General features: G+C 57.2%; 4 protein-coding genes across 5 annotated transcripts; 2 read left to right on the plus strand and 2 right to left on the minus strand.

Annotated features, from left to right (window-relative positions):
- Positions 1-1,104: 1,104 nt before the first annotated feature.
- Positions 1,105-12,688, plus strand: SERINC2 (serine incorporator 2). The gene is made up of 10 exons (XM_038757944.1): positions 1,105-1,172; positions 5,911-6,072; positions 6,462-6,664; positions 7,740-7,819; positions 8,044-8,181; positions 10,325-10,494; positions 10,901-10,991; positions 11,206-11,353; positions 11,653-11,883; positions 12,164-12,688. Exons 1-10 carry the CDS (start codon positions 1,134-1,136, stop codon positions 12,300-12,302), a joined length of 1,401 nt encoding a protein of 466 aa, XP_038613872.1. The 5' UTR covers positions 1,105-1,133; the 3' UTR covers positions 12,303-12,688.
- A 1,155-nt stretch (positions 12,689-13,843) lies between these two features.
- Positions 13,844-15,961, minus strand: SLFNL1 (schlafen like 1). The gene is made up of 3 exons (XM_038758662.1): positions 15,460-15,961; positions 14,265-14,948; positions 13,844-14,164 (listed from the first exon to the last, which is right to left on the minus strand). The coding sequence occupies exons 1-3, from the start codon at positions 15,907-15,909 to the stop codon at positions 14,024-14,026; spliced, it is 1,275 nt and encodes a 424-aa protein (XP_038614590.1). The 5' UTR covers positions 15,910-15,961; the 3' UTR covers positions 13,844-14,023.
- Positions 15,962-17,658: 1,697 nt separating this feature from the next.
- On the minus strand, positions 17,659-37,967 carry SCMH1 (Scm polycomb group protein homolog 1). Of its 2 annotated transcripts, none has more exons than XM_038758250.1 (16): positions 37,884-37,967; positions 30,382-30,467; positions 29,832-30,017; positions 29,138-29,206; positions 29,000-29,023; positions 28,771-28,841; positions 28,173-28,407; positions 27,998-28,086; positions 27,085-27,328; positions 26,604-26,812; positions 26,269-26,395; positions 25,269-25,469; positions 24,859-25,041; positions 18,884-19,039; positions 18,528-18,670; positions 17,659-18,138 (listed from the first exon to the last, which is right to left on the minus strand). In XM_038758250.1, the coding sequence occupies exons 3-16, from the start codon at positions 29,842-29,844 to the stop codon at positions 18,013-18,015; spliced, it is 1,890 nt and encodes a 629-aa protein (XP_038614178.1). In that variant the 5' UTR covers positions 29,845-30,017; positions 30,382-30,467; positions 37,884-37,967; the 3' UTR covers positions 17,659-18,012. The 2 variants fall into 2 exon arrangements, with proteins under 2 accessions (XP_038614178.1, XP_038614177.1); XM_038758249.1 differs by having other exon boundaries at positions 26,604-26,854.
- An 18,870-nt stretch (positions 37,968-56,837) lies between these two features.
- On the plus strand, positions 56,838-66,103 carry FOXO6 (forkhead box O6). Its single transcript, XM_038758119.1, is given in 3 exon segments — positions 56,838-57,236; positions 63,516-64,400; positions 64,402-66,103. Coding segments are annotated over 3 exon segments (1,944 nt in total). The 3' UTR covers positions 65,062-66,103.
- Positions 66,104-68,343: the final 2,240 nt, after the last annotated feature.

Raw genomic sequence — 68,343 nt, forward strand, 5'->3', positions numbered from 1 at the left:
TGTGTTAATGAGGAGACGCGGGTTAATAAGCTCCGGATCGGCGGCTGTTGTGGGGGTGGTGAGAGGGGGACCCCAAGGCTCCTTGAGTTCCGGTTCTAATTCTGCCGACTTATTTAAAGTCAGTGCTTTTAGGACTCAGTTTCCCCGTGGGAAACCATTGGAACCACTTCCTCCCTCTACGCCCTGACCGCCTCCCTCCGCACCCCCCCCCCCCACCACAACAGGCACTTACACAGAACAAATTCATTCAGTCGTATTTATTGAGCGCTTACTGTGTGCAGAGCACTGTACTAAGCGCTTGGGAAGTACAAGTTGACAACATGTAGAGACGGTCTCTACCCAACAGTGGGCTCACATATACGCTCTCGCATCTACAGGCAGGCGATGGGACAGAGTCAGAGGCGTCCCCACACTCCCCCTCTTCCTTGGGGAATTTGGAGTCTGGAAGTTAGGCTTCCCCCTCTGGGAGCGGGGATGGAGGAGTGGAGGGGGGAACTGAAAAGAGGGGGAGAACAAGTTAACGCCCTAATGAAGACGTGCTAATGAGGTTTCGAGATATCATCTCCGCTTTGGTCAGCGGTCGGGGGTGGTCAAATGAAACCGAGGCCCAGAGGGGTAGAGCTACCTAACCAAAATCACACAGCGCTCGGGCAAGGCAGCGGGTTCAGCCGCGTAGGCAGGGAAAGGAACACGGCAGAAAGGACTGGGAATTGGAAAGGCACGAGCGGCGTCCAGACAGAGGGAGGCTACCCGGGAACAACAGGAGGGCCGGAGGGGCAGACAGGGGCAGGCAGGGGGCCAGCGGGAACGATGGGGGTCTCCGGGGGATCAGCCAGAGTCCGGCTAGGTCCAGCTCAGCTCCGGTGGCAGGGAGGGTCGGAGGGAAGGGAACCTGGGGAGCGTCAACCTCGTTAGCCCCTTCGGCCGGGGCTCTTCGGCCACGGCTCTCCACCCCCGCCCGGCCCCGCCCGAGAAAAAGTGGGACGGCGCCGGGGGCGGGCGGAACTTGCCGAGGAGGTCGGCAGGTAGCGCGGGGCGGGGCGGGGCGGGGCGGAGCGGGAGGAGAGGGCCAAGGGGGAGGGGCCGGGACTGGGCCCGAGCCGAGAGAGGCTGCGTCTGCCGCTCCCGCCGCCATGGGGGCCTGCCTGGGGGTCTGCTCCCTGCTCAGCTGCGTGAGTCTCGTCGCACCCCCCCACCCCAAATTTCTGCGCTCCTCGACCCCCTCGCCCCAAACTTCCCCTCTGGGGCACGCGCCCCCCCCTCCTGCCCCAAACTTCACCGCGGCCAAGTTTTACTTGTCTGTCTGACCTCTCCCGCCCCCGCCCCCGGCAATCAATCAATGAATGGTACTTATTGAGCCCTAAGCGTGTGCCGAGCATTGTACTAAGCGCTTGGGAAATCCTCTCCCAGCCCCCCCCGCCATGTGGCCCCTCCCCACCCACCCCCCAGGCTCGGTGGTGTTGATGGGCCGGCCGGCGGGGGCGGCTGGGGGAGGAGGATTGTCGGTCCGGTGCTGTCCGGTCCGGTCCGGTCCAGGGTAGGGCTAGGGCCGGGCGGCCCAGAAACTGTTGTGGTGGGGCGGGCCCGGGCGGAGCTGCGAGCTGAGGTGACTTCTGCTTCTCCTCCGGTTTCCGGGAGCGGCCGGAGCCTCTGGGGCCCGGTGAGCCCAGTATTATGTGTCCGGCAGCAGGGGGAGGGGCGGAGGCCGTGCCCCGGTCGGGCCTTGCCTAAGGCGTTCGCCGACACGCGGGACCACTGTCTCCCTGCCCTCCCCAATCAATCGTATTTATTGAGCGCTTACTGTGTGCAGAGCACTGTACTAAGCGCTTGGGAAGTACAAGTTGGATAATAATGGCATTTGTTAAACGCTTACTATGTGCAAAGCACTGTTCTAAGCACTGGGGGGGGGATACAAGGTGATCAGGTTGTCCCGCATGGGGCTCACAGTCATAATCCCCATTTTACAGATGAGGTAACTGAGGCTCAGAGAAGTTAAGTGACTTGCCCAAGGTTACACAGCAGACATGTGGCAGAGCAGGGATTCGAACCCATCACCTCTGACTCCAAAGCCCGGGCTCTTTCCACTGAGCCACGCTACTTCTCCCTGCCACCTGTCACCCGTCTCCCTGCCCTCCCGTCCCTCTCCCCCCGTCACCTGTCTCCCTGCCCTCCGAGCACTTTGGGGAGCATCCCAGACTTCTGGACTGTGAGCCCACTGTTGGGTAGGGACCGTCTCTGTGTGTTGCCAACTTGTACTTCCCAAGCGCTTAGTACATTGCCCTGTACACAGTAAGCACTCAATAAATACGATTGATTGATCCCCTGGAGACTCCTGCATCTCTAGACCTGCTCTCTTCTCCTTTGAGCAGGCGTAGAGTTTAGGAGGGGTGGGATTGTGAGGGAGCAGCATAACTGGATTCTGAAGTTAACTTTTGATGGCTGCCTGCCCTCTCTGAATCCCCCTGCCCCCCCACCCCGCAAAGATCCAGACCATCTGGAGGAACATTTACTAAGCCCTTGGGGAAGTACAGTGCAACAGAGTAGGTAGGCACGAACCCTGCCCACAAGGAGCTTAGGGACTAGAAGGGGAGGCTGACATTAAAATAAATATTAGATGAGTATGTACCTAAGTGCTGTGGCGCTGGGATAAATAGCGACGTGCTTTAAGAATTATAGGTCCAAGTGCAAATGTGTTGCAGAAAGGAGGGTTTAGAGAAGTGAGGCTTCTTGGAGGATGTGGTTTTAAGAGGATTTTGAAGGTGGGAAGTCCAGTAGACTATTGAATATGAAGGGCGAGGGAGGATGTAGGCAAGGGGTCAGGAGTGAGATAACTAAAACAGGTATAGTGAGTAGGTTGGCATAGAGGATCAAAGTGTGCAGGTTGGATTGTAGTAGGAGATGAGGGAGAGAAGGTAGGAAGGGGTGAGCCGAATGAGAGCCATAAAGTTGATGCTAGGGAGCTTCTGTTCGATGTGGAAGTGGATGGGCAACTACTGGAGGTTCTTGAGGAGCTGGGAGGAGTTGGGGAGACCAGCGAGCAGGCTGATGCAGGAGCTGAAGAGGGACATAAGTGCTTGGGAGTGGTTAGCAGTTTGGATTGAGAGAAGGGAGCAGATTCTAGAGATGTGAAGGTAGAACCTGCAGGATTTGGCTACAGGCTGAATATGTGGGTTGAATGCAGAAAATGAGTTAAGGATAAGGTTATACGTATGGGCTCAAGAGACAGAATTGAATGGCGTTGTCTACAGTTTTGGGATAGTCTCGGAGAGGACAGAGTTTCAGAAGGTCAGAAGATAAGGAGTTCCTTTTTGGACTTCAGTTTGAGGTGTTTGTTAGTGGGTCATCCAAGTAGAGAATGTGAGCCCGCTGTTGGGTAGGGACCATCTCTATATGTTGCCAACTTGTACTTCCCAAGTGCTTAGTACAGTGCTCTGCACACAGTAAGTGCTCAATAAATACGATTGAAAGTGAAAGATGTCCTGAAGGCAAGAGGAAATGTGAGACTACAGAGAATGAGAAAGGTTGGGGCTGGAGAGGTAGATTTGAGAATCATCCACGTAAAGATCACTGGAGTGAATTAATTCTCCAAGGGGGTGGGTGTGAATGGAGAATAGGAGACCCAGAATTGAGTCTTGAGGGACTCCCACAGTTAGAGGGCGGATGCAGGGGAGAAGTGGCCAGAGAGATAAGAGGAATACCAGGAGAGGATGTAAGCCACCATCCTCCCTACCTCACAAGCCTTTAACTTTGGCATTATCCTTCTCTCAACTCTCACGTTCAACCCACATATTCAGTGTTATCAAGTCCTGTCAGTTCAGCCTTCATGACATCATTAAAACTCCCCTTTCTTCTTCATTCAAACTGCTACCGTACTGATCCAAGCACCTCATCCTATCCCGCCTACTTAATAATAATAATAATGATGGCATTTCTTAAGCACTTACTATGTGCAAAGCACTGTTCTAAGCTCTGGAGAGGTTACAAGGTGATCAGGTTGTCCCACTGGGGGCTCACAGTCTTCCTCCCCATTTTACTGATGAGGTAACTGAGGCACAGAGAAGTTAAGTGACTTGCCCAAAGTCACACAGCTGACAATTGGCGGAGCCTGGATTTGAACCCATGACCTCTGACTCCAAAGCCTGAGCTCTTTCCTCTGAGCCACGCTGCTTCTCATCAGCCTCTCATCAGCTTCTCAGCAGCCATCAGCCTCTTTTCTGACCTCCCTCTCTCCTGTATCTCCCCAGTCCAGCCCTTATTTCACTCTGCTACCGGCTCATTTCTGTAAAAAAACATTTAGTCCATGTTTCCCCACTCCTCAAGAACCTCCAGTGGTTGCCCATCCACCTCCCCATCAAACAAAAACTCCTTATCATCAGCTTTAAAGCACCCAATCACCTTGCCCCCACCTATCTTATTTTGCTGATCTTCTACTTCAACGCAGCACCCTAAGTTCGCTCCTCTAACACCAACGTAATCATTGTTACCTCGATCTCCTCTATCTTGCCACTGAACCCTCACCCATTTCCCAGCATTCTAACAGCCTTTCCAGGGAATTCTGACCCCCCCCACCCACCCAGTCCCAGCATTTTAGCAGCCATTTTAGGAAATTCTGTTCCTCAATCCCAATGTTCTGATGCCTGTTCTAGGGGATTCCATCCTCCAACCAATTCCCAGGGGTCTAACTACCAAGAGGATTCCACCTCCCCTCAACAGTGTTGTAACATCTGTTCCAGGAGATTCCGCCCCCTCTTCCCATTCATTTATTCATTCATTCAATCACATTTATTGAGTGCTTACTGTATGCAGAGCACTGTACTAAGCGCTTGGGAAGTACAAGTTGGCAACATATAGAGACGGTCCCTACCCAACAGTGGGCTCACAGTCTAGAAGGGGGAGACAGAGAACAAAACAAACAAAATGAAACATATTAACAAAATGAAATAAGTAGAATAAATATATACAAGTAAAATAAATAAATAAATAGAGTAATAAATACGTACAAACATACATATATACAGTTGCTGTGGGGAAGGGAAGGAGGTAAGGCGAGGGGGATGGAGAGGTGGAGGAGGGGGAGAGGAAGGAGGGGGCTCAGTCTGGGAAGGCCTCCTGGAGGAGGTGAGCTCTCAGTAGGGCCATTCCCGGTGTTGGAATGGTGTTCTTGGGGACTTTCCCTGCCCCCTCACTCCTATGGGGCAGGGCTGACCTATGATGGGTGGTGGGGAGGCAGATCCCTGCTGGCCGGGAGACTGAGACTCTTCCCAAAGTGCTGTCCGCAGAGCAGGCACACTGTCCAGCCCCCAGAGAGGGCATACTGATCCTGCCCCCAGAGCAGGCACACTAGTCCTGTCCTGTGAGCTGGGATCTTCTCCTTGGCCCCCCAGGCCTGGGGACCTAGGGATGTGTGAACTGCTTCATGTATTCACACACATTGTTAACACATGCACTCATATTCACACATACAAGTGTGTTAATGTGTTTGTTTATGTGAGTGTGTTCATGTGTCAGTGTGTGAGAGGGGTGTGTGTGTGTGTGTGTGTGTGTGTGTGTGTGTGTGTGTGTGTGTGTGTGTATTTCCCCCATATTTGGCTATCCCTGGGGCCTGCTGGAAGTATCTGAGCAGGAAGGTGGAGATGGACATCGTCCACAGCCCCTTTCAGAAGTGCTACTGGTTGGGTGATGCAGGGCTGCAGTTCCAGAAGCCTGAGAGACTCCTGTTCCTGCCTGAACACCCCTGCCCCTCTCCCCCACCCCAACACATATGCTCACACCCACAGTGGCGGTTGGACTGGAGGTTCTACTCGGTGCCAGACTGGCCTGGGCAGGGCTCTTTGGGGCCAAAGACTTAGGAAACACCCCCCCACACACACTATTCCCCTCATCCCCCCTCCTCTCCATCCCCACCCTCAGGCATCCTGCCTCTGCGGCTCGGCTCCCTGTATCCTGTGCGGCTGTTGTCCATCCACTAAAAACTCGACACTCAGCCGCCTGCTGTTCACGGTCTTCCTGCTCCTGGGGACGCTGGTCTCCATCATCATGATCAGCCCCCACGTGGAGAGCCAGCTGCACCGGGTAGGAGACACGGCGCTGGGCACCGGGCAAGGCAGGATGGGCCTGGTCGGTGCTGGCATTGGGCTTCACAGGAGGCGAGGAGATGGGGCTGGTCCATGGAGGGATCGGGCTAGGCCAGAGGCGAGGGGCCAGAGCTGGCTGATGGGGGAACTGGACTGGGCCGGGGGTGATGGGCCGGGGCTGGCTGATGGAGGAATTGGGCTGGTTGTTGGGGCGGGTGGAACTAGGCTGGTGGGAATGGGGATAGGGCTGGGGGCTAGACTGGGCTGAACTAGAGGAGCCAGGGGCTGGGCAGCAGGGGAATGGGGTCCAGTTGGGGCAGGCCTCAGCTGTGGCATGTGCCCGCCCGCAGCCCGACCCTCAGCGCCCACCCCATCCTTGGCCCGCAGCTGCCCTGGGCGTGCGAAGGATACCTTGTGGTGCCTGGCCCCGACGTGCCAGACATCCTGACCCCCAGTGACTGTGGGGCCCTTCTGGGGCTGCGGGCCGTGTACCGAGTGGGTTTTGCTCTGGCCCTGTTCTTCGCCATCTGTGCCGTGTTCATGATCTGCGTCCGGAGCAGCCAGGATCCTCGGGCCGCCGTGCAGAATGGGTGAGGGGCCGGGGCTCCCCCTCCTGCAGAGCACAACCTTATGGAATCTCCCCCTTCCTGCCCCCCCGACACAAACACATATACAGTCCCACTTCACATTGGAAGCTCTTTTCCTCCCCGCACCCCTCTCTACCTGCACTGGGTTTGGCTTGAGATCTAAAAAGCCACTGTCCTACAGCTAATTAGAAAGTGGCCTGTCCTGTCCCTCCCAATAATCAATCAATGATATTTACCGAGTGCCCGCCATGTGCAGAGCCCTGGACTAAGCACTTGGAAGAATACAGTAGAGTTAGTAGACATGATCCATGCCCTCAGGGAGCTTAGAATCTAGTGGGAGAGATGGAAATGAAAGTAAAGTTCAGATATAGAGCTATGGACATAAGTGACCTGTGTGCTGGAGGTGAAGGGGGGAATGTGTGTGTGCAAATGCTTAAGTGACAAGGAGCAGTTGGGGTTGGAAATAGGATGGGAGATTAATCAGGTAGCTAGTGTGGCCAAACAGTCTCAGCCACTGTATTAAGGCTCCTGTCTCAAAGAAGCAGCGTGGCATAGTGGATAGAGCACGGGGCTGGGAGTCAGAAGGACATGGGTTCTAATCATGGCTCTGCCACTTGTCTGTTGTGTGACCTTTGGCAAGTCACTTCACTTCTCTGTGCCTCAATTACCTCATCTGTAAAATGGGGATTTTGACTGTGAGTCCCATGTGGGACAGGGACTATTTGTTTGTATCCACCCCAGCACTTAGTACACTGTCCTGGCACATAGGAAGCACTTCACAAATACCATAGTTATTGCTATTATTATTATCGGGGAAGGCCTCCTGGAGGAGGTGAACTTTCAGAAGAGCTTTGAAGACAGGGAAAGCGGTAATGTGAATAGGGAGGGAGTTGCAGGCAGGGGGAGGGCTGAGAATGAAGTCCAGTGGGTAGGATGGATGGAGAGGAATGACGTGAGTGTGTGAGTTGGGGGTCCAGTGATGAAGGGTAGTCCAATCAAACTCCCTGTCATTGCTCCCCCACCCCCGACCCCATCAGTATTCTCCTTCCCTCAGCCCAGATTCCTCCTCCTCCTCCAGGTTCTGGTTCTTCAAATTCCTGGTCCTCTTGGGCATCACCGTGGGCGCCTTCTATATCCCTGATGGCCATTTCACTGAGGGTAGGGCACGGTGACGGGAGCGAGACTGGGACCGGTGGGTGGGAGGAGGGAAGCAGAGCCCAGAGGCCCAGGGGTACGGCTGTGTAACCCCGGGGAGGGGGTCCAGAATCCCAGTTCCCCTGCCTTGGCAGAGAACTGGGGGCCCAGTGGGCTGGCCGGATGGGCCGGAGGAGGCTGTGGTGTGACACGGCCCCTCACTCTCTCCTCCGACCCTGAACTCCCAGTCTGGCACTACTTTGGCGTCGTTGGCTCCTTCCTCTTCCTCCTGGTTCAGCTCATCCTGGTGGTCGACTTCGCCCATTGCTGGAATCAGCGGTGGCTGCGCCGGGCGGCCCAGTGCGGTGGGAGGGGCTGGTATGGAGGTCAGTGTGGGGTTGGGTCTAGGGGGGGCCGGTACGGAGGGCAGCACATGGGGCGGGGCCGGAGACAGACCTAGGGGGTGGGGCTGGTACGGGGTGGGGGGTCACCATGGGGGGGGGGTGAAGGTCAGCATATGGGGTGGGGCCGGGCCTGGTCAGTGGGTTGGAGGGAAATGGCAGGGGTGGGTCCAGGGCAGCCCTCCCCCTACTCTTGTTTCCTTCCTTCCCCTCATCAATCAATCAATTGGTGGTGTTTGTTGAGCACCCACTGTACTTGAGAGAGTATAGTAGATAGTACATATGATTCCCACCTTCAAGAAACCTACAACTCTCAGGGGAGAGCAACACAAAAATCAATGATGTATAAGAGGAAACACTTGTATACTCACCCCACCCCTAGCCTCGCAACACTTGGGTCCGTAAACTTATACTCGGCCACTTCCCCTAGCTGTAATTTATTTTTGTAAACAGGTCTACCGACTCTGCTATATTGTACTCTCTCAGTGTTCTGCACTCGGTAAATGTCATTGATTGATTGATTGCAAACTCCTTGAGGGCAGAACTATGTCTACCAACTTTATTACATTGTGCTCTCCCAAGCGCTTAAGATAATGCTCTGCACACCATCAGTACTTAGTACCATGAGAAGCAGCGTGGTTTAATGGGAAGAGCCTGGGCTTGAGAGTCAGAGGACGTGGGTTCTAATCCCGGCTCTGCCACTTGTCTGCTGTGTGGCCTTGGGCAAACCACTTAATTTTTCTATGCCTATTAACTCATCTTTAAAATGTGGATTAAGACTGTGAATCTCAAGTGGGACAACCTGATTACCTTGTAATAATAATAATAATAATGATGGTATTTAAGCGCTTACTATGTGCAAAGCACTGTTCTAAGTGCTGGGGGGTACAAGGTGATGAGATTGTCCCACATGGGGCTCACAGTTTTAATCCACATTTTAAAGATGAGGTAACTGAGGCACAGAAAAGTGGCTTGCCCAAGGTCACGCAGCTGACAAGTGGCGGGGCTGGGATTCAAACCCATGACCTCTGACTCCCAAGCCCGGGCTCTTTCCACTGAGCCATGCTGCTTCTCTATATCTACCCCAGTGCTTAGAACAGTGCTTGGCACATAGCACTTAGCAAATATCATAATAATAATAATAATAATAATCATTATTAATTGGTTAATTTAAGAGTGAGGCATAGTAGCGAGTACATTGGTTTTAGAGAAGCAAAGTATGTCAACTGGGTTGTAATGGGAAAGGAAGGAGGTGAAGTAAGGGAGAGAGAGTGCTGATTGAGTGGAGTTTCTATTTGACGTGGAAGTAGACGGAAACCATTGGAGCTTTTTGAAGAGTAGGGGAGACAGGCATAGAAGATGTTTCAGAAAACTGATCAGGCAGCAGAGTGAAGTATGGACTGGTGTGGGGAGAGACAGGAGGCAGGGAGGTCAACAAGGGGGCTGATGCAGGAATCAAGATGGGAAATGATGAGTACTTAGATCAGCGTGATGGCAGTTTGGTTGAAGAGGAAAGGGGCAGATGCTGGAGATTTTGTGGAAGAAGAATTGATAGAATAATGAATTGACTGAATGTGGTTATTAAAAGAGGAGTCAAATAGAACGTTGTGGGCTTGAGAGATGGGGAGGTGATGGTCCGATGAAAAACACCAAGGAGGAGCGGCCAGAGAGATAGGAGGAGAACTGGGAGTAGGAACGGGACAGTATCCCAGAAACTGGTGCTTGATAGCGTTTCCAGGAGAAGGGGGTGGGCCACAGTGTTGAAAGCAGTGAAAGGTTGAGGAGGATCAGGTTGGAGTAGATACAGGCTGTTGGATTTGGCAAGGAGGAGGTTCTCCTCTCTGCTGCCTCTGCACCACCCGAGTTTCCTGCCACCCCTGAGTCTCCTGGCCCTTTTTCATCATCCCGTCAGTCAGTCAGTCATCTTTATTGAGTGCTTATTTTTACAGAGCACTGGGAGAGTACAGTACAACAATAAACAGACACATTCCTTGCCCACAACGAGCTGTGGACAGTGCAGCTTGCTTGGTCCACACAGGTGGGGTCTCGAGGGCTCTGTGGGAGGCTTAGCGTTCCTAGCCATGGTCTCTGAGCCCCGGGCCCACCCCACCCTGTCTGCTCCCTCCAGGCCTCTTCTTCTTCACCATCCTCTTCTACGTGCTGACCATCACGGCAGTGGCCATTCTGTTTATCTACTACACGCAGCCAGGGCCTTGTTATGAGAGCAAAATTTTCATCAGCCTCAACCTCATCCTCTGCCTTTGTGTCTCCATCATCGCCGTCCTGCCCAGGGTCCAGGTGAGTGGCCCTGCCCTCATCTCTTCCCCAAGCCTCCTCCCTGGGCTTCTACCCCATCCCCAAGCCCCACGCTGACCTCCCCCCCACCCACCAGTCCCACCTTTTGGCTCCCCTAACCCCTCCTCACCCTTCCCAGCCCCACTTTGGCTTCTACCCCTGCCCTAGGCTTTCACTTGCCCAGTCTGGCTCTTGGCCTTCATCTCAGCTTCTGGGCTGAGTCAAGGGTCTGGCCACCCCAGCCTCAGCCCAGCCTGGACATCCAGCCCAATGCGGAAGTGTGGGGCCTGGGTGTTGGGGGTTGGGAGATGGCTGTGCTCACTGCCTGGGGCCCTGGGAAAGGCCTGAAGGGCAGGGTGCCAAGGGGGACCCCGGGGCCGAGGGCTCACGGCCGCTGGATCATCGACAGGATGCCCAGCCCAACTCGGGCTTGCTGCAGGCCTCCGTCATCTCCTTGTACACCATGTTCGTCACGTGGTCGGCCCTGTCCAGTGTCCCCGGTGAGTCCCTCCATGCAGCCCAGCCCACCCAGACCTCGCTCCCCGGGGAAGCCCAGCCCGGCTGGCAAGGGAGAACCCTACCCCCCCCAATTCCCTCCCCCTGTCTGGGCCTGGGTCCTTGACTCCCATTCCCTTCCTCACCCTGCCCCCCCCACCATGTCAATCTGTCGCCGTGGGGTGAGGGGCGAGGAGTCACTGTTACCCTGACCCGCAGACCAGGACTGTAACCCCAACCTGCCAGTCCTGGTGCTGGAAAATGACACCAATGTGGTGGTCCTCGAGGACGTATACGTAAGCCAGTGGTGGGACGCGCCGAGCATCGTGGGTCTCATCATCTTCATCCTCTGCACCGTCTTCATCAGGTGCCATGTTTGCTGTGGGTTCCCCCCCCACACACCGCCTCCCCTGCTCCCACCCCAACTCGCCTCCAGACCAGTGGCCCAGGGAGGGCTAGGGGTTTCATAGGGATGCACAGCGGCTCAGAGGGCTAGCAGTCTGGAAGGGTTGCACAGTGGCACAGAGAGGACTAGCAGGCTTTGGGGATGCACAGTGGCACAGAGAGGGCTAGCAATCTGGAGGGGCTAAATAGTGGTGCAGAGAGAGCTGGGGCCCCTGGCAGGTGATGGACAATTAACCTGTTCCCCAACCCTGTGCCTTGCAGTGTCCGGGGGTCTGACCACCGGCAGGTCAACAGCCTGATGCAGACGGAGGAATGTCCGCCGATGCTGAGCGCCCAACAGCAGCAGTGTCAGGCCGCAGCTTCCAGGGAGCACGGCCCGGGCCGCGCCTATGACAATGAGCAAGATGCCGTCTCTTACAACTATTCCTTCTTCCATTTCTGCCTGCTCCTCGCCTCCCTGCACGTCATGATGACACTCACCAACTGGTACAGGTGGGTAGGCCCGCCCCTGCCCCCTGTTCCCTGCTCCCGTCTGTGCCCCCATCTCTGTCCCCTCCCTGGTGAACCAATCACCCCCCCCCCGACCATGTGCTCCGTGCAGGCGGGGGGTGGGTGATCCTGCGGCCCCTGGCCGGCCCAGAGAAAGGGCTGCAGCCGGGGGTGATGGGGGCGGTGGAGTGGGCTTGAGTGACCTCAGTGCCCCTCTCCTGTGGCATTGCTGGGTGGGGGAGGGGTTGATGGTGCCGGACGCTGCCCCCTCTCTGCCCCACAGGCCGGACGGCGTTTCCGGGCGGATGATCAGCTCCTGGATCTCAGTCTGGGTGAAGGTGGGGGCCAGCTGGACCGGGCTCCTGCTCTACCTCTGGACCCTGGTCGCCCCACTCCTGCTGCCCAACCGGGACTTCAACTGAGCCCTTCCCCACTGCTGGCCCCTCCCCCATGCCAGTTTTGCCCCCAGGGCTCAGGGGCAGGAAGGGAGCTGAGGATCCCGTCCCTGGGGGTAGGGGAAGGTGTGGCTGGTGGCAGGGCAGTCACCGGCCAATCGTACCCCTCCTCTCCCTTCACGTGTCCTTGGCCGCTTGCTGGGACACCCACCCCCACCCCTCCTCCATCCCCCCCGCCCCTCTCCCCTCCCGTCTGACTCAGGATACGATCTGGACCCCAGGGAGGAGACGGACCACCGCCCCCCCGCGGGGTCAACTTATGTCTACCCACCATCCCCAAACTGACGCGCCTCTCGGTCTCGGTGCCAGTCAGGATCGTAGCCTGTACCAATAAACGTGCCCTGGGTGCCCAAGTTGGGTGCGCGTTGCCCCCATATATGTTTTGGTATGCCGCCCCCGTGTGCGCTTGTGTGTGTGTGTGTTATAATAATAATAGTATCTGTTAAGCGTTTACTATGTGTCAAGCACTGTTCTAAGCGCTGGGTTAGATACAAGATTATCAGATTGTCCCACGTGGGGCTCACGGTCTTAATCCCCATTTTACAGAAGAGGTAACTGAGGTACAGGTAAATTTAAGTGACTTGCCCAAAGTCACCCAGCTGACAAGTAACGGAGTCGGGATTAGAACCCACGACCTCTGATTCCCAAGCCTGGGCTCTTTCCACCAGGCCACGCTGCTTCTCATGCTTCTAATGTGCCACGTGTGTGTGTGTGTGTGTGTGTGTGAGCGTGCGTTGGTGTGTGCAGTGCCCCCGTGTGGGCCTGTGTGTTCTAGCGCGCTACGCTTATGTAGTGGTGTAAAAGGTGCCCCCCTGTGGCCTTGTGTGAGTTTGTGTGTTGTGTGTGTGTCACCGTGGAAAGGAGGGGCAGGCTCCGGGGCAACCCGAGGCTGGGTCAGCCCCAGGCTGGAAGCACATGATGGGGCCGTGGGGAGCAGAGCCAGCCTGCAGCCATCGCGCCGCGCCCCGTCCCTGCCTGCAGCTCCAAGTGTCCCCCGGTCTCGGGGAGCGGCTGCCGGTGTCCCCAGTGTCCCTGGCAGAGGTGGGTGGGGTGAGATAATAATAATAATGGCATCTGTTAAACGCTTACTATGTGCAAAGCACTGTTCTAAGCGCTTGGGAGGATACAAAGTGATCAGGTTGTCCCACGGGGGGCTCACAATCTTAATCCCCATTTTACAGATGAGGTAACTGAGGCCCAGATAAGTGACTTGTCCAAAGTCACACAGCTGACGGTGGAGCCTGGATTTGAACCCATGACCTCTGACTCCCAAGCCCATGCTCTTTCCACTGAGCCACGCAAGCGCCACCGCCTGCGTCCCTAAACCCTGTAGTAGGGGTCATTAGGGTGACGCTGGGGGGAACCGCAGATTCGGCCCAACTCCTGGCAGCCCTGGGCTGCCTCACAACGGCCCCCCGCAGTCAGCTCTGCCGCTCGGGAGGGACGGAGGGAGGGCCGGAGCGTCAGGGGATGGTTGGCTTATCTGACCGGCCGGCAGGAGGGCTGGACAGGCCCATGAGCAGGGCTGAACTTGGAGGGGCGCAGGGAACTGAAGGGCGGCACAGCAGTTCACACTTGCGCCCCCAGAGAGGGGTGAGCTCGGGATCTGTTCCCACAGGGAGCTGCGCAGCTGTGCACGCAGACATTTACTTTGAAAATAGACATCGTGGTCCACCCTTTCCAGCAGGTCACAAGATGCAGCAGAAGCGGGAGCACGGTCGGCGCTGCTGCTGGGATTGCGGCCGCTGGGACGGCTGCCGAAGGTTTTCCTTCTCCGCCGCCAGGGCCTTGAGCTTCCCCTGCAGCTTGTCCATCTCGGCGGTCCACCTCTGGAGGGAGGGGGCTCTGGGGTTCGGGTCCTGTCCCCGCTCCACCAACCCCCCCCCCCCCCCCCCCCCGGCCGCCACTAACCCTAGGTCCCCGGCCCACCTGCCGGCACCACTCCTGGATGGCCGATCCCGTCAGCGGGCCCTGGACGCTGCCCTCCCGCCGCAGATACACCTCCCCCAGGTCGGTCTCGTAGAGCAGCGGCTCGGTGTGAGGCCGGGGGGTGTGGACGCTCAGCCGGATGACCTTGAGGGGGGCGGCGGGCGAGGGGCCGGAGGGGCCGGGCCGGACCACGGGGATGAAGTGGAGCGCGTAGGCGTCCGGGAAGACCTGGGGCCGGAAGCCCTTGAGGACGGCGTCCACCAGCAGGCGCACGCGGTCCTCGTCGCGGGGGCCGCAGGGGACGCCCCGCACTTGGCCCCCGTCCTCCACGCCCACCAGCAGGCTGCCGCCCTCGCCGTTGAGGAAGGCGCACGCGTAGCGGCGCACGTGATGCTTCAGCGTGCGGCCCAGGTAGCCGCCCCCTCCGCGCTTGAACTCCACGTTGCGCGTCTCGCAGCCCAGGTGGGAGCCCAGGAACAGGCGCTCCTGCCCCACGATCTCCTGCCGCACGATGGCGCTGTCCGAGCGGGTGCCCGCCAGGTGGCCCGGCGGACGGGGCGAGGAGGCCCGACGCCGCTCCCGCCCCGGCTCCTCCTCCCCCTCCTCCTCCTCCTCCTCCCGGCTGGGCGGAAAGCGGGCTGACGGAGGCGGGGCGGGGCGGACCGTGCTCGCGGCCGCATCGGGCTGCAAGGGGGAGGAGAGAAGGCTGAGGCTCCGCGGACCGGTTCCCCCGCTCCCCAGTCAGAAAGAAGAGTGGCTGATAGGGAGGTGGGTACCCGGCCCGGGTTGGTGGCAGGCAGGGACGTAGACACCCTGGTCCCCGGTCTGGGCTGAGGGTAGGTATGTAGCTGGGTACCCAGGGCGGCTGACAGGTAGGTCCGTAGGTGGGTAACCAGATAACAGGCCGGGGCTGACGGCAGGTAGGTACTCTATCTGCCCATCCCCGGGAGAATTTCCTCTAATAATCATAATAATTCCATCTGAATCTGCCCCCACCCTGTTCCCCGGGGCCCTGGCAGGGTAGGACCTTTTAGACTGTGAGCCCACTGTTGGGTAGGGGCTGTCTCTATGCGTTGCCAACTTGTACTTCCCAAGCGCTTAGTACAGTGCTCTGCACACAGTAAGCGCTCAATAAATACGATTGATTGATTGACCACGACCCCCTCCTACCGCCCGGTGTCCCGGCCCCTCCCACCTCTGCCTCGGGGCCTCGAACCGTCGGATGGGGTGTACCGCCCTCAGGCCCGGCACGTCCTACTCCTCTGTCGCCTTGGGGGTCGCGGGACCCCCGCCAGCTCTCGCTGACCACCAGGACTTTCCCGCGCTCCGCCAGCTCCTGCAGAATGGGCCGCTCCTCGGCCGCCGCCTGCAGCTGCTTCGCCAGCGCCGCCGGGGTCTCCCCGGGGGGCAGCCGCACCCGCACCACAGCGTAGGCCTGGCGGGAGCGCCGCACCACCTCGACGTCGGCCCCCTCCGGCCTCGGCTCCTCCAGCCCGACCCGCAGCGCCCCGGCCAACACGGTCCGCGGGAACTGCGGGTTCAGGTTCCTCACAAACAAGGTGCACGGCCGGGTGGGGGGCTCCGGCGCGGGGCGGGATTCCTGGGCTGGGGGGCCCCCGGTCTCCTCGCCCCCAGCCTCCTCCATGCCCCGGCCGCTCCCAGCCGGGCTCAGCCCCTGCCTGGGCCCGCCGGGGCCGGGCCGGGCCCCGCCCTCCGCCTTATGACGGGCATCTCGTCCCCGTCGGGTTCGGTGGGGGCCGGGGCCCAGAGGTCAGAGGCGCCGAGGGGCCGCTGGACCGGGGTTAGCCCTGGCCCGTACTCTTCCCACCCCCAACACCCCCCTACACACACACACACACACACACACACACACACAGTGCTGACTCACGCACTCCTCTGGGATGCGGGGTGAACGACCGCAGGATAGATGACACTCCCCACTGTGATCTCACCAAGGCCTTTTCCCCCACTGTGGGTCCAGCTCCCAAACCCTATAGCGTGGGCGGAGACCTTCGAGGAGAGGGGGCGACCGACCCATTCCCGACAGGTGATCTCCCGGTCCGGAGCAGACCTAGGCCAAAGCTCGTCCGTCTTTTCCGGTCTGAGTTTTATTCCTCTGTGCCAGGAGGTCCGGGTGTGCAGCTCTCGGGCCGAGGTAATCGGCATCATCCTGAAACCGCTCCGCCGCCAAACCGCCAGCCCACCCAGATCAAGCCCACCCGCCCCTTAAGTCATTCCAGGAACGGCATAACGCGTTCCAGCCCCGCGGGTTTTAGGCTAGTTGGCTTGGGTGGAGTTGGTCCTGCCTGCTTGCCCCATCGGACCGGTAAACCACTCGCGGGCTCGGACTGCTTCTCCCTCTTCCCGGCCCACCTTTGGACCTTTCTCACCCACCGACCCCCCTCCCCGCTGCTCTGGCTCGGCCCGCTAGCACCAGAGGTTGGCAAGGATTTTATTTATTTATAAACAAATCTACATAAATGAGTGCAGAGGCGGTGCCAAGCGGCGATCCCGGGAGCGGCCACCGCAGGGCCGAGAGCAGGGGCCTGGGCCTAGGGTTGCCCTGCTCCCGGTCTCCTGGACCCTCCCCTGAGGCTGTCGCTGCTTCTCTTCCCCGAGGGGTGCGTCCGGGGCTGGGGTCGGGCTAGTGTCCTGCCCCCTCCCGAGGGGTTTCCCCCTTTAAACGCGGAAAAGAAATCTGAGGGTCGGGAAACAATGGGCGCAGCCTTTCCCCCTCGGCCACGGGAGGAGGGGAGGTCGGGAGGGCGTGGGGCATCCGAGGGACAGGGGATCTGCCTGGGTCTGAGATAATAAATTAATAATAAAAAACCTTATCAAAGGAGGCTAGAACAGTCGTTTTTTTTTTTTTGTGGGGAGGGGCCTGGTGAGGAGAAAGGGGGCATTGTAGAAGCAGCGTGGCTTAGTGGAAAGAGCCTGGGCTTCGGAGTCAGAGGTTGAGGGTTCTAATCCCAGCTCTGCCACCTGTCAGCTGTGAGACTTTGGGCAAGTCACTTCTCTGTGCCTCAGTTACCTCATCAGTAAAATGGGGATTAAGACTGAGCCCCACGTGGGACAACCTGATTATCTTGTATCTATCCCAGCGCTTAGAATAGTGCTTGGCACATAGTAAGTGCTTAACAATTATTATCAAGAGAAGCATTGTGGCTCAATGGAAAGAGCACAGGCTAGGGAGTCAGAGGCCACGGGTTCTAATCCCAGCTCTGCCGCTTGTCAGCTGTGTGACTTTGGGTCACAACTTCTGTGTGCCTCAGTTACCCCCATCTGTAAAACGGGGATTAAGACTGTGAGCCCCATGTGGGACAAACTGATTACTTTGTATCCCCCTCAGCGCTTAAAACGGTGCTTGGCACATGGTAAGTGCTTAAATGCCATCGTTATTATTAGTAGTAGTAGTACAGTGCTCTGCACACAGTAAGCGCTCAATAAATACGACTGAATGAATAATCCCGGTGCCCATCAGGGCAGCCACTCTCTGCCCGCTCTGGTCACACCAGAGACCCGGGCAGTGCGGTCTCCCCGTCCCCGTTCGGGCAAAGGGGCAGGGCAGCCCAGAGAGCGCGGCTTCCTCGTGCCAGGCTGTGCTTGTTTCGCAGCGGGGGCCAAGCAGGCCACTGCCCCAGGCCCCTCCAGGTTCCTTCACAGAAGGGTGGGCGGTGGAGGGGCTGGGGTCGCACGGGGGGCGATCGTGTCCGTGCTCTGCCCCGGCCGGGCGCCCGTCCTCCGGTTCTCAGGGCTTGCCGGGCCGCAGCCGGTCGATGTGGTATCCGAGCTTGAGGGCGGGCCCCAGTTTGAGGCCCATGTACTTCATCATCATGTCGCTGCGCAGCAGGAGCAGAGCCTTCCCGTCGATCTCCTGCGGGGGGGGGGCGGGAGGTCAGCACTCCGTCCCGCCCACACCGGCCAACTCTCCGCCCCTTCCTCCTGGCGCTGCCCCTCCGCCTCTCCCCACTGGGCGCTGGAGTTGTCGGGCCTCGTCGGTCTCCCTATCCTCGTCCCGGGCAGGGGCCGGGGCCGGGCCGGCCGGGGGTGGGGTTTGGGGCCACGCTCTGCCAGGAGCAGTTGCGGGTCACGAGCACAACCGCTCCCCGGGGGGGTCCGAGTCCCGGCAAGCCGCGCCACCCTCCCACCTACCCCCTTCCCCGAGGAGTAACAGCCATCTGGGAGGGCCGGGGAAAGTGGGAGGAGCGGGCAGGCCGCCCTCCCGCCCGCCCGCCCGGCGTTGGCCCTTAGCCCCCTCCTTACGTGTTTTCGGAAGAGGCCCGCGTGGGGGCCGAGCTGTGGGTCTGCTTCCCGGACGAACTGCATCACGTCCTCGACGGTCCAGGTGGACGGCTCCCTGCTGCCCGGGCGCAGCTGACCCCGGGACCCCAGGTACCTGTCGGGCCCTGCGGGAAGTGTGTGGGTGGGCGGGTTGGGCTGACCCTTGCTCTGGGAACCCACCTAGATTTCAGGTTGGCGGGACACAACTGCCTCCCCTCCCGTTGACTCAGGCAGAGGGGACGACCCCCTGGGCGGAAGAGGGTGACCGACCCCTCGCCTTGGGTCAGGGACCAATCAGTGGGCAGGGAGGATGGGGGCCGAGCGAGCTGGGCTCTCACCACCGGGGCAGGGCCGGCGCAGGCCGTGAGAGAGGCTGGACGGCGGATGCGAAGGTCGGTGCCCCGGTGTTCGGAAGGTCCGGGAGTGCCGGCCGGGGCTGGAGGCATGGACGGCGTCCAGGGCCCCATCCATGGGCTCCAGGACGCAGGACTCACCTGAAAGGCAGCAAGGCCAGGGGGACCCTGGAGGTTGACACAGAATATCAAGTCCCCGGGGAGGGGAGAGGGCGGAGGGCCGTTGTCCCGTGAGACCCCACCACCCTCTCCTCCTCTACCGGCTGCCCAGTCTCCAGCTTCATGTCCCAAAGCCAGTCACCCTATTGCACAGTCTCCATCTACAGGTCCTCTCCCTGCCCCCGGACAGTCAGCACGGTATCCCCTCCAGCTTGAGGAAGGAGTGCAGGAGGGGGAACTCAGGCTCTGGTCCTGCCTCTGCTCTTGGGCTCCTGGGGGACCTATAGGCCTCAGGGTCCCCACCTGTATATCAGGGAAGTTGCGTGGAAGTGCTATGGGGAGACAGTGACTTGCTGTATGATGACTGGCAGCAGAGCCTAGGGTACTCCCCTCCATCTGCCCTCGGGCTTCTCCTCAGACTTAGGGGAGGGAGCAGATGTCCACCGGTATGGGGGGGGGGGGCAGGGAAGGCTCCACCCTCCAGTCTGCTGTCAGAGTCCTTCCTTGGTTCAGCCTCTCCTGTAGCAATATGAGCCCATGTCCTGAGGGTCATCCTTGGTGAACAATGGGCAGCTGGCCAGCCCCCTCCCTCTTGAAGCCCTCCAGTGACATGGCCAGGATTGGATTGGTCAGGTTGGCAGGTCAGGTGGGAGAGCCCTGGATGCCCTCTTCTGCTGCTGCTTCTCTGAGCTGCGCCGACCAGGCACCTCGATCTGCCGGCTCCTCAGTCCCTTGCTCCACCTTAGGTTGGGTAAAGACCCAGGCTGGCAAGCCACATTTCTCCCTGTGACCTAAGGAAGGAACGCAAATCCTCGTTCCTTGGAAGATGATGTGTCTCCTGCCTACTCTGAGACTGACCATCTCAAGAGTCTGCATCCAGTGGGTTGAAAGGTTTGGCTTTGGATGGTGTGATGGGAGCATAGTGGAGGAGGAAGAAATGCTACAATCTCCAGGAAAAGAACGAGAACTGTCGGAGGCCAAGCCTCTCCAAACAGCCACTTTCCACCCTTCCCCTCTAGGGATACTCTCTGCCCGAGGTCAATGAGGGCCTCCTTCTGGCCAAATCTAGCAAACTCTACTTTATCTCAATCCCTCTTGGGGAGCCCATCTGTTCTCAGTTTCTATGCAGATGACCCCAAATCTCCCTCTCTAGCCTGGCCCTCTCTCCCCTGCAGTCTCACACCTCCTCCTCTCTCCAGGGTATGGTGCTTCATGGCCCCACTGATCACAGATCTGCCTTCTTTACCTGCTCCTCTCCAACTCTGTCTCTGTTCTTTCCAAGCCAACCTCCTCTCCCACTGCCGCTGCTTGTTCCCCTGGTTTCCTGGAGCTCCTTCCTTCATCAGATCCACAGGGCCACAATGCTCCCCAGTCTCTGGCCTCATGAAATCCCATTTCCTCCCGTCAACCTTCCCTGATTAAATTCCCAGCAATCTTTCAGTCAACTCTAGCTCTTATGAATTTATTTACGCCTATCTTGGTACTTATCAATATATTTGTATATCCAGCTCCTCATTTTGACCACTTTAATGATGACGATGGCATTTGCTAAGCGCTATGTGTGAAGCACTGTTCTAAGCACTGGGGCCTTGTGTCCCATGTGGGGCTCATAGTCTTAATCCCCATGATGATGATAATGGCATTTATTAAGTGCTTACTATATGCAAAGCACTGTTCTAAGCGCTGGGGAGGATACAAGTTGATCAGGTTGTCCCACGAGGGGCTCACAGTTTTAATCCCCTTTGACAGACGAGGTAACTGCAGCCCAGAGAAGTAAAGTGACTTGCCCAAGGTCACAGCTGACAAGTGGCAGAGCTGGCATTAGAACCCATGACCCCTGACTCCCAAGCCCGTGTTCTTTCCACTGAGCCACGCTGCTTCTCTTCACTTTAGTTGTAAATATATTTATTCTTTCCTTCCCCCTTTAAAGTGTGACCCCTGTGGGTAGGCAATGTGCCACACTTTGCTGGGCTGGGGACCGTGGAGGCTCAGCCGCAAAGGCGAGTGAGGGCAGGGCACAATTTTTGGCACTTCTCCAGGATTGCTTCAAGGAAGTGCCCAGGGGCAGTCCTTGCCCCTTTGATTTTCAGGTCAAACTGCTAATCAATCAATTGTATTTATTGAGCGCTTACTGTGTGCACAGCACTGTACTAAGCGCTTGGGAAGTACAAGCTGGCAACATATACAGACAGTCCCTACCCAACAGTGGGCTCACAGTCTAGAAGCACAGTCTGCTAAGCATTTAGATCATGAGGAAGTTTACTTTCACCCAGGGTGTCCTTTCTGGACCCCATCCACCCCAACCCTTATTCCTTTTTTTTAAAATGGTTTTTGTTAAGCACTTACTATAATAATAATAACAATAATAGCATTTATTAAGCGCTTACTATGTGCAAAGCACTGTTCTAAGCGCTGGGTACTGTTCTAAGTGCCGGGTACCGTACTAAGTACTGGGGTAGATACAGGCTCATCAGGTTGGACACATCATTTAATTCTATTTGCTCAGACGATTTTGACACTTGTCTACATGTGCTGTGTTGCTGTCTGTCTCCCTCTTCTAGAATGTGAGCCCGTTGCTGGGTAGTGACCGTCTCTATATGTTGCTTCTACTTCCCAAGTGCTTAGTACAGTGCTCTGCACACAGTAAGCACTCAATAAATATGACTGAATGAATGAATCTTCTGCACTTCCCAAGCACTCAGTTAAGCACCCCGCTTCAGAGTGGGTTTTCAATAAACACACCTACTACATCCACTATATGCATTTCCCACAGGACCTCAAGCTCAGGATGTGAAAAGACTTCCTTCCCCAAATCCTCTCCTCCACCTAACTTGGCCAACAGTTGACATTCCCACCATCCTTTCCATCTCTCAACCCCGCAACCCCCTTCCTCCCCAACCCTCTGCCGATTCTTCTGCTATAACACACCCCTCCCCCTCTGCCAACCCCTTCATTCCAACAGCTACAACGTTGGTCCAGGCCCAGCTCAGTTTACCCTTGGCTCTAGCTTCTCCTCTTTCCAATCACACCTCACTGCTGCTCAAATCATTTTTCAGAATCATTGTTTTTGCCCATCTCCCCCGCTTTAAGCCTCCCATGCTTGCCCACTTCTGTCCACATCAAGCAGGAGACAATTAGCTTTCTGTGTTCAACTTATCCACTCTCTTCTTCCCCTTCACTCCAGCTCATATTCTTCATTACTTATAATAATAATAATAATTCTGTAACTGTGCTATTTGTTAAGAACTTACTATGTGCCAGGCACTATACTAAAGGGTTGGTGACACCAAGTAATTGGGTTGGATACAGTCCCTGTCCCGCATGGTGCTCACAGTCTTAATCCCCATTTTACAGGTGAGGGAACTGAGGCACAGAGAAGTAAAATTACTTGCCCAAGACCACATAGCAGACACGTGATGGAGTCAGGATCTGAACCCAGGTCCTCCTGACTACCAAGCCCGTGCTCTACCCACTACGGCATTCTACTTTCGAGCCCACCTCTTCACTGGGCCTCACTCTCATCTCCCCCCTGACAACTTCTTGTTCCTTCCCTCCCCCTTCACATCCAGACCACTGCTCATCTCATATTCAAAATCCTTCTGAAATGCTATCTCCTCTGATTAATTTCTAATTTCCCCAGTTTCTATCCCTGCTAAGCTGCCACTTCATCCCAACACTGTGCCGTTCAAGCACTTTGGAACCTCCGTGTTGAGTGCCTTGCATATGTTACAGCTTCAACTATCATCTCAACGCTGATGACACCCAAATCTACGTCTCTGCCCCTGCTCTCTCTCCCTCCCTTCAGACTCGTGTCTCCTCCTGCCTTCAGGACATCTCCATCTGGGTGTCTGCCCACCATCTAAAACTCAATATGTCCAAGACTGAACTCCTTATCTTCCCTCCCAAAACCTGCCCTCTCCCTGACTTTCCCGTCACCGTAGATGGCACTACTGTCCTTCCCATCTCACAAGCCTGCAACCTTGGTGTCATCCTCGACTCCGCTCTGTCGTTCATCCCACACAACCAATCCATCACCAAAACCTGCCGGTCTCATCTCCATAACATCGCCAAGATCCGCCCTTTCCTCTCCATCCAAACCGCTACCTTGCTGGTTCAATCTCTCAACCTATCCCGACTGGATTACTGCATCAGCCTCCTCTCTGATCTCCCATCCTCCTGTCTCTCCCCACTTCAGTCTGTACTTCACACTGCTGCCCGGTTCATCTTTGTGCACAAACGCTCTGGGAATGTTATTCTACTCCTCAAAAATCTCCAGTGGCTGCCAGTCAACCTACCCATCAAGCAAAAACTCCTCATTCTCGGCTTCAAGGCTCTCCATCACCTCGCCCCCTCCTACCTCACCTCCCGTCTCTCTACAGCCCAGCCCGCACCCTCCGCTCCTCTGCCACTAACCTCCTGTTACCTCGTTCTCTCCTGTCCCGCCGTCGACCCCCAGCCCACATCCTCCCCCTGGCCTGGAATGCCCTCCCTCCACACATCCGCCAAGGTAGCTCTCTTCCTCCCTTCAAAGCCCTACTGAGAGCTCACCTCCTCCAAGAGGCCTACCCAGACTGAGCCCCCTTTTTCCTCTCCTCCTCCCCATCTCCCATGCCCTACTTCCTTCCCCTCCCCACAGCACCTGTATATATGTTTGTACAGATTTATTACTCTATTTTACTTCTACATATTTACTATTCTGTTTATTTTAATGATGTGCATCAAGCTTTATTTCTATTTGTTCTGATGACTTGACACCTGTCCACATGTTTTGTTGCTTGTCTCCCCCTTCTAGACTGTGAGCCCGTTGCTGGGTAGGGACTGTCTCTATATGCTGCCGACTTGTACTTCCCAAGCACTTAGTACAGTGCTCTGCACACAGTAAGCACTCAATGTATACGATTGAATGAATGAATGAATGTTACTTTTTCAACCCTAACTCATAGACCTATCCCCTTGTCCTTCCCTCCTTTCTATAGTTTATTTGCGTGTTGGTCTCCCCCCAGTAGACGGCAAGCTTCTTGAGAGCAGGGATCATCTCGGAATTCTATGGCACTCTCCCAAGTGCCTATACTATGAAATGACCCTCCCCCCCAACACCCAGACCCTGACTTGAAAGACAGGGCAGTTGTGGGCATGTCGGAGAAACTGTGCCAAATGATCCAATGGGAGGGTGGGACAATTTCTGCAATCCTGGGGGTTCCCAGTCAGGCCCAGCTTCAGATGGTAATCGAGGTGAGGCACTGTCTTGCGGCTCACCTACTGACCCTTCCAAGACGGCCACCACTTGGGATGTGGCACCTAGAGTCGACCTTCTCAAGATGGCCACTGTGGCACAGATGGGCGGGAGACATCTTTCACATCTCCATTTCTTCCCTTGCGGGGGGAGGGAGGGGGCTGGAGGTAATGGTCACGGGGGAGAGGGGCCGGGGCATGGAGTGCAAGTGGGTAACTGTGGATGGCCCCAGGAGGGACAGGGTGGCAGTGGCCTCCTCCCCATGGCCACCTCCCTCAGTCCCTCCCTGGTAATGTTAGCTCTTTGAGCTCCCTCATGGGCATCAAAACAGGATCTGGGGCTTGAGCACGTTCCCTGCCTGCTCTGACCACCCGGCTCCCCCCACCCCGGCCGGCAGCCCAGCGGCCGGCCCTGCCCGGAGCCCTGGGCCCTGGGGAAGGGGCGGAGAGGGGCTGAGGCAGGGCAGTTTCCCTGGAAACCAAAAGGAGCTTGACCCTCTGCCCCAGTCCCATCCAACTCCTCCCCTCCCCTCCCCTCCTCAATGGCCATGCCCCTCCCCAGCTCCTACCTGGTAGGTACCTGTCGGGGCCGTATTCGGGGGGCCGGGGAGGGGGGCCGCGGCTGAAGGGCTGGTGGCCAAAGAGGTTTCCAGAGCGGAGGCTGCGGCACAGCTTCTCCAGGAAGCGCAGGACGTAGGTGACGCTGCTGGCTGCCGGCAGGGTCACGGTGTGTCGGGCCCGCTCAAACACGGCTGGGGAGGAGGACAGCCAGCGCCCGTCGCCATCTGCCCGCCCCTGGCTGCTCCCACCCCTGGCTCTCCGGGACAGACAGCAGGCCAGGGAGCGGGAGTGGCACTGCTCCAGGGGTGCGCTGGGCACAGGTGAGGAAAGATGGCAGAGAAACTCGAAAGGGAGCAGGGAAAGATGGCAGAGAAACTGGGCGAGGGGCAGGGAAGTAGGTGGGGCTGGCTGGGCTGACCTGAGATGACCTCTCCACCGTGGCCTTGCTTGAGGAAGCTGAAGACGGTTTTCTGGTGATGGGCACAGTCGACACAGGCCTGCACTGCCTGCTGCAGCACCACTGAAGCTCGGGCTGGCCCAAAGTGGTCGGGCAACTGCTGGACTTTCCTTCGGTCCAGGTGGGGGCCGGGGCTGCTGCTCTTGTTCAGGTAAATACAGACTGTGGGGACAAACATGAGGCTTGGGGGACAGGCCTCAGAATGGGAACTTGTGAGCCAGTTCAGGGTCAGGAAAACTCTGCTCACGTGCCCACCTTCCCCTCCACCTTCCACTGAGTTGCATGGGCACTGAGGAAGTCTGCCCTCGCTGGCCAAGCTTGCTGCCTGTAGGCACCACACCCTTTGGCTCTGGGAATTCACCACAGCCACCCTGGGCCCTCGGGCAGCAATCCCCCGAGAGAGGGGGTCTCAGGCTCAGGCCAGCTGTGGGAGCCTAGGCCACATTTAGAGCAGATTGCTCCCCAGGGCCTGAAACATCCCCACCTTTTAACAGTATCTGTTAAGTGCTTACTATGTGTAAAGCACTATTATAAGCACTTGGGATAGATACAAATCAATTAAGTTGGACACAGTCCCTTGTTCCAAATGGAGCTCACAGTCTGAGTAGGAGGGAGAACAGATATTGAATTCCCCTTTTACAATTGAGGAAACTGAGCCACAGAAAAGTTAAGTGACTTGCCCAAGGTCACAAAACAGGCAAGTGAGAGCCGGGCTTTGAACCCAGGTTCTGTGTCCCAGACCTGTGCTCTTTCCACTGGGCCATGCTGCTTCCCTTCCCATAAGACCCCAAGAGCCTAACGTAGTTGACTCCGGCCCCTGTGGGTTGGGGACTTGCCGTGGACAATCCTCTTGCTCCTCGGGCAGAGGGTCCTGAGCTCCCCCGCCTCCTTGCACCAGGCTCAGCCTGCCCTGAGGCCCCTCCCTTAAGGCCCCTCCCCAGGGGCCCCCCAAGCTGCGGACCTGTGGGGGCCTGCAAGGCAGAGCTGGGGATGGTGGCGCCGGCCTGGGGCACGGTGCTGGTGTCCGGCTCTGGTGTGCTGGTGGGCGGGGACGTGGGCACCGGGTCCAGCATGGGCCGGGGTTTCCGCTGTCCAGTCCAGGAAGGGAAGAGTTCACTGCTACGGGTGGGTTCAGGGGGAAGTGGGGGGGGGGGGGGGGGGGGGGCGGCTTCCTTTCTCCACTCTTCCCCACAACTCCGCTCCCTTCACCCCATACTCTGCTTCCCTCCCTGGCCCACCCCCCACTCCTCCTCCAGTCTCTTCCCCCACCCCCACCCCTGCCCTGGCCTTGCCTACCCTACTGCCTGGCTTGGGGCCCCGCTTCCTGGCGAATTTCAGTGGCTCCACAGGCTGGGCAGGGGCAGGGGCGGGGGGGTGGATCAGGGTCTTGGGCGTGCGTCGGCCACGCCTCCTCCCCGACCTGCGCCCCCGGGACCCTGCTTGCAGCGCGCCCTGCGGCCCTGGGCCCGGCTTGGCACCACCATGGAGGCTGGGCTCCTGGGCACCTGCATCCCGTGCGGCGAGAACGGGGGTCTTGGGAATCACGACTGCGGAGAGATGCTCTGCGTCAGGACCCACCCCACCTCTCCCCGGCCAGTGGGGACCCCTTCCCACCCTTGGCAGACCTGAGCCATAAGTGGGGGAGTGATGGACGGGCCCCAGACCGACCGACGGGCAGATGGGTCCTGCTCCTGGCCGGCGAGTGAGCCCAGCTCCTCCCTCAGTTCGGTGCCAGGCTCGGCGGCTCCCTCGGCTTGCCTCCGGACCAGGGTCTCACCTTTGCTGCCAGGGGGCTGCAGGTTGTCTCCAGTCAGCGAGCACCAGCCGACGGGGAAGATGTCCCGAGAGTCGTAGCGGCACCAGTAATCAAAGGCACCGCGCCAGCCGTCAAACGTCACAAGCACCTCGGCCCCTCGCACCTCGCCGATGGTTGCCGGGCAGATGAAATGCGGGTTCTTCCTGTCCACGGCCTCCAGTTTCATCCCTGTCCTGAAGAAGTTGTGGGACGGCGAAGGGGGCTCCTGGGGGTGGGATCGGAGGGTGACAAAGCTGGGGGCTGGGGCTGCCTTGGGACGGTCGCCGCCTCTGGCTCGGCCTCCAGCCGCTTGGCCTCCGAAGGGCCGTCGGACGGAACTGGGTGCTGGTGGCCCTCCTGGACTCCCGCTCTCGTGATTGGGGACGGACCAACTCACACCCCTGGCTCCCCTCGTCACCCTTGACTCCCCGCCCCCATTACCCAGCCCAGCTTGGCCCGTTCTTGCCCCTTGGTTGTTCTGGGCCCCCTAGGCCAGGCCTCCCCCACAGAGCCTCGCCATCCAGACGCCGGATCCCAGATGGGAACAGGCGACCTAACTCTGTTGGATTGTATTCTCCCAAGCTCTTGGAATAGTGCTCTGCACATAGCAGCGCTCAATAAATACCACTGATTGACTGATCGACTGATTGCTCTCGGGTGAAGCACAGAGGTTGGCAGCCCCAGAGAGCCCATTGGCCTCTCGCCTTTTGGGATTTGGAATTTACTTGGAGTATGTCAGTCTGGTGGCACCTTTCCTCCCCACTGCCCTCCTGCCCTCCCCACTCTCCTGGGAGGCCAGGCTGCTCCTTCAAGCTCCCAGAGGGGCGACAGAGGCCCAACGTGGCCACACAGTCGGCAGGAGCCCCACCCCATCCCACCCTTCCTCAGGGCGCACCTTGTGGAAGATCCGGACTGGCGCCACCTCCGCTCCGTTCAGCGTCTTCAGCAGGAACATGGGCCAGGAGGAGGCATTGAGCCGAAACCCTGTGGTCCAGGACACAGACCGGTAAGGGCGGGGATGGGGATGGGGACGGTTGGGGGGTGGGGGGGGGTGAAAGGATGGGGCATACCCAGTGGGGGCTGCAGCATGCCCCCGTTCTTCTCGCAGTTGCCGATGGGCTGGATCTCGGCTGAGTCCACCAGCCGCCAGAAGTCATTCTTGTTGTCACTGCCATCCAGGCGCAAGCGCAGGCGGGCACCCGTCAGCCCCACCACAGAGGCAATGCAGGTGGATGTGGTATTGCGAGGGTCCTGGGCCTCTAGCTTCATGCTGATCTGGAACTCGTTGCTGGGGGGCGCGAAGGCCTGGAGGAGATAGGGATGGGGAGGAGGAGGGATGGAGCTGGGTATCGGTGGGCAAAGTGCCCGTAGCCCAAGTGGGACTGGGGAGATGGACAGAGGTCATTAACCTGGGAACCTGTGTCCCAGAGTCAATGGCCACAGGGATGGGAGGGCTGCCCACCAGCCTTGCCCACTCCCCCAACACACTGGCCTCTACCCACGACCTCTGGCACCCAGCCCCTTGCCCCCCTTCCTGGACCCAGTCCCTTGTCCCCTTCCTGGACCCAGCCCCCAGCCCCTTCCCTGGGCCCAGTTCCCTGTCCCTCCCTTGGGCTCAGCCCCTTGCCTCCTCCCCAGGCCCAGCATGCTCCACGGGTGGGTGCTGACCTGCCTGAAGCAGTGGGAAGGGGCGGGAACTGCACAGGTCTCACGGAGATATTGATCCCAAGTAAAATGACCTGTGCGGAGGAGACGGGATCTCTGCAGCACAGGAAGCGCAGAGATGCAGCCCCAGCTCCACATTCCCAGCCTCAATTAGCTGCCCCCACCAGCCCTGCGCGCCCCGCCCAACTGATGCCCCCCGCCAGCCCGCCTTTCCCCAAGGGGAGCAGCTTACCCAGCTCGTAGAGGTCAGCGGCTTCTGTTGGAGAGAGACGACCGACTCAGCTTGGCGCCCCGACACCCCCGGGGCTGCGCCCCTCTGCCGGGTTCCCGCTGCCCCACTCTGGCCGGAGAGGGAGAAGGTTGTTCTTACCTTGGTAGGGGGCTGCGGGCTGGGCGGGGCGGCCAAACCTGGGCTTTCTCCCATCTCTCCAGTCCAGTGCTGCAGGAGCAGAAGATTCATTCATTCATTCAATCGTATTTACTAAGCACTTACTGTGTGCAGAGCACTGTACTAAGTGGGAGAGTACAATGTAACATAAATAGACCCATTCCCTGCTCACAGCAAGCTTACAGTGTAGAGGGAGAGACAGCCACTAATATAAATTTATAAACTAATAGAAATAGATCAGCAGAAATGGGAGCGGTCCTGGGAGAAATGGCAGGGGGGAGTGCCCACGTGCCAATCTGAACAGTGGCTCCCCAGGTCGGCCAGCATGGACTCGTGCCAGTGGGCTGGTCTGAGGTCTGGTCCCACTCAGCCACTCCCAAGTGGATGGGTGGGCGGGCAGCCCAGAGGCACAGAGAAGGAGACTGGAAGCTAGTGACTCTGTGCCTCTGGCCTCCAGGGGCCTGGACCGGCTGCCAGGGCCATGGCCCTCTGAGTTCAGGCTCCGTCTGGTCTGAGGGACTGTAATTCTGGCTCTGAGACCACCCTCCCCATCCCCCACCCCAAACAAAGACCCGGAGAGAACCCTGGCCCCAGCCCAGCCAGTGAGGAGCAGCTGGATGCTAAGGGCGGCCCAGGGCCCGAACCCCAGCTCACGACAAGCGAGGCCAGGACTCACCGCCAGGCAGCATGGTCTGGGGTGCTGAGCCACACGCGGGCCGGGCTCCGGCTCCTGCCCCCACCTCGGCTCCCAAGGGGCAGCCTCGGCCAGTCAGTTAGCCGTCCTGGACGTCCGTCCCACCATCTGGCCGGTGGAGAGAATCGCTCCTGCTGCCTCGGCCTGGCAGACGGTGCTCAGGGAGCCCTGAGAGGGGGCAGAGCACCAGATGGGCTCGAGTCGACACGTCCCACGCGGGTCTCCTGCCCCGTGGGGCCGTGGCAGGTACTGAGGACGTGGTCTGCCAGGTAAGGCCCCCCGGGGGGCGATGGGCAGGGGCAGAGCCGGGCTCGGTCTTGAGCCACAGCCGGAGTGGCCCAGGGCCACCAAGCCAGGGAGAATCATAACGGCAAAAAGCCCAGCCCAGCTGGCCCCTGTTGGACGCTCCTCCTCCCTCCCTCCTCCTCCTCCTCCCTCCCTCCTCCTCCTCCTTCCTCCCTCCTCCTCCTCCTCCTCCTCCCATCCCTCCGCCCCCCTGCCACGCCCACAGCCCCAGCAGGCCTGAACTCACCTTCCTGGAGTGTCCACATCTTACCGCCAGCCCCGGCCTCCGAACAGGGGCAGCGTCTCCTTGGAGAAGGCAGGCGAAAGGGTGAGCTGGGATCCAGAGATAAGAGGTCAGTGTGGGGTCTCCCAGGGCTGGGCCCCCAGGGCTGAGGTCAGCCAATTATCAATCAGTGGTATTTATTGTGTACAGAGCACTGTACTAAGTGCTTGGGAGAGTGCGATACACTAAAGTTGGCCTGTCTGGGGCCAACTCCCACCTACTCCCCTGCCCCTCACAGCCAACGAGCCAGCCAGAGTTGAAGCTTCCCATCTCTCAGAACCCAGGGTCTGGCCCTACCAGAGATTAGAGCTGGTTTGGGATCCGAGGGGGAACCCCAGGATAATACTAATGGTATTTGTTAAGCGCTTACTGTGTGTCAAGCACTGTTCTAAGCACTGGGGGGGGGGGGGGGAGATACAAGGTAATCAGGTTGTCCTACGTGGGGCTCACAGTCTTAATCCCCATTTTACAGATGAGGTAACTGAGGCACAGGGAAGTTACGTGATTTGCCTAAAATCACAGAGCCGACAAGTGGAGGAGCCGGGATTAGAACCCATGACCTCTGACTCCTAAGCCTGTGTTCTGAAAGCCCCCACCAGGAGTCAGAAATCAAAGCCTCAATTTGCAGCTTCAGAAATGGGAGCTGGGAGGAGGGTCCGGGCTTCCACTGTGGGTGGACAGGCCAGAAGAGTGGCCACACCCACAGCGAGGAGGCTGCAAGGCTCAAGTCCAATCCTCCCACTCTACCCCCTGCCTGGCACTGATTGAGATGGAGGCCCAGGAGCCGGGACAGCAGAGGAAGCGCACCTGCCGGTTCAGGGAGCGCCGGACCGGAGAACCGACTGGAAACCCTGGTGGACAATGCCAACCCGGAAACGGTCTGCCTGGGAACACTCTGAAAGCCTCCTCCACCCACCTTCCCCATCTTGGAAGCAGCAGCTGGCAGGTCAGTCTCAAGAAAACTCGGAGACAGGGAGACGGAGGCAGGGAAAGAGGGAGCTAGAAGGAGGCAGACGGGTAGGGAGAGGGAGGGAAGGAGTTGAGGAGAGGAAACAAGGTGTTATGGGGAAGGAATGGAGGGGGAAAGGGAAAGGAGCTGGAGGGTGGGCTGGCCAGACAGGGTGAGAGCTAGATGGAGGTAGGTGTGGGGTGGGAGAGTCTGGGTAACAGGGCCGGATCTGGAGAGGGGCAAAGTGGGCCTTCCTCAGAGCCAAGGACTGTTTCCGCACCAGTTCCTTGGGGCTGCTGGTTCTGGAGGTTGCGGGTTCCAGGGACGGGACCTGGGGAGGCCTCTTTCTCCCTTTCTGGTGGGGGAGGGCGCTAGGACCCGGAGAGGCCCTTACTCCCATTCTGGCGAGAAAAGGGCCTGCCCAGGCAGGGCGGAACAAGGAACAACTGCTCAGCCCTGTCCCCCCTGCCCAGTCCCATTCCTATCCCCGCCCAACCCCTGTGTCCTGGCCCAGCCGACTGCTGGACCCCTTCCTGCCAGCTGGAGTGGGAGCCAACAGGGACAGGCCTGGTGCTGGGAAATGGCAATTCTCAAATAAGATCAAATAAGAGACAGTAGGACAGCATGAGAAAAGAGAAAGCTGGAGGAGAGGAAAAGGAAAATCAGTTTAGAGTTGCAAAAGCTGTGAGTCCTGGCACAAGTCACTTAAATTTCTCTGTGCCTCACTTACCTCATCTGTAAAAACGTGACTTAAAACTGTGAGCCCCATGTGGGACATGGATGTTGTCCAACCTGACTAGCTTGCATCAACCCCTGCACTTAGCACAGTGCTTGGCACATAGTAAACACTTAACAAAAACCATGAAAAAAAGCCTGAATTGGCTGCATGTCAAGCTAATAAAAAAGCTTTCCCCACCACCAAACAGAGACCTGTGTCTCCAAGCATCCTCCTTGTGACCGCCCCCTCCCGAGAAGCAGCAATAAGAATTGTTATAACGATAATAACGGTATTTGTTAAGGGCTTACTATGTGCCAAGTGCTGGGGAGAGGAGGATGAGGATGATGATGATTATTGTATTTTGTTAAGTGCTTATTGTATGTTCAGCACTGTTCTAAGCACTGAGGTAGATTCACGTTAATCTGATCAGACACAGTCCTAATCCCACATGGGGCTCACAGTCTAAGAGGGAGGGAGAACAGGTATTTAACAAAGCCTCAGGCTAGGGGGGCAAGTGCCCTGCCACCCCTGGCCTGGAGGGAGTTTTGTTTCTGCAAGGTGTTGGTGAAGTTTCAGAGCCTCCGAATTGAGCTGGGGTAGTCATCATCATCAATCGTATTTATTGAGCGCTTACTGTGTGCAGAGCACTGTACTAAGCGCTTGGGAAGTACAAATTGGCAACATATAGAGACAGTCCCTACCCAACAGTGGGCTCACAGTCTAAAAGGGGGAGACAAAACCAAACATACTAACAAAATAAAATAAATAGAATAGATATGTACAAGTAAAATAAATAAATAGAGTAATAAATATGTACAAGCATATATACATATATACAGGTGCTGTGGGGAAGGGAAGGAGGTAAGATGGGGGGATGGAGAGATCTACATCTCTGCCCCTGCTCCATCCCCTCTCCATCCCCCCCAATCTTACCTCCTTCCCTTCCCCACAGCACCTGTATATATGTATATATGTTTGTACATATTTATTACTCTATTTATTTTACTTGTACATATCTATTCTATTTATTTTATTTTGTTAGGATGTTTGGTTTTGTTCTCTGTCTCCCCCTTTTAGACTGTGAGCCCACTGTTGGGTAGGGACTATCTCTATATGTTGCCAATTTGTACTTCCCAAGCGCTTAGTACAGTGCTCTGCACATAGTAAGCGCTCAATAAATATGATTAATGATGAGAGGGGGACGAGGGGGAGAGGAAGGAAGGGGCTCAGTCTGGGAAGGCCTCCTGGAGGAGGTGAGCTCTCAGTAGGGCCTTGAAGGGAGGAAGAGAGCTAGCTTGGCGGATGGGCAGAAGAAGGGCATTCCAGGCCCGGGGGATGACGTGGGCCGGGGGTCGATGGCGGGACAGGCGAGAACGAGGTACGGTGAGGAGATTAGCAGCAGAGGAGCGGAGGGTGCGGGGTGGGCTGTAGAAGGAGAGAAGGGAGGTGAGGTAGGAGGGGGCGAGGTGATGGACAGCCTTGAAGCCCAGGGTGAGGAGTTTCTGCCTGATGCGCAGATTGATTGGTAGCCACTGGAGATTTTTGAGGAGGGGAGTAATATGCCCAGAGCGTTTCTGGACAAAGATAATCCGGGCAGTAGCATGAAGTATGGATTGAAGTGGGGAGAGACACGAGGATGGGAGATCAGAGAGAAGGCTGATGCAGTAGTCCAGACGGGATAGGATGAGAGCTTGAATAAGCAGGGTAGCGGTATGGATGGAGAGGAAAGGGCGGATCTTGGCAATGTTGCAGAGCTGAAACCGGCAGGTTTTGGTGACGGCTTGGATGTGAGGGGTGAATGAGAGAGCGGAGTCGAGGATGACACCAAGGTTGCGGGCTTGTGAGACGGGAAGGATGGTAGTGCCGTCAACAGAGATGGGAAAGTCAGGGAGAGGGCAGGGTTTGGGAGGGAAGACAAGGAGTTCAGTCCCTCCCCTCCCCTCCCCTCTCCTGACAGTTCCCTGAGGGAGCCTGAGGGCCCAATTCCTTTTAAACTTTACACAAACGAAGAGTCCAGTAAGAAAACAACCAGTGCCTTAGGCTGTACCACAGCTCTAAACTTTCAGAAGAAGCATACCCATAGCCTAATACCTTTGGTGTTCCTTACTCCACAGTGCTCTGCACACAGTAAGCTCTTAATAAATACGACTGATTGAAAGGATGAACCACTTCTACAGATCATCCCTATCTAATTCCCACCCGTGTATTATTTCCCAGCTCTTGGTACAGTGCTGTGCACATAGTGAGTGTCTAATAAATGTTATTCATTCATTTATGCAATCATATTTGTTGAGCATTTACTGTGTGCAGAGCACTGTATTAAGTGCTTGGGAATGTACAGTGCCACAATAAATAGTGACATTCCCTGTCCAACAAGCCACAGTCTAGAGTGGGGGAGACAGACATCAATAAAATTACAGCTATGTACGTAAGTCCTCTGGGGCTGAGTTATTACTGCTACTGCCTCCTTTGGATCACCTTACTTAGATGTTGTGGGAAAATTCTGTAGTTCAATTCTTATTGGACCTGTGGTACCTGTTTTTTGTCAATCAATGGTCTTTACTGACGCTTACTGTGTGCACAGCACTGTAATCCCTTCTCGCCCTTCATTTGTAGGTCAGGAGCTCAGTGGGGGTCAGGAGCCAGGGTCCATGACTAACTCTCAGACATGTCTTCTTTCCCAGCCCTTAGAACAGTGCTTTGCACCCAAGGAGCTTAAGAGATGCCTTACCACCACCAAAAACTGGCCCGAACCAGGATGAACCAGGATGCCAGGTGATGGGGTGGGTAGGGATGCAGGTGTGGAACTGCAGCCGATGACCGAGAGAGGGGATCGGCCCAGGTGCCATGCGCTTGGCCAAGGTGGCCGGCTCGGGCCAACCGGAGGCGCCCCTGTACCCTGTCCTCCTTGTTGTGGTTAGGGAACATGGCTACTGACTGTTACACTGTACTCTCCCGAGCACTTAGTACAGTGCTCTTCACACAGTAAGCGCTCAGTTAATATGACTGATTGATTGTTTCTCCAGAGAAGCCCGTAAGCAGCTGCCTGGGCTGCGCCCTAGCACTGGAGGTCATTCACACGGGGCGGCCGGTTGGAACAGGGGGTTGGGCGTAAGGGGAGCCCGCCATCCAGGCTCTCGTCTCCGACCCCATGGTTCCCAGCGATCGATTGTTGTTTTGTTTTTAAATGGTTTTTGTTTAACGCTTACTATGCACCAGACACTGTACTAATTGAACAGGTAGATCCAAGCTAATCAGGTTGGACACAGTCCATGTCCCCCGCTTTACAGATGAGGTAACTGAGGTACAGTGAAGTTAAGTGACTTGCGCAAGGTCACACAGCAGAGGTGGCAGAGCCTGGATTATTGCCCCATCTCCTTCCAATCATTCCTCTCCAAATGCCTTTAGCGAGTTGTCTACACCTACTGCCTCCACTTCCTCTCCTTCAATTCTCTTCTTGACACCCTCCAATATGGCTTCTGCCCCCTTTACTCCACCAAAACTGCCCTCTCAAAGGTCACCAATGGTCTTCTTCTTGCCAGATTCAATGGCCTCTATTCCATCCTAATCCTCCTTGACCTCTCAGCTGCCTTTGACATGTGGACCACTCCGTTCCCCTGGAAACATTATCCAACCCGGCTTCACTGACATTGTCCTCTCTGATTCTCCTCCTATCACTCTGGCTGCTCATTCTCAGCCTCTTCCGTGGACTTCTCCTCTGCCTCCCATCCCCTATCTGTGGGAGTCCCTCAAGGCTCAAGGCTGGGTCATCACATATTCTCCATCTACACCCACTCCCTTGGAGAACTAATTCACTCCCATGGCTTCACTTCAACTACCATCTCTATGTGGATAATTCCCAAATATACCTCTTGAGCCCTGATCTTTCTCCTTCATCCCAGTCTCGTATTTCCTCCTGCCTTCAGGATATCTCCACTTGGATGATCTGCCAATACCTCAAACTTAATATGCCCAAAGCAGAACTCATCTTCCCACCCAAATCCTGTCTTTCCCATCACTGTAGACAACACTACCACCCTTCCTGTCTCATAAGGCTGTAACCTTGATACTATCCTCAACTCATCTCTCTCATTCAACCCACATATTCAATCTGTCACCAAGTCCTGTCAGTTCAACCTTCCCCAACATTTCTAAAATCCACCCATTCCTCCCCATCCCAACAGCTACCATGTGGAGCTAAGCACTTATCCCATTCTGCCTTGATTACTGCATCAGCCTCTTTGCTGACCTCCCTGTCTCCTGTCTCTCCCAATTAATCCATGGTGTTTGAGTGCTTACTCCCCATTCCAGTCCATATTTCACTTGGCTGCCCAGATCATTTTTCTAAAAAAACTTCTGTCCTTGCCTCCCCCTTCCTCAAAACCTCTGGTGGATGCCCATCCATCTCCATATAAAACAAACTCCTCACTATTGGCTTTAAGGCTTTCAATCAGCTTTCCCCCTCCTACCTTACCTCCCTGATTTCCTACTTGAACCCAGCACGCTCACGTCACTCCTCTAACACCAACCTACTTACAGTAACTTGATCTTGTCTATCTCGCTGCTGATTCCCTGCCCATGTCAAGTCACTCCCTCCCTCTTCATATCTGACAGACACTTACTTTCCCCAGCTCAGACAGAGCCAAGCACGGGGTTCGTGGCCCCGGGCCATCCTGCCTCCGCTGGGCTGGGCCGCGCTGTGCCACCCGTGGGGATCTGTGAGCCCTCTGTTGGGGGGGGGACTGTCTCTATATGTTGCCAACTTGTACTTCCCAAGCGTTTAGTACAGTGCTCTGCACACAGTAAGCGCTCAATAAATACTATTGATTGATTAATTGATTGGGAAATGAAACCCCGGGGCCTGCTTGACGACTGCCGTCTCCCCCAGGGCCCGATCCTCCATCACTTAGGCAGGACGTCCCGCGGCCTCTGCCCACTCCCAAGCCCCGAGCGGGCCGGCCCGGGCCGGGGTCGCGGGGGTGCCCGGCGCGCCTCTCTCCCGGCTTGCGGCGGGGGAAGAGTTGCGGGTCTGAGGCCCCGCTGCCCCTCCTGCCAATCAATCAATCAGTCGTATTTATTGAGCGCTTACTATGTGCAGAGCACTGGACTAAGCGCTTGGTAAGTCCAAGTTGGCAACATATAGAGCCAGTCCCTACCCAACAGCGGGCTCACAGTCTAAAAGGGGGAGACAGAGAACAAAACCAAACACATGAACAAAATAAAATAAATAGAATAGATATGTACAAGTAAAATAAATAGAGTAATAAATATGTACAAACATATATACAGGTGCTGTGGGGAAGGGAAGGAGGTAAGACGGGGGGGATGGAGAGGGGGACGAGGGGGAGAACGGGGCGGGCGCGGCCTGACCCAGCTCCTTCTGGACAGGCCCCGTGTGCGTGCACACATTCAATTGTATTTATTTATTGAGCGCTTACTGTACGCAGAGCACTGTACTAAGCGCTTGGGAAGTACAAGTTACACATGTGCAAACACACTCGTTCGGGCGTGTTCCGACATGCACACGCACACATATAATAACGATGGCATTTGTTAAGCGCTTACCATGTGCAAAGCACTGTTCTAACGTGCACGCCCCGAGTCCTCCTGCCTGTCCCCGATCCCCCGGCCCCGCAGGACGGGCCGAGGCGGGTGGACGGGCGGTGGACAGGCAGGCCGCGGCCCGGCCCGGTCCGGTCCGGCCCGCGCTGCCCGGTCCGGGGGATGGAAGCGGTCCGGGCCGCAGCAGCCCCGGGCCCGCGGACCGGAGCGGAGGGGGCGGCCGGGCCCGGTTCTTACCTGCGGCGGACTCGGGGCCGGGGTGCGGGGCTCGGGGCTCGGGGCTGCTCACTGTCTTCCCTCCGCCATGTTCCGTTCCCTACGCGCGCTGCGGGGGAGGGAGCGGGGGCGAGGCCTCGCCCGGGGAGGGCGGGGCCTCCTCCTCTACCCCCACCTCTTTGTCCTTGTCGCACACCTCTTCGATCGATCAATGGTATTTATTGTGTACCAAGCGCTTGGAAAGGATAATGCAACTGAGTTGGCAGACTCGTTCCCTGCCCACAACAAGCGTACACTCTTGGGGTGGGGGGGACAGGCATTAAATTACAGGGGGAGGGATGGTAGAGTGTAAAGAAATCAATCAGTCAATAATCAATCGTATTTATCGTAAGCTCGTTGTGGGCAGGAAATGTGTCTTCTAACTCTGGTTTATATTGGACTCTCTCAAGCTCTTAGTACAGTGCTCCTCACATCATCATCGTCATCTTAATGGTATCGTGGCTCAGTGGAAAGAGCCCAGGCTTTGGAGTCAGAATCCCGGCTCCGCCACGTGTCTGCAGTGTGACCTTGGGCAAGTCACTTAACTTCTCTGAGCCTCAGTTACCTCATCTGTAAAATGAAGATGAAGACTGTGAGCCCCACGTGGGACAACTTGATCACCTTGTATGCCCCCCCCCCCCCAAGCACTTAGAACGGTGCTCTGCACATAGTAAGTGCTTAATAAATGCCATCATTATTATTATTATTATTTAAGTGCTTGCTGTGTGCCAGGCACTGGGGTGGCAAGTGCTGGGGTGGATACAGGGAAATCGGGTTGGTCACAGCCCCCTTCTCATGTGGAACTCACAGTCTCAAATCCCCATTTTACAGATGAGGTAACTGAGGCACAGAGAAGTGAAGTGACTTGCCCAGGGTCCCACAGCAGACAAATGGTGGAGCCAGGATTTAGTCAATCAATTGTATTTAGTGAATGCTTCCTATGTTCCGAGCACTGTACTAAGTGCTTGGGAGAGTACAGCGTAACGGTAGACACGTTCCCTGCCTTCACGGAGCTCACGGTCTAGCAGGATAAATGGACATTAAAATAAGCACATAAATTATGGATATGAAAATAAGTGCCTTAGGGCTGAAGGTGGAGATTAATATCAAATGCTTAAAGATCCAAGTGCGTAGGTGGTGCAAAAGGGAGGAGTAAGGGAAAAAATGGCTTAATCAGAAAAGGCCTGTTGGAGGAGATGTGATTTTGATAAGACTTTAAAGGTGGGGAGAGTGGTGGTTTGTCTGATATGAGTAGGAGAGTAGTTCCAGGGCAGAGGCAGGATCTGGGCAAGATAGATGAGATCAAGGCATAGTGAGTAGGGTGTCATTAGAGGAGCAAAGTGTCCGGACTGGGCTGTAGCAGGAAATCAGGGAGGTGAGGTAGGAAGGGGGTGAGCTGTTTGACTGTTTTAAAGCCAACAGTGAGAGGTTTCTGTTGGATGTGGAGGTGGGTGGGTAATCACTAGAGGTCTGTTCAAAGTGGGGTTTCAGGGACAGAGCTTTTTTTTAGAAAAGTGATCCGGGCAGCAGAGTGAAGTATGAACTGGAGTAGAGAGTAGGGACCCAATAAACACTATTGATTGATTGATGGGTGGATTGGGAGAGACAGGAGGCAGAGAGGTCAGTCAATCAATCATATTTATTTTTTGAGCACTTACTGTGTGCAGAGCAGCACAGTACTGAGTTCTTGGGAGAGTACAATGCGACAGAGTTGGTAGACACAGCCCCTGCCCACAAAAGAGCACTCAGTCTAGAGGAGGTAGATGCAGTAATCAAGTCAAGATAGGAGTCGTGCTTGGATCAATGTGATAGCATTTGGAATGGAGAGGAAAGGGTGGATTTTAGCGATATTGCAAAGGTAGAACCGACAGGATTTGGTGACAGATTGAATATGTGAGTTGAATGAGAGAGATGAGTCTAGGATAATGCCAAGATAATGGCCTTTTGAAACAGGGAAGATGGTGGCACCATCTACAGTGATGAGGAGGGCAGGGTTTGGGTGGGAAGTTGAGGAGTTCAGTTTTGGACTCAAGTTTGAAGTGCCAGTGGGACATCCAAATATAGATGTCCTGAAGGCAGGAGTAAATTCAGTATTGCAGAAGAGAGAGGATAGAGTTAGCCAGGTAGTTTCGAGAATCATCTGCAAAAAGATGTTTGTTGAAGCTGTGGGAGTAAATGAGTTCTCCAAGGGAGTACTTACAGATGGAGACTAGAAGGGGAAGGAGAAGTGAGCCTTGAGGGACTCCTGCAGTTGACAGGTGGGAGGCCTGTGAAAGATACTGAGAATGAGCCGCCAGAGACATAGGAGGGGAACTAGGAGAGGACCGTGTCAGTTAGCCAAGTTTAGATAACGTTTCCAGGAGAAATAGGTGGTCCACAGTTTCAAAGACAACTGAGAGGTCGAGAAGGATAGGATGGAATAGAAGCCACTGGATTTGGAAAAAGGTTCATCGGTGACCTTAGAGAGGGCTGTTTCTGTGGAATGAAGGGGGCAGAAGCAGATTTGAGTGGGTCCAGGAGAGCACTGGAGGAGAAGTGGAGACAGTAGGTGTAGACAACATGTGCAACAAGTGGGAGGCAGATGGGTTGATAACTGGAAGGAGCCATGAGGTCAAGAAAGGGGTTTTTTTGTTGTTTGGGTTTTTTTTAATTTTTGTTTTTTAAGAATGGCGAGACATGAGGGTGTTTGAAAATAGTGGGAAAGCAACCAGTGGAATGTGAGGAGTTGCAGAGCACAGCCAGAAAGGGAAGAGGGGAGGGGGCATGTGTTTTGGTAAGGTGCAAAGGGATGGGGTTGGTGTTACAGGTGGAGGAGTGGATTTTGAGATGAGGCAGGAGATTGCCTCTTGAAAAACTGTTGAGAAGGTTGGGAAAGTGGAAGAGGGGCCAGGAGATGGGTGGAACTGGAGAGGAGCAGGGGAGATTTTAAGGAGATCATGCCTGATAATGTCTTTCTCCTTCTCTCCCTTCTCCTCCTCTTTAACCTCCTTCTTCTTCTTCCCCACTTCATCCTCTCCCCCTTCTTCTCCACCTTCCCCTTCTGTTCCTCAGTCCCTTGGAGAACACATTTGCTCCCAGGACTTCAACTATCATCTTTATATCAGTGACTTCCAAATCTCTCCATCCCTGACCTCTCCCTAGCTCCGCAGTCTCGCATTTCCTCCTGTCCCCAGGATATCTCTTATCTGGATGTTCCATCACCTCAAACTCAACATATCCAAAACTAAACTCCTCATCTTCCCTCCCAAGCCCACTCCTCCCCGTGACTTTCCCATCCCGACTAACAACATTGCCATTCTCCCCGTCTCAGAAGCCTGAAATCTTGGCATAACCCAACTCTACTACTTTAGCCTCTTCGTCTCTCCCTTCTCCAGTCCATATTGAACTCTCCTGCATAGATCATTTTTCTAAACACTGTTCTGTACATATTTCCCCACTCCTTAAACATTTCCAGTGTCTGCCCATTCCTCTCCAGAGCAAGCAGAAACCCTGACCACTGGCTTTAAAGCACTCAATCAGCTATCTCCCCTCTACTTATCCTGAGAAGGTTGAGCGGGAAGACCCTGACCAGGTGGGTGGGTGCACAGGAGACATCCCATCTTTAGTGGGTAGTTGCGGGGGCGGAGGGGGACTTGCTACTGATGGTGGGGATGCATAGGGGAAAACCCACTTCCAGTGGGCAGACCAAGGGGGGAAGGGGGCTGGCCCTTAGCACACACCCACCTCAGGCACATCCGCTAACAGAAAATGGACCAGGAAAGTATGGCCTACAGTTGGAGCCATAGGAAGGTTTCTAGTCAGGTCAGGAGATAACCCACTCTTCTGTGGCTTCGGCAGTCACTCCAGGACAAAGATGATTTCCCTCTCTCCCTCTCTCAGTCTCTCTCTCTCCTCTCTCTCTAATTTAGGGAACTGGGTGGGGGGCTGGGAAACAAGATGTTAAGAGTGGAGAGGGCTGTGAGAGAAACGGGGTGAGAGTGAATAACAGGAATAGTGCATAAGGACGGGAATGCCTTTTGTGTGTGTGTGTGTGTGTTTGTGTATGTGTGTGTGTGTGCGGCTTTGTGGGAGACACATAAATTAATGTGCTTTCTGGGGTAGTGGTGCAGATGGCTGTAAGGACGGTATGTGTGTTTCTGTCTCCGTGTGTGTGACTCTCTGGAGTTGTGTGGATGCCTGTGATGATGACTTTGGATCCATTTAAATATTCTTGTCCGAGCGTGGGCATTTGTGTGTGGCTTTGTCTATGAATGTCTGTGTCTTAGTGCTTCTGTTTCAGTGAATAGGCTGTATATGTCTATGCATTGGGGACCTGAGAGGAGAAGAGGAAGAAGACGGGGAGGGGTGGGGGAGGGCGGTGCAGGAGCAAGGGCCGGGTGAAGAGGAATTCACTGAACCAGGCTCATTAGCCCCTCGTCCATCAGATAAGAAACAACTGTCCTCTCGGACTGATACTGCCCGGGGCAGAAGTCCCTTAGCCATTCGCGGCAACCGCGAATGGGATCAGTCATGTCGGGATTGGCTGTGCCGAATATTGGCCTTCCTAGGATTGGCCGTGTCAGGGATTGATATCGCTGAGATTGGTCGTGCCGGGATTGGCTGTGCGGCGTGTGAATCCTCAACACAGGACACGGCTTCACTCGATTCAAGTGCTTTTCATTACGGCATTACTGATCTCCATTAACGGAGTGGATGGCAGCCTGCCCTGGGCCCTATGGCTTCTGCCCCTCTCTTTTTCCTTGCCCCTGTCCCTGCCCTCCTGCCCCTAACCATATCTCCGTCTCTGCCCCCCATGAGGGTGCTGGTCTGCTCAGTTGGTGACTCTGCACAGGAACACTATGTTGGGGTCTCAGGGCTCCTGAGAGTTAGTTCTTCAGTCCCCCTTTTGTGACTCCTACAGACCCTTTAAAAAAATAATATTTAAGTGCTTACTATGTGTCGAGCACTATTCTAAACAATAGGGTGGATATACGTTTATCAGGCTGGACACAGCCCCGTCTCAGATAAGGCTCACAGTATAAATTGGAGGGAGGAAGATTTAATCTCTATATTACAGATGAGGTAACTGAGGCACAGAGAAGTCAAGTGACTTGCCCAAGGTCACACAGCAAGCAATTGTCAGAGTCGGGATTAGAACTCAGGTGCTTCCGACTCCCAGGCCCGTGCTGTATCCACTCGGCCATGCTGCTTCTCCTGTCGGGGAGATGGCTGCACTCTGAGCCCCATGTAGATGCTGGCCAGGCTCTCTCCATAGAGGGGGTGGTAGCCCCGTAAAAGCTATGGGCCCTCTGTTAGCCACAGGACACTTTCTAGTGGTATGGCAGGCTGGCATGGTGGCAAGCACTGAAATGGTTCATGCTAAGATCATCCTCTTAATCACAATAATGGTAGTATACCCGGGTGGAAAATTAAACATAGTCCCTGACCTTCAAGGAGTCCCCAAACTAAGAATGAGGGAGGGGAGGAGAGGCAGGTGACAGACACATAAAGAAGGATAAAATCATGAAACCCCCAAAAGTATAAAAGAGGAGGACAACAATATATGCAACAAAGACATCTTTGGCCCTGAGGCCAGAGGAGTGGAGTTCTAAGTGGACTCATCAAGGTTCAGCCAAGGCCACAGTCTCAGGGGCAGGAGCAGCCACAGCTCCAGCTTCCCAGGGCCTCACGCTGCTGCTGCCCCTCACTGTCCTGGTAGGAGAACAGGGCCATGGTGGGAGTCCCGGTAGGTGACGTGTGCTCCGGGGGCCTGCAGTGTGTCCCTCATCATCATCATCATCAATCGTATTTATTGAGCGCTTACTGTGTGCAGAGCACTGTACTAAGCGCTTGGGAAGTACAAATTGGCAACATATAGAGACAGTCCCTACCCAACAGTGGGCTCACAGTCTAAAAGGGGGAGACAAAACCAAACATACTAACAAAATAAAATAAATAGAATAGATATGTACAAGCAAAATAAATAAATAAATAAATAGAGTAATAAATATGTACAAACATATATACATATATACAGGTGCTGTGGGGAAGGGAAGGAGGTAAGATGGAGGGGATGGAGAGGGGGACGAGGGGGAGAGGAAGGAAGGGGCTCAGTCTGGGAAGGCCTCCTGGAGAAGGTGAGCTCTCAGTAAGGCCTTGAAGGGAGGAAGAGAGCTAGCTTGGCAGATGGGCAGAGGGAGGGCATTCCAGGCCCAGGGGATGAAGTGGGCCGGGGGTCGATGGCGGGACAGGCGAGAACGAGGTATGGTGAGGAGATTAGCAGCAGAGGAGCGGAGGGTGCGGGGTGGGCTGTAGAAGGAGAGAAGGGAGGTGAGGTAGGAGGGGGCGAGGTGATGGACAACCTTGAAGCCCGGGGTGAGGAGTTTCCGCCTGACGCGCAGATTGATTGGTAGCCACTGGAGATTTTTGAGGAGGGGAGTAATATGCCCAGAGCGTTTCTGGACAAAGATAATCCGGGCAGCAGCATGAAGTATGGATTGAAGTGGGGAGAGACACGAGGATGGGAGATCAGAGAGAAGGCTGATGCAGTAGTCCAGACGGGATAGGATGAGAGCTTGAATGAGCAGGGTAGCGGTATGGATGGAGAGGAAAGGGCGGATCTTGGCAATGTTGCGGAGCTGAGACCGGCAGGTTTTGGTGATGGCTTGGATGTGAGGGGTGAAGGAGAGAGCGGAGTCGAGGATGACACCAAGGTTGCGGGCTTGTGAGACGGGAAGGATGGTAGTGCCGTCAACAGAGATGGGAAAGTCAGGGAGAGGGCAAGGTTTGGGAGGGAAGACAAGGAATTCAGTCTTCGACATGTTGTGCTTTAGGTGGCAGGCAGACATCCAGATGGAGATGTCCTGAAGGCAGGAGGAGATGCGAGCCTGGAAAGAGGGGGAGAGAGCAGGGGCAGAGATGTAGATCTGGGTGTCATCAGCATAGAGATGATAGTTGAGCCCGTGGGAGCGAATGAGGTCACCAAGGGAGTGCGTGTAGATCGAGAACAGAAGGGGACCAAGCACTGAACCTTGGGGAACCCCCACAGTAAGGGGATGGGAGGGGGAGGAGGAGCCTGCAAAAGAGACTGAGAATGAACGACCGGAGAGATAAGAGGAGAACCAGGAGAGGACAGAGTCTGTGAAGCCAAGGTCAGATAGTGTGTTGAGGAGAAGGGGGTGGTCCACAGTGTCGAAGGCAGCTGAGAGGTCGAGGAGGATTAGGGCAGAGTATGAGCCGTTGGATTTGGCAAGCAGGAGGCCATTGGTGACCTTTGAGAGGGCAGTTTCCGTGGAATGCAGGAGACGGAAGCCAGACTGGAGGAGGTCGAGAAGAGAGTTGTTGTTGAGGAATTCTAGGCAACGCGTGTAGACAACTCGTTCAAGGAGTTTGGAAAGGAATGATAGGAGGGATATGGGGCGATAACTAGGAGGGATATGGGGCGATAACTAGAAGGTGAGGTGGGGTCAAGAGAGGGTTTTTTTAGGATGGGAGAGACATGGGCATGTTTGAAGGCAGAGGGGAAGGAACCAGTGGAGAGTGAGCGGTTGAAGATGGAAGTTAAGGAGGGGAGAAGGATTGGAGCGATAGATTTCATGAGATGAGAGGGAATGGGGTCAGAAGCACAGGTGGCCGGAGTAGCACTTGAGAGGAGGGAGGAGAGCTTATGATATCCTGGCTAAGGGACCTGGCTGAGGGCCTGTGTTGTTGCTGCTCCTTCTGCCCTGCTGCTGGCTTCCTCACCGTCGCGGATGTGTGCACCGGGCTCGGTGTCCTTGTAGGGGTGTGACACTGTTGCACCTCGGTGTGAGTGCAGGGCAGGCCCGGTGAGGACGGCACCACGTGGCAGCAAAAAGACATCCGCCCCCGGATGACTGCTGCTCCCTGTGGAGACACAAGAGGGCGCTGTGCAGCTGACAACACAGAGACAGGCGCACGTTCACCCGGGTACTCCCCAGAAGCACATCTCACACACCCACTCACCCATGTCTAATACCCCAACACGAACACGCATCACAACCACAGACGTACAGCCACAGACAGACAGACACGCACCCATCCCATTTCACACCATATACCCAAGCATACATACACAAAAGACACAAACACACACGCCTCTCCCTGCCACTGTGTGTGTGTGTGCGTGCGTGTGCGCGCCGTCTCCCCATCAGGTTGGCAACGACCGTTTTCCCCATTATGTCCCTCCCAGAGAGCCCAACGTTGTGTGTGTGTGTGTGTGTGTGTGTGTGTGTGTGTGTGTGTTCGTCCCCCTGGATCAGGTTGACAGAGTCGCCGGTCCCGGACTTCCCGCGCTCAGGGTCCGTCGTTGCCGGACTGTGGCTTGCAGACAGTGGCGGGACTCGGACGCACGTTTTGCGGGCCTCGGCAGAGCGTTGCGCGGGATTGGACTAACCCGAGCGCAGCGATGCTTCTCCGCAGCAGTTCCGTCGGTAACACTTTCCTGTTTTGTAAACTGTGCCTCACAGCTTGTTTATTCGGGGTTAGAACTCGACTCTGGCTCCTTCTGGAAGTGTGACTCATTGTTTAATGTGTCGGCTCATTAGCACAGCCGGTGTCTCCTCAGATTTCCCAGCGCCGCTAATTGGAGGCGCGGAGGCCGCCGCTGCCCTCGGGCGGGGCCCCGGGGACAGGAGGGGCGATGGCGCAGAGGGCTCTGCCGGGGCCTGGGGCCGGTGTCAGGCCAAGACCCGGAATCCAGACCCTCCCGGGAGCTGGCTCGGCCCTCGGCATCGCGATGGAAGACCCCCCACCCCCACCCCCTCGCCGCTGCCGCCCTCTCCCCTGAGGGCCTGGGCAGATGGGGGATCACTGGGAAGCGAGATTCCTGGCTCCCCTCAGCCCTCTTGGGCTGGCAGAGACAGAAGGGTAGGAGCTCCTCAATTCATTCATTCGTTCCTTCTTTCAATCGTATTTATCGAGCGCTTACTGTGTGCAGAACACTGTACTAAAGTCTTGGAAAGTACAATACAGCAATAGAGAGACAATCCCTGACCACAACGTGCTTACAGTCGGGGTGGGGGTGGGGGAGACAGACATCAAAACAAGTAAACAGGCATCAATATAAATAAATAGAATTATAGATCTATACATTTATCCATAAGTACTGTGGGTCTGGGGGGGGGAGCAAAGGGACCGAGTCAAGGTGTTGCAGAAGGGCGGGGGAGCTGAGAAAGAGGGGGTTTAGTCTGGAAGGCCTCTGGGAGGAGATACGCCTTCAGTAAGGCTTTGAAGGGGCGAAGAGTGATTGTTTGATGGATTTGAGGAGGGGAGGCGTTCCAAGCCAGAGGTAGGACGTGGGCCAAAGGTCAATGTCCACTCCCCCTCCGGCTGTCAACCACCAGGCTAATTGGGCAGTGCAGGGGCAAGGGGAAATGCGGTCCCAGAAGCTTCTTGAGAATCCACTGGGAGTGACTGGACGCAGGGTACACGTGGCGCCCACCCCGACTCTGGTTTGCAGAGCCAGGGTCGGGCAAACAAGGGCTGCCACTTAAGCACTTCCGCGACCCCGAAGCACTTGTCTGTTCACCTCCACAAACAGTCAATCAGTCAGTCCTACTTACTGAGTACTTACTGCCCGCAGAGCACTGTCCTGACCTTAGGGAAAGTACAATGGAATAGACCTGGTAAACAGCAACTGCCTGGCCAGAAGGAGTTTGCAGTCTATAGGGGGAGGCCGACATTAGAATAAATGACAGGCAACGGAAATAATAGTAGAGTAAAAGGATACTTGTCTAAGTAGGGCTGGAGTATCAAAAGGCTTAACGGTTACACAACCAAGTACATAGGTGACACAGAGGGGAGGGTGGGGAGAGAAATGAGGCCTTAGTCAGGGAAGGAGGAGATGTGCTTTCAATAAGGCTTTGAAGATTGGGGGAGTGACCGTTAGTCAAATGTGAGGGGGAGGGCGTTCAGGCCAGAGTCAGGACGTGGACAAGGGGTCTGGGGTGAGAGATATATGAGATCGAGGTGCAGTGAGTAGGTTGGCATTAGAGGAGCAAAGTGTGGTGATTGGGTTGCAGTAGATTAGCGAGGTAAAGGAGGAGGAAAAACGATTGGGTGCTCTGTATATTTTTAGGCTTTATTGTTTTCTCCTCCCTGCAACTTATTTAAACATCTGTCTCCCCGAGCTTGACTGTAAGCTCCCTGAGGTCAGGGTCCCATCCACTAACTCTATTGTACTCTCCCAAGTGCTTAGTACAGCGACCACTGGGAACAGAATAAGTGCTCAGTAAAGATCACTGATTGATTCATTGATTCTTTGTTTGTTCCCTGTTGGACCTGTGGGGAAGAGAAGGGTGGCTCACAAGCAGAGTGAAATGGACAGTGGAAACAATTACCCAGAAAATACAAGTGGAAAACACGCCTCCCTCAGCTTTCCCTTGGCTTGCTGGTGGAAGATCTGCCCCAAGCAGAAACCTCCTGTTCTCTCCACCGGTCAGCCTGGTCCTACTCTCCTGAGATATTATTAGTATTATTACATTATTATTATTGTTGTTGTTGTATTTTTAAATGTTTGCTATATGTCAAGCATTGTTCTAAAAGTTGGGGTAAATACAGGTTAATCTGGCTGGACACAGTCTATGTCCCACATGGGGCTCATAGTCTCAGAGGGAGGGAGAACAGATATTTAATTCCCATTTTAAAGATAAGGAAACTGAGGCACAGAAAAATTAAGTGACTTGCCCAAAGTTCCACAGCAGACAAGTGACGGAGGCAGAATTAGAATGCAGGTCTTCTGTCTCTCAGCCCTGTGCTCTTTCCATTAGGCCACACTGCCCCTCCAGGGAAGAAAGAGATGAGGCCCACCCTGCCATCCTCGATCTGGAGGGTCCTTGGGTTCTGCAAGATGTTGGTTAAAAATCAGAATCTCTGAGTCAGATTGGGTAGTCCCTTTCCTGACAGTTCCCTGGAAGCTGGCGAGACACTGCTAGGCTGGCAGTGCCTGAGTGAGTTTACCCTTGTAAGCTCTATTTTCCTCACCTGTCCCCCTCTGTTAGGCCATTGACATTACTGATTTGGGGGCTCACAATAATAATAATAAAATAATAATTTTACAGATGAGGAAACTGAGGCCCAGAGAAGTTAAGCAACTTGCCCAAGGTCACACAGCAGGTAAGTGGCAGAATGGGATTAGCACTCAGATCCTCTGATTTATAAACAGGGAAGCAGCGTGGCTCAGTGGAAAGAGCACGGGCTTTGGAGTCAGAGGTCAGGGGTTCAAATCCTGGCTCTGCCACTTGTCATCTGTGTGACTTTGGTCAAGTCACTTAACTTCTCTGTGCCTCAGTTCCCTCATCTGTAAAATGGGGATTAAGATTGTGAGCCCCACGTGGGACAACCTGATCACCTTGTAGCCTCCCCAGTGCTTAGAACAGTGCTTTGCACATAGTAAGCGCTTAATAAATGCCATCATTATTATTATAATCAATCAATCAATCAATCGTATTTATTGAGCGCTTACTATGTGCAGAGCACTGTACTAAGCGCTTGGGAAGTACAAATTGGCAACACATAGAGACAGTCCCTACCCAACAGTGGGCTCACAGTCTAAAGGGGGGAGACAGAGAACAGAACCAAACATACCAACAAAATAAAATAAATAGGATAGAAATGTACAAGTAAAATAAATAAATAAATAAATAGAGTAATAAATATGTACAACCATATATACATATATAAACCCGGGCTCTTTCCATTAGGCCATCCTGACCCATGTAGGAGGCCCCACAGGATCATCAAGGTCCAAGTTTAGTTTGGACTGTGAGTGACATGCTCAGGTGCCTGCTTGGTTTGCCCTGTGCAATAGCCCCAGGGGTTGGGTGATGTCAGGGGTGGCGGGGAACAGATATCTTGACCCACTGCAGGAGAATGGTCACTCAGGGAGCTTCAGGGAAGAGGGGCACGAGGGATGGGAGTCAAAAGGCATCACCCCTTGTTTATAATATGAACCCTCAGCCCGTTTCATGCCTTCCCACCCAGTACCTAAAAGGGAGAGGGGCCACTGGGGAGAGAAAGGAGACAGGGGCGAGGAGGGAAGGCGAGGCCCCTCAGCTCCCCAGGAAGCTGTTAGGGAGCAGCTGGGCCCTGTGGAGGCTTTCCTGCCTTCCTGCCTTACCTATCTTCTGACTTGGCTTCCTTTCCCGCCACCTCCCAGCTCCTGCTGTCACTGGGCAGGTCCGGACTGGCTCACCCTGGCTGGCCGGACTGGCTCAATCAAACAATGGTATTGATTGATGTTTATTAGTATTATTTAATGATTAATTCCACCAAGCAATAATGTTTATTAACAATTTGCTTTGTGCACTGCCCAGGACAAACCACTTGGGTGAGTACTGAAGAGATAGTAGATATGAGGAGTTTACAGTCTAGCTAGGGAGATGAAGCACTAAAATAAATTTCAGATAGGAGGAATGAATATAAAAATAGGTATCTGAGGACTATTGGGTGAGGAGGCTGTGAGTACTTAAGTGCTTAGGAGGCAAAGAAGTGCTGTACTAGTAGTTAGATATAAGGTGGGGAAATTGAAGAGAAGCAGCGTGGCTCAGTGGAAAGAGCCCGGGCTTGGGAGTCAGAGTTCATGGGTTCTAATCCCAACTCCTCCACTTAGCTGTGTGACTTTGGGGAAGTCACTTAACTTCTCTGGGCCTTAGTTCCCTCATCTGTAAAATGGGGATTAAGACTGTGAGCCCCACGTGGGACAACCTGATCACCTTGTATCCTCCCCAGCACTTACAACAGTGCTTTGCACATAGTAAGCACTTAACAAATGTCATAATCATCATCATCAAATTGGATTTCTATTTGAGGAAATGTGATTTCATGAGGGCTTCAGGTGTAAAATGGGAGGGAGTTCCAGGCTGAGGGGAGGTGAGAATGAGGCACAATGAGTTGGATTTCTTGAGTGGAATGAAGAGTGTGAGCTGGTGTGTAGTGGGAGAAGAGAGTGGATAAGCTGTGGGAAAGAGAGACAGTTGAGGGCCTTAAAGCCAATTTTCTCGAGTTTCCGCTTGATGTGGAGTGGAATGGGAAGCTATTGGAGATGTTTGAGGAGTGGTGGGATATATGCAGGATGCTGTTTCAAAGAGTGAAGTATGGACTGGAGAGGGAAGAGAGATTGGGGGCTGGGAGATCAGAGGAGTGACTGATACAGTAGCCAAACTTGGGTAAAATGAGCATGTGGACCCGCAGGGTGGCCATTTGGATGGAGAGAAAGGGGAAGATTCTGGAGACATCGTGTAGGAAGGACCAATGGGATTTGGTGGCAGACTGAATAAAGTGATTGAAGAAGAAGGAGGTACCGAAGATAGTGTTAAGGTTCCCGACTCCATGAGTGAAGTGGATGAGCTCCATAAGGAAGGCACCGTTGAGCTGAGAAAGGGATCCGGAACTGAGCCTTGAGGGACACTCACAGTTAGGGAGCAGTAGGCAGAGGAACAGCCTGCAAACAAGTCAATCAATCAATCCGTGGTATTTATTGAGTGCTTCCTGGGTGCAGAGCGCTGTACTAAGCGCTTAGGAGAGTATGGTAAAACGAAGTGGGTAGACAAGATCCCCGCCCACAAGATGTTATAATTCTATTTTTTCTGATGGTATTGACACCTGCCTACTTGTTTTGTTTTGTTGTTTGTCTCCCCCTTCTAGACTATGAGCCCGTTGTTGGGTAGGGACATTCTCCATGTGTTGCTGATTTGTACTTCCCAAACAGTGCAGTGCTCTGAACACAGTAAGTGCTCAGTAAATACGATTAAATGAATGAATGAATTAATTAATTAATTTACAGTCTAATTTAGAAGTAGCATGGTGCAGTAAATGGAGCACAGGCCTGGGAGTGAGAAGGTCGAGGGTTCTAATCCTGGCTCTGCCACTTGTCGGCTGGGTGACCTTGGGCAAGTCACTGTACTTCGCTGTGCCTCAATTATGTCACCTGTAAAATGGGGATTGAGACTGTGACCCCTACGTGATACAAGAACTCTGTCCAACCAGATGTGCTTGTATCCACCTCAGTGCTTAGTACAGTGCTTAGCCTTTAACAAATACCACAATTAGTATTATTATTATCAATTTTCCTCTCCCTCCATTCTTGTTGCTGAGCAGGATCGGCCAGAGAGGTAAGAGAACTGTCAGAAAAGCCAAGGCTAGTTGGTGTTTCCAAGAGAAGTGGGGTGGCCCAACAATCTCCAAGGCAGTCAAGAGATTGAGGAGGATTTGGGAGGAGTAGAGGCTGTTAGATTTGGCAAGGAGCTCATTGGTAAACTTAGAGAGAGCTGGCTTTAACGGAGTGAAGAGCAAAAGCCAAATTCTAAAGGGTCAGTGAGAGACCTGGAGGAGAGGCAATGTTGGTTAAACCTTCTGTTAGAGTTTGGACAAAAATAAGATGGAAATGAGGCTATAGCTGGATGGGGCAGCGAGTTTTTGTTGTCTTTTTTATGACAGTGGAGATATGAGCATGTTTGAAGGCAGAGGAGAAGGAGACATTAGCGAGTGAGTGCTTGAAGGTGATGATCAGGGAGGGAAGAAGAGTGGGCATGAGTGTTTTTATAAGAAGTGACAAGATGGTGTCGAAGACACATGTGGAAGGACTATATTAAAAAAGCAGGTGGAAGATCTCTCGAGAGACTGCTGGGAAGAAGGATGACAGAGTGGATGGAGGGGTAAGTGAGAGATGTGGAGGTGCTGGGGAAATTTGCGGGGGTTAATCAGTGGTATTTATTGAACAATCTGTGGAGAGCACTGTTCTTAGAGCTTGAGAGTACAATTATCACAGGCAATCTCTGCTGTCAAGGAACTTACAGTCTAGCAGGAGAGGCAGAAATTAAAATAAATCACAGGTAAGGGAAACAACTGAATATAAGGATGCATAAATGTTGTGTGGTTGGGCTGAGTACCTAGGTGCTGAGGGGGTGGGACAAAATGCATAGCTGAGACAGGAGGGAAAACATGGGGTGGGGGGTGGGAGGGGAGGGTGGGCAGTCACACCTGATGGTTTTAATTTTGTCATTAGAGCAGCTGGTGAGGTCATCAAAGATGACGGGGCAGGTGGGGCATTCTGCGTTTCAAGAGGGAGCAATTAATTATTCTTATAGAAACATTATTTATTAATCATATGCAAGAGCTTCCAAGTGTCAAGAGATCCAAATTTGATGGTTTCTAAACCGTTGGCTCAGAGCAGTCTTCCCCCAAGCCTCAGCTCTCAATCACATCAACCATATTTATTGAGCACTTACTGTGTACTCTACTAAGTACTTGGGAGAGTTCAGTAATACAGAGTTGGCAAATATGTTCCCTGCCTTCATGGAGTTTACAGTCCAGAGGAGGAGACAAGCATTAAGATAAGTTTCCGATATGTATATAAGTGCTATGGGACTGAGGATGGGGTGAATAAAGAGTACAAATCCAAGTGCCAGGGATACACAGAAAGGAAAAGCAGTAGGGGAAATGACGGCTTAGTTAGGGAAGGCCTCATGGAGATGTGCTTTTAATAAGGACTTGAAGGTTGCTGAGAGTGATGGTCTGTCAGATATGCCCTTCAAAGCCTTATTGAAGGCACATCTCCTCCAAGAGGCTTTCCCAGATTAAGCTCCACTTTTCGTCATCTCCCACTCCCTTCTGCGTCACCCTGACTTGCTCCCTTTGCTATTCTCCACTCCCAGCCCCACAGCTCTTATATACAAATTTGTAATTTTATTTATTTGTATTGATGTCTGTCTCCCCATCTCTAGACTGCAAGCTTGCTGTGGGCAGGGAATGGGACTGTTTATTGTTGTACTGTCCTCTCCCAAGCCCTTAGTACAGTGCTCTGCACACAGTAAGCGCTCACTAAATACGACTGAGTGAATGAATGAATGAATGAATGAATATGAAGGGGGAGGGAGTTCCAGGCCGGAGGGAGGACCTGGGCAAGGGGTCGGCAGTGAGCTGGGAGAGATGGAGGTACAGTGAGAAGGTCGGAGTTAGGAGTGAAGTGAGCGTGCTGGGTGATAAAGGGCGTGGGGAAAGCTAATTGAGTGCTTTAAAGCCAAAGCTGATCCGGCCCAAGGGCCCGGCTATGGGGCGGGAACGGGGGCGGTTGCGGGGGTGGGGTGGCAGAGCTTTTTACCTCAGCACCCCATCCTCCTTTTCCTCTAAGGAGGGCTTGGCCCGAAGCCCCCCGGGGACCGGCTCCCGTGCACCGAGCAAAGGTCGGGAGCAGGGGCAGGGGCGGGGGTAGGGGCAGGGGCACGGGCAGGAGCACAGGCAGCGTCCGGGTCCCTGCTTGGGGGGCACGAACCCCGAGGAGGTGAGGGAGAAGGGGAGAGAGACGCTTCCCACTCAGTGCCCCCATCCTTTCTCACCCGTAGTATTGGAGGGGGTTGTCCTTAGAAACAGCGTGGCTCAGTGGAAAGAGCCCGGGCTTTGGAGTCAGAGGTCATGGGTTCGAATCCCGGCTCCACCACTTGTCAGCTGTGTGACTTTGGGCAAGTCACTTCACTTCTCTGAGCCTGTTACCTCATCTGTAAAATGGGGATGAAGATTGTGAGCCCCACGTGGGACAACCTGATCACCGTGTATCCCCCTCGGCGCTTAGAACAGTGTTTTGCACATAGTAAGCGCTTAATAAATGTCATCATTATTATTATAGAAACAAGCGAGAGCGCGTGTGCGCGTGCCCGTGGCTACACGCGCCGGGGCAGCAGGTGCCCTAAGCCGCGGGGGCCTTTCTGTGCAGGTTGAGGTTAGGGAGGGGGGCAGGCCTGGCTGCTGGGGCGGGGGGCGGGGGAGGTGACAAAGACCCCGTCCTCTACCCAGGGGACCCTCACCCTAGGGTAACTTTAGCGGGGAACAGCCGCGCTCCCGCCCCTTCCCCTCTTCTTATCCCCCCTCCCCACCCTTTTTTTTCCCACCCTCCTTGGAGGGCGGGGCCATCTCCCACTCCTGCGGCTCTGAGCTCAGGGGGCGGGGGGCGGGGAGGCTGCCGGCACCTTCCTCCCTGGAGGGCGGAGCGCCCGGGGGCGGGTGTCAGGAGGAGGTGGGGAAGCTCCAGGTTGGGTCCAGAGAGCTGAGGCCGTGCGGGGGCCGAGGGCTGGTCGGGTGGCCAGGAAGGAGGTGGGATCAGGGTCCCTACCGACCGAGGCCTGACTCTCCTGGGCCAGCTGGGCGACTGCAGGGGAAACGGGGGGCGGGGGGGCTAGAGGGCCTCAACTCGAAGCCAGACGACTAAAGGTGGCTTAGGCATGGCTGGCGGGAGAGCCAGGCACGGCCCGTACAAGGCCCCCCCGAGCCAGACCTAGGGCTTGGAAGGAGCTGGCCCAGGTCCCGGGGTCCCTTTGAAAGAAAAGACGAAAGCTGGAGAGGTGGGGGAAAGAAGAACAGCAGCTTCCCTGGGGGCCCTTGCCCCGTCCCTCGTCCCCGTTTCTGACCCGTTCCTGCCTACCCGGGACCGTGTCTCTTCCTCTGCCCTCGCCCCCGTCCTGTCCCTACCCCTGCCCCGGTGATGGCCATTCCCTGCCCTTGCCCTGCGCCGCCCGCACTCTGTCCCTACTCCCTGTCTTGGGCCCAGCCCCCGTCCCGCAGTCCGGTCCAGGGGAAACAGAGGCCGGGGACTCGGGCAGGAAGAATGAGGGCCGGGACCCCTATCCCCGCCCCAGCCCTCCCAGGTCCCCTTGCATGGCCATCCGGCCCCGGTCTGGGGGCGGGGCCAAGGCCCGGGCCCCGCCCCCGGTTGCCCCGGGAAACTCACGGTTGTAACAATAACCTTGTGACGCGTTGCCGGGGGATTCTCCTGCGCCCACGAGGCGTGTCGGCGCCGCCCCCTGGCCCGGCGCGGCCCAATGGCAGCCGAGCAGGCCTCTCCCCGGCTTTTCCCGGCCCACCGGCCGCAAGCCCCGGGCGGGAGGGCGGCGCTTCCCCCACTCGCGAGGCGGCGCTGTGCCGCGCGGGGGCGGGCACGTGGCGGGGGGTGGGGGTGGGGCCCCCAGCGGGAGGTGACGCGAGGCCAGGGCGCTGCTGGCGGACCGGTCTGAGCGCCCCTCCGGGCAGGGAGCCACCCCGGCCCCGCCCCCACCTTCCCTGCAGGTCCCGTCCGCCCTCCCCCGCCCACAGGTCCCTCTCCCCCAGGTCGTTGCCCCTGTCCCCGGATACACCGCTCTCCGCCCGGCAGCCTCCCGCAAAGCCCGGGAGAGGCAGCCAGTGGCAGCGTGAGCGCCCCCGCCCCGCTCCCCCTCGCTCCCCCTCCCCTCCCCTCGCCTCCCCTCCCGTTCCCTCCCGTCCCCGCGCCGGGTCCGCCCCCTCCCCCGCCCGGAGGAGCGGCCGGCGCTGAGCGCGGGCGCGGGAGCAGCGGCGGCGGCGGCGGCTGCATTGGCAGCGCTGGGAGCGGAGGGCAGCGCGGGGCGGCGGCTTCGGCTTCGGCTCCGGCTCCGGCTCCATCATGGTGCAATCCAGCCTAGGTCCCGGGGGGCGGGGGCCGCGCGTGGGGCCGGCGCCAGGGGAACGGCGGCGGCGGCGGCGGCAGCAGCAGCAGCAGCAGCAGCGGGAGCGGCGGCGGCGGCAGCAGCAGCAGCGGGAGCAGCAGCAGGGGTCGGGGCAGGCGGCGCGGGCGGCAGGTGCTAGAGCGGAGCCGCGCGGAGCGTGAACCCCGGACCGCTCCGGTCCCGCCCCGGCCCGGCCCGGCCCGCCCCTCCTCCTAGCCCCATCTCCGCCCGGGGCCGGAGAAGTGGGTCCCGCCCGAGCCCCCAGCCTGGGTCAGCCCGGTCCGGCCGCCCCGGACCCCATGGAGCCGCGGGGCCGGCGCGCCTGAGCCGGTGCGGGAGCCTCGGTGTGGTGTCCCCCCCCTCCCACCACCCCTCCAGCTCCCCGGAGCCCCCGGAGCCCCCGGAGCCCCCCGCCCCGCCCCGCCCCGTCCCGGGCGCATGTGGTCCGGCTCGGTGCCCCGTCTCCCGTGAGCCGGGGCGGGCCGGGATCATGGCCGAGAAGCCGCGGGCGCCGGCGGGGGACCCGGACCCGGACTTGGAGCCTCAGAGCCGGCCGCGTTCCTGCACCTGGCCGCTCCCGCAGCCGGACCGCCCGGCGCGGGAGGAGGAGGAGGAGGCCGGCGGGCGCAGGCCCGAGCCGGGGGCCGGGCCCGGGGCCGGGGCCGGGCCCGGGGCCGGCGCGGGGGACGCCGCACAGCTCCAGCTCCGCAAGGCCAAGACGTCGCGGCGCAACGCGTGGGGGAACCTGTCTTACGCCGACCTCATCACCCGCGCTATAGAGAGCGCCCCGGAGAGGCGCCTCACCCTCTCCCAGATCTACGACTGGATGGTGCGCTACGTGCCCTACTTCAAGGATAAGGGCGACAGCAACAGCTCCGCCGGCTGGAAGGTGCGTCCGGCCCGGCCGGGGCGCGGCAGAGAAAAAAGCGGGGAGTCCGGGGGGCGGGGGAGCCGGAGACAGCCGGGGGAGGTTGGGAGGGGGGGTCCTGCCGGGCACGATGGGGAATGGCGAAGGTCGCGCGCCGGGGCCTGGCGCGGGGCGCCCGCGGGGGGGAAAAGGGAGCACGGGCTGGAGACTCCCGGACGTGGGCGGAAGGATGCGCGGGCGGCCAGGCGCGCGCGCGCGCGCGTCTGTCCGTGTGTGTGTGTGTGTGTGTGTGTGTGTGTGTGTGTACGCGCGCGCGCGTGCCGGCGCCGTTTCCCCCGGGTGTATGTGACCGTGAGTGAGTGTGTCAGTGGGTGTTCCAGGGTGGGAGGCTGGTTAGATGGATGTGTGTGTGTGTGTGTGTGTGCGCGCGCGCGCGAGCGTGTGACTCTGGTGTGTTTCTGGGGTGTAACTATCTCTTTCTGTCTCTGGGGTGCGCGCGTGTGCGTCTGGCTCCGTCTAGGTGCCTCTGAGTGTGTGTGTGTGTGTGTGTGTGTGTGTGTGTGTCTGAGTGTGTGTGAGAAAGAGACAATGATGTTCATCTAGCTTCCCCCTAAGGTGGCCGAGATTCACTGGAGGGTACCTGTCCCCACCCCCACTAGTGCCTTACCCCTAGGCCAGTGATGCTGCCGGCCCTCTCCCTGCCCGAGTCCAGGTCCTGTCCTTGCCCCGTTCCCCGCACCTGATCCCTCCCCCGCAACACACATACACACACACATACACACACACACACCCCGTCCCTGCCCTCAAGGCGGTTCTCTGGGAGCTGGAACTCGATCAGCCCGGCCGGGTCTCGCCAAGGCAAGAGGGAGGCTGGACGGGCACGGCCGCACTCGGGACCTGCGAGACGTGCGCCCTAAATTTCCTCTTAGTCTCTCTTCGTTACCCCCACCCCTGCAGGTTGTCCCCTCTTTGGGGGTGGAGGGACCATCGGCCCCCACTTGTGGGTGCGAGCAGGGTCGAGGTCACCTGGGCACAGGTGTGTGGGAGGGAACGTCCCAGTGTCCGGAGAGACTGCCTCCTCGGAAGCTTGGCACCTACCGTTCTTCCCATCGCCGCCTCCTCCTCCCGTGTCCCCTCTTCCCCTAACTCCCTTCTCCCGTTTCTCATCTCCCTTTGCCTCCCTTCTCCCCTGACGGTTTTCTCATCTCCCTCTTTCCCTCCCCGTCCCCACGGAACCCGCTCGGGCCCGGCCCGGCAGTGGGCAAGGGGCCGTCCCCGTCCCTGCCGTCACCTGGGTGTCGGGGCTGAGAAACTTCCCGGACTCCCCCCTGACCACAGCGGCAGGGAAGGACTGCAAAGGGCCGGGGGCAGTGGGCAGGGGACTCCCTGCCCGGGCGTCCTCCCCCCGCAGAAGTCCCCAGGCCCCCCAGTCGGAGGGACGCCGTCCTCGGCTCTCCCCCGTCCCTCCCCCGTCTTTCCCCGTCCCGCCGCCGCCGCTAGGGGGCGCCCTGGGGCTGGGTGGGCGGGTCGGCCGACTCGGGGCCGGCGGTCGCCCCTCACTAGCCCCAACTCCTTCCCCCAAAGCCCTCCAACACCGGCTTGCTCCCTGCCCTCCTCCGGGCAACGGGTTGTGAATCCCCGAGGCCCAGCCCCGCCCCCCCCCCCCCGCCACGACGACCTCTGGGGTGCGGTGGGCGGCTCCCCAGATCGGAGCCCTCCCTCCCTTGGCCGGCACGGCCCCGGAGCAGCTGACCGGGACGGGCCCGGGGACGGGGGATCCGTATTCAGCTCCCGTTCCCCCTCCCCCGTAGGCGGCCACCACAGCATCCCAAGGGCGGGGGAGCCGCGAGGGATGAAGCGGGCGTCCCCGCAGCCCAGAAGAAGAGCCCCGGCATCCTGTCGCTTCCCGCAGTTGAGGGGACCCCCTGAAATGTGCCCAGGATCCGGGAGGACCGAGTCCGGCCCGATCCCCCCTTGCCGAGGGCCCAGCCTGCGCCCCCCGGCCCCCCTCCCCCCAACCTCAGGGACCAGGCCGGGATGGAGGACGGGAGGGGGAGCCCGGGAGAGAGGAGGCAGGGGCTGTCGAGGCAGCCACCTGGCTCAGCTCCAGCGTCGGGGGCGCCCCTTCCCCCTCCCCCTCTCCCCCTCGCCCCCTCCCTGCCGCGCCGGGCGGCAGTCGCAGACAGACTAATTGAAAGAGACGAGACGGTTATTTTTAACTCTCGGGAAGGTAATGAACTGATCACCGAGATGCAGGGTCAAAAGTTCGCCGCCTCTGACCCCCCCCTCCCCCGGACCTTCCTCGAATCTCCAGTGGACCCCTCGAAGGAGCAGGGTTGGGGCACCCCGCCTGCGCCCGGGTTTGGAGGGAGGGGGGGGGAGAGGCAGGACCAACCCCCGCCCCCGGCCGCCTGAGCTCCAGCTCAAGATGGGGAAAGACTACCAGCTGGCGGGGTTGGAGTGGGTGGGGGGCTAGTCCCGGTCTCCCTGTTTGCGACCCCTCCATCCTGCCCCCTTCTCACTCCCTCACTGGGCAGTGTCGGGGCTGGAGGCAGTGTACTTGCCCCCACCCTGTGCTTGCTGTACCACTCTGATTTGATTCTCCTCTTTACAGTTCCCTAATTTATTTATTCAACGTTCACTCAATGCCAGAACCTGGAGGGCAGGGGCCGGGCAGTCGGGGAGGGAGACACCCACCCAGGATCTTCAGGGAGCTGGGGGACAGACGACTTGACACCTGTCCACATGTTTTGTTTTGTTGCCTGTCTCCCCCTTCTAGACTGTGAGCCCGTTGTTGGGTAGCGATCATCTCTATATGTTGCCGACTCGTACTTCCCAAGTACTTAGTACAGTGCTCTGCACACAGTAAGCGCTCAATAAATACGATTGAATGAATGAATGACTACTGGCCCGCGAGTCCCGGCTATGACGCCTACACCTTATCTGTAGCCGGAGGTGGAGAGGCAGGCGTGCGCACGAGTGTGTGACTATGTGTGCTTTTATGTGGAGTGTGTGGCTGGGTGTGTAGGACACTGTGGAAGAGGGTGACGGCCTGTCTGTGTGCTATGCAGTGTGAGTGTCTGAGAGCGTGTGATGATGCACGTGTGAATGTGCAAGTGTGCCGGTTCCCACTGTGCCAACTGCCCAAACACGGCCTGAGCCAATGTGTATGCAGTTCTCCAGCGGTGATGGGCCAGCGAGGATGAAGGTGAGTGTGCATGTGTGTCAGTGAGATTGTGTGGTTGGTTGGCAGGGGATGAAGAGTATCTGGTTGGGATCTGGGGATTGTGTCTCCCCGGGCTGGGAGAGCCCTGGGAGCTGTCCCTGTGCAGTAAGACACCGCCTCCAGGAGAGGGTCAGCAAGTGGGCTTTCCTGCTACTTCCTCCCCTGGAACTACACTGTGGCACCTCCATGTGGCTGCAAGTGTGAAAGTTTGTCTGTGTCAGGGGCTTGGTGTGACCATGCACGTCTTGTTTGGGATCTGGTAAATGTGTATGTAAACGTGATGACCATGTGTGTTTGTGTGTGTAACTGGCTATATGTCACTGATTTTGTGACTGATATGTGACTGTGTGTGTGGGTGTGTGATTGGCTGAGTATGACTGGCTGTGGGTGCCCATATATGTGTGAGTGTGTGACTACGTGTGAGTGTGTGGCATATAGTCATGTAACTGTTTGGCTGTGTGTTTTCATTGCGGGTATGATTTGCTGTTTGATTCTACAACTGGCTGTGTGATTTGCTGTGTCAGTGTATGGCTGGCTATGTTGCATGTGTGTGTGATTGGCTGGGTGAGTGTGTGACTGTCGATGTGTATGACTGGCTGGCTGTGACTGGCCGTGTGAGTGGGCATGTGTGTGGCTGAATGAGTATGGCTGGGTATGTGTGTGAGTGTGTGGCTGTGTGAATGTGTGTGGCTGTGTGACCAGCTGTGTGCCTGTATGTATGTGTGATTGTCTACGTGAGTTTTTGAGGCTACACGTTTTGTGGTGCAACTGGTGTATGCGAATGGTGGTGCGAGTGTGCATGTGTTTGTGGCTGTATGAGTATGACTGACTGTGCACGTGTGTGTGTGGCTGTGTGAATATGTGTGCGACCGACTGGCTGTGTGTATGCATGGAGGTGTGATTGGCTGTGTGAGTATATGATGCCATATGGTCCCTGTGTGAGACAGTGCAATTACCTGTGTGGGTTATGACCGGCTGGGTGTTGCTGCAGGTGACTGACTGTGTGGGCATATGTGTGAGTGTGTGACTTCCTGCATGTGTTCATGTGTGGCTAGCAGTGTGTGAATGCGTGAGACTGCCACTGTGTGTGCTTATGTGTATGTGTGTGACCGCATAGGAATATGTGATTGTGGGCCTGCCTGCTGGGTGCGTGTGCGTATAGGTGTGCGTGTCTTTGTGAGCCTGGCGGTGTGAGTTTGTGACCGTGGGTGTGGGTGCGACTGGGCCCTAGCCCGCCCATTCGGGTAACTGGACCGGGGGCCTCTTCGTCCGTCCGTCCGTCCGTCTCCGGGGAGGCAGCAGCCGGCGCAACAGATGTGCTGGGGGAGGGGGGAGAAACGGGGGCGGGGGGGGGCGGAGCCTGGGTGTGTCGTCGTCTCCCCCTCCCTCTTCTCCCCTCCCCCCGGCGCGGGCGGGGCCTTCGCCTTGCCAGCCCGCTGGGGCGGGGGCCGAGGGCCAGAGGGGGGCCGGGCCGAGGCCCGAGGGGAGCCGGGGAGCCTCGGAAACCGTTGGACGCGGTGCCCGGCACGGGGCTGGCTCCGCTCCGGTCCGCGTCCTTACAGCCTTGGACCCACGAGGCCCGACTGGGCCCCGAGAGAAGTGGGGGGGAGGCGGGATTGGGGGCGGCGGGGGCGGGTAGGGTTGCTACGCGTCGCGGCCTCCCTTGGGCTCGACTGGAGGGCGCCAGGGCCCGGCCCGGCCCAGGGGGTGGGGACCCTGTTGTCCCGGGGGCCCAGCTCAGCTCAGCTCGCTCCCTCCCTCCCTAGAGCAGGAAGGGGTTCCGGGGTCGTGGGTTCGAGTCCCTCCCTTCGGCCTGCCGCTGCCCATTCGCCTTTCCCCCCACACCCCTCCTCCTTCCCCTGTTTTCCTCCCTCGCCCTCTCCCCGGCGAGGCGGGGGTTAATGGGCTCCCCCCTACCTGCTGATTTTAAAGACCCGAAATCCAAGCCGGTAATTTATTCTCCACACACGGAGGAGCAATTAGTTCTAAACGCGGCTTAATCAGTCACTGCGAGATTGATTTCTGGGGGCCGCTGGCGAACGGCCAGGAGCGAGCTGAGGCCCGGACAAATGAACTGCGGAGAGTGGAGCCGTGGCGGAGCGCGGGTCAGCCTGGGCCCACAGCACCCCCGGCCCCAGCTCCAGGGCGCTCGGCCCCAGGACACTTGTCTCACCCCACCCGATCCGTGCCCCACCACTTCGCCTTCACAACTTCACCATGTAGCCATCTCTTGGCCACATGCTGCCCCTCCCCGCAGCCCCCACCTTCACTCAGGCAGGGAGGCGGGCCCCGACCCGGCCCAGCCTAGGCGGGACTGGGGGCCAGAAGCAGCAGGCGTCCGGCCTCCTCCCCCTGCCCCCAGGGGGCTGTGGAAGTAGTCCGGCCTACCCCTCCTGGCTTCCCGGGGCCTGCCGGGGGTGCGGCTGGGGAGGCTCAGGTTAAGGGCTGGCTGGGGGCCGGGCTTAGAAGTACACACTGGGGATGGGATGTGGTGGGGGGGGGGGCGAGTGGAAGAGGGAGGGGCAGCTGTTTGAAGGGCCCCTCCGGTTCAGGACTGGGGGTCTAGGAATGGGGGTTATAAACTGGAAATTCTGGAATGACAGTGGTTTCCTCTCTATCCTATGCCACTGTCCCCTTTGTTTCCCTACTTCCCTCGCCTCTATCTCTTTGTGTTCCCTCGCCTGTGTCTCCCCATCCTCTTCATCCTTTGTCTCCTCGTGCCTCACTGCCTATGTCTTCTGCTCCCCTTCCACCTGTGTCTCCTCATCCCCCTCCACCCGTGTCTCCTCATCCCCCTCCACCCGTGTCTCCTCATCCCCCTCTGCCCGTGTCTCCTTGTTCCCCTCCTGTGACTCTTCATGCCCTTCCTGGGTCTCCTCCTGCCCCTCGTGCGTCTCCCGGCCCCCTCTACCTGTGCCTCCTCATCCCGCTCCTCCTGCATCTCCTCATCGCCCACCGGCCGCCCGTGCGCCTCTGTGTGTTCTCTCCCCCATCCTCCCCACTCCTGTCGACGTCCCGGCCCTGGGCCCTGCCCGTCCGTGGGTCCTTCCCGGGCTGCCTGTCGGTCCCCGCAGAACTCCATCCGGCACAACTTGTCCCTGCACACCCGCTTCGTCCGCGTGCAGAACGAGGGCACGGGCAAGAGCTCCTGGTGGATGCTGAACCCGGAGGGCGGCAAGACGGGCAAGGCCCCACGACGCCGGGCCGTCTCCCTGGACAACCCCACACGCTTTCTGCGCGTCAAGGGCAAGGTGGCCCGGCGGCGGCAGCTGCAGGCGGGAGGGGCGGACCGCGGCCCCGCCAGCCCGCCCCGTGCCCCGGCCGCCCCGCCGTGGCCCGAGAGCCCCGCTCCCCACTCCGGCGAGGACTTCGAGGCCTGGGCTGACTTCCGCCGCCGCGCCCACGCCGGAGCCCCCAGCGGGGCCCACACCGGGGCCCACACCGGGGCCCGCCTGTCGCCCCTCCTGGCGGAGCCCGGGCCCGATGCCCTGCGGCGGGGCCGGGGGGAGGAAGGGGCTGGCGGCGAAGACGAAGGGGAAGAGGATGGAGGCGCGGACCCCTCGTCGCCCCTCATGTACCCGAGCCCTTCCAGCACCCTTTCTCCCGCCCTAAGTGCCCGCTGCTCGGCCGAGCTGCCCGCCCTGGCAGACCTGGCCGGGCCTCTCGGGCTGGGTGACCCCGGGCTCCTGGATGAGTTGCCGGACGGTGCCTATGGGCTGAGCCCGCCCCCCGGCCTGAGCCCGCCCCCTGGCCTGCGCCTCCCGGCCCGTGCTGCCCTCCCCCCTGCCGCCTTCCCCTTCGCCCCCAAGGGCACGGGACTGGGGCCCCCCGTGGGCCCCTACGGGCCTCCCCACGGGACCCCCCAGTTCGGGCAGCCGGGGTTGCTGCGGCGCCTCCCCATGCAGACACTGCAAGAGAACCGGCAGGTGGGCTTCCTGCCCGCTCCGCTCCCCGGCCCACCCCCCCGGCCCGAGCCCCGCCGCCGCCGCCTTCCGCCCGGCCGCCCTGCACGACCTCCTGGTCGCCAGCTCCTTCCCGCACAAGGAAGGGCGCCCGCCCGCCGCGCCCCCCATGCCCTTGGCGGGCAGCCTGGCCCCGGCCCGTGGGCACCGACCTGGCTCGCTCCTGGGCGGCGGCGGGGCCGGGGGCTTGGGACAGTTCCCGGACCGTGGCCTGCCCCCGTTCAAGAGCCCGTACCCCGCGCTGCCCGCCGCCGCTGGGCACAGTGCCTTACCGCGCCCCATCAGCCTTATGTCGGTGCCCAGCGAGCCCGGGCGCGCGGGCCCCCTGGCCCTCCCCGGGCCGCCGCCCCCCTATGGCAGTGGGCAGGGCCCACTGGGTGGGGCGGGGCTGCTGGAGGCGCTGCCGGGCCCGTCAGCTGGTGGCGTGGCCCCCGGACCCGCCCCGGGCTCCGACCGCTTCCCCGCTGACCTGGACCTGGATATGTTCAGCGGGAGCCTGGAGTGTGACGTCGAGTCCATCATCCTCAATGACTTCATGGACAGTGATGACCTGGACTTCAACTTCGACTCGGCCCTGCCCCTGCCGCTGCCGCTGCCCCCGACCCTGCCTCCGCCCCCCGGCGCCACCCCCGCCAACCACAGTTGGGTGCCCGGCTGAGGGTCAGCCCGGCTGAAGGCCAGCCCGGCCGGCCGGTGGACCGACAGACGGACAGGTGGGTGCCTGCACCCTCCCCTTTGTCTTCCCAGGACGGGGGAAGGGGTGGGGGACACACGAGCCCCTACCTGAGGGGGTCTGCCTGGAGCCAGCCCCCTCCCCTGCCCAGCCTGGCTCCCAATAATTTGAGGCCGAGGCTCCGGCCAGAGCCGTGTGTGTAGGGGTTGTGCGTGTGTGTGTGTGTGTGTGTGCGCGTGCGTGTGTGTGTGTGTGTGTGTGTGTGTGTGTGTGGTGGGGGGGTGCCAAAGGGCCGATGCCCCTCCCCACTTCCCCCATCTCCCTGGGACACATCCGGCTTTGCTAAAGAGTCCAGGCTGGCCACCCTGAACCTGCCTCCCAGGTTCTGGGCTGGGGGCTGAGGTGGGATGGGGGACCCAGGAGGGTTGATAGCAGCGGGCACAGCCCACGGGTAGGAACGGGATGGAGAGGGGAATATGTCTGGGCCTCTGGATGTCCCCATCCTGTGCCCGCCCACCCCCTGTCCCCTCCATCCGCCCCTTACCACCCCAGCTGTCTTGTGAGCTGTGCTGTGGGGTTGTCGTGTGTGCGCTCAGTGTGGTGATAAGCATTGTGTATCCCGTTGTTGTGCGGTTCGACGGGGTGGGGGTCAAGGGGGAGGGCCTTCCCGACAAGACCTCCAGACCCTCCTCGGCCCCTGCCCTCAGGGGAGACCCCAGGCTGGGCAGGGCACAGAACTGAGGGAGTTCATTGAAACACACCCTCCCTTTCCCCTCCCACCTCCCATGGGTCAGATCACGCCCCCCCACAGGACCTCCCCTGCTCCCCTTCCCTCTCACCTCATAAGGCCAAGGCCCCGAGCCCCCTCCGACTCTCCCGTATTTATAAATGTCAGATCGGGGCCGGGCCGTGGCCTCCCTCTGTAGACTGTATCCGTGGCCGTGCTGTTAGCGTGTGTGTGCTGAGTCCAGGGCCATGTAGAGTGTGTGTACAGCATATTTTCATGAATAAAATTGTTTTCAATATTCCCGGGGTGTCGGTCTGCTTTGGGGTGGGAGAAGGATTTGGGCAGGAGGCGACAGCAGCTTCTCCTCCTCCCAGGACAGATTCCTGCCCCGAAGGACACCCAAGCCGAAGGCCTCGGGCTCGGGCCTCCATCCGCGGCCCCCGTCCCGTCCTGTCCTGACCAGACCAGTTCCAGGCACTCCCTCCCAGGTTCTAGACGGGTAACTCGAAACCCAGTAGGGTTCTAGACTGAACCTCCCCCAAGTCCCGGGTGCTGAGTCATAAACTGTGGGTCCGCAGCCCTGGTTATGAATGCATCCTCGAGGTGGTGGTGGTTCCTGGCAGAGGGGTCTGCGTTTTAGATTCATCAGCGGTGTTTGTTGAGCGCTTACTGTTGCAGGGCACTGTAATTGGCACTTGGGAGAATGCAATAGAGTTAAAAGACAGAATCCCTGCCTAAAATCAAGGAATTTACGCTTTATCAGAAGAAACAGGCACTAAGGTCAACTACAGACAAGAGGAAGTAATAAAGTACCGGACTGTGGTACCAAGGTACCGGTTCTAGGCTGTAGGGTTAGCGTTCCTGAGTGTGGCCCCAAGATCCTGGGTTCTGAATTACAGGTTCTGGGATGGAAGTGCGTCCTGCAGAGACTCCAAGCTCCAGATTGGAGGTGGCTGAAGATTTGAGTTCAGATCTGGAGGGGTCAGAGGGACACGCCCCCCGGTCTGGAACCCCCATTGGTGCTTCTGGGCCCGGGGTGTGAGCCGCAGAGATTCTTCCCAGATGCCGGTGTGGAACTGGTCCCAAGGGTAAGGGAAATGTGGACATTCACTCCAGCCAGCGGGGAAAGGATGGTTAAGCGGGGGAGGCCTTGGATGGATCCAACGTGCTACTGTCGGCTTAGAGGACACAGTGGAGGTGTACAGAGGCTTCTCCCCGCGTACGGAGGGCTCCTTGCTCCTCCCCTGTGTGATGGCCCTGCTGCTCCTTCCCTACTTCATGACCCCTAATAATATAATAATTGTGGTATTTGTTAAGTGCTTACTTTATGCCAGGCCCTGTACTGAGCACTGGGGTGGATACAAGCAAATTGTGTTGGACATGGTCTCTGTCCCACAGTCTTCACCCCCATTTTATAGTAACTGAGGCACAGAGAAGTTAAGCGATTTTCTCAAGGCCACACAACAGACAAGTGGCAGAGCCTGGGTGAGAACCCGTGACCTTCTAACTCCCAGGCCCGTGCTCTAGCCACTAAGCCATGCTCCTCCCCTACTCTGTGACTCCTCTGCTCATTTGGGCAGGGTCTCTACTCCTCTCCTTGGTGGTCCCCCCTCCCTGCCTGGTGGTTCCTCTGCTCCCCTTCTCTGCCTCTTCCTTTCCCTTGTGTGGCAGACCTTCTGCTTCCCCCCCGCCCCGCACGGCTGCCTCTCTGCTCCTCCTCTGTGTGGCGGCCCCCCTCTCTGCTCTCCCACTGTCTGTCTGCTCCTCCCCAGTGTGGCAGACTCTCTGCTCCTCCCTGGTGTGCAGACCTCTCTGCTCCTTTCCTGCACAGTGGCTCCTCTGCTCCACTTTGCAGGCTTCTCTGCTCCTCCCCGAGGTGGCCCCCACACGGTGGCAACCTCTCTCCTCTTTGCTGAGCTCCGCGTGGCCATAAGGATGGAGCCATCTCCCCACCAGCCGCGGCTCTCTCTGCCGAGACCTTGGCCACATGATTTATTCATGCTGGAGCCATTATTCGTGGTTGAGGAGGGAGCCGGATGGGGGCGTGGGACCGGGGAGCACTTTAAGTGCCGATAATGTGTCCGCCGGTCCCTCTCCTGTGAGACGTCGTCTGGCAGGCCTCCGAGCTCCAGCCAGACCCACTTCTCTCTCCCGGATCTGAGCCAGGGCCCGGGACAGTGCCAGGTGTTGGCCCAGGGGGCAGATAGGCCAGGGGAAGGAGCGCTGCATGGGAATGAGGGTGGGGGGAAAGCCAGATCATGCTTTGTTGAGTGAAATAGTACGATCACTTTGATCCAGCTCCCTTCTCCCCTCAGCCCCCCTACTCTCCTTATGTTGTACAGACTCTGCTTTCCTTGGAAAGAGGGAGGAGACATGGGCTGACATTACTGTAGGAGGGATTTAGGTGAGAGGGCAGGAAGGATTTCTTAACAGTGGAGCATAGGGAGAGGGGAGGGAAAGAAGCAGCATGTGTACACAAGAAATACCTGACCTAGAAACAGACACACGTAAGTGCACACAGTGACACAGACGTAGATACA

This window comes from Tachyglossus aculeatus, chromosome 16 (genome assembly GCF_015852505.1).
Source record: "Tachyglossus aculeatus isolate mTacAcu1 chromosome 16, mTacAcu1.pri, whole genome shotgun sequence".
NCBI lineage: Eukaryota > Metazoa > Chordata > Mammalia > Monotremata > Tachyglossidae > Tachyglossus > Tachyglossus aculeatus.

Coding starts and splice junctions, on each gene's coding strand:
- SERINC2 (XM_038757944.1), top strand. CDS start 1,134: ATGGGGGCCTGCCTGGGGGTCTGCTCCCTGCTCAGCTGC. Junction 6,073..6,461: donor TGGAGAGCCAGCTGCACCGG/GTAGGAGACACG, acceptor CTTGGCCCGCAG/CTGCCCTGGGCGTGCGAAGG. Junction 8,182..10,324: donor TGGGAGGGGCTGGTATGGAG/GTCAGTGTGGGG, acceptor TGCTCCCTCCAG/GCCTCTTCTTCTTCACCATC.
- SLFNL1 (XM_038758662.1), bottom strand. CDS start 15,909: ATGGAGGAGGCTGGGGGCGAGGAGACCGGGGGCCCCCCAGCCCAGGAA. Junction 14,949..15,459: donor TTCGAGGCCCCGAGGCAGAG/GTGGGAGGGGCC, acceptor TCCCCCTTGCAG/CCCGATGCGGCCGCGAGCAC. Junction 14,165..14,264: donor TCCAGGAGTGGTGCCGGCAG/GTGGGCCGGGGA, acceptor CCCTCCCTCCAG/AGGTGGACCGCCGAGATGGA.
- SCMH1 (XM_038758249.1), bottom strand. Junction 26,396..26,603: donor GCCCCAAGCCAGGCAGTAGG/GTAGGCAAGGCC, acceptor TGGACTGGACAG/CGGAAACCCCGGCCCATGCT. Junction 25,042..25,268: donor CGGTGGAGAGGTCATCTCAG/GTCAGCCCAGCC, acceptor CCTCCTCCCCAG/CCGTGTTTGAGCGGGCCCGA.